Here is a 71,623-nt window from a genome sequence, read left to right as displayed (position 1 = left end):
TGTTTACAAAGCAAAGAAAAACCCGCAGCTGGCCCATTCCAGCCAACTTGGGTTCACAGGACTTGGGCTACAGGGCTGTTTAATTGCCGTGCAGGCTTCAGCCTGGGCTCTGGGACCCTCCCACCTCGCAGGGCCCTAGAGCCTGGGCTCCAGGCCGAACCTGGAAGTCTATACAGCAGTGAAACAGCCCTGCAGCCCAAGTCGGCTGTCACTGGCCGGCCACAGGTTTTTCTTTGTTATGTAGACATACCCTAAGATACAAGTCTCTTTAGAGCTCTTCAGTAAGTGGAGTGTTTTCTTCTGACATCTCACTAGCATTAATGCCAGCTCTCCCCATCTGCCAACAATCTAGTGCTAACTGCATAGTTAGTTTAACAGTTTTGAGATGCACCCTTCCTAAGGCTTGATTCTAGGCTTGTTGAAGTCAATTATAAAGCTATCGTTGACTTGAATGGTGCAGAATCAGGGCCTTAAAAAGCAAATTAAGAAACATTCCTTTTAATGATAAAACAATCTCATATTTACATAACTACTCTTATCCCAAAGCACCTTACCAACCTTGAGGTTGAATCTGATCTCTCTTCCCATCTGTTTAACCACCAATGTGACTTCTATGAAGTGACTCGCAATTTACACAAGGGTAAGTGAGAGCAGAATCTGACTCTTTATAAATAAGCAGGAATCACCTCATTCACCACTGAAATGCAGCCATTTGGAAATGCAGCCATTTGGCACAAACAGCACTATACACAAGAATTTAGGACAGGAAGTAAAGAAATACAGCTTATCCAACTAAAACAACATAAGGGGATTTAGGCAAGCAGAAATATAATTTGGCCATGACAGAGAAGCTAACATTTCAGACTAGATGACCTAAATCTTTTTCTAACTAATAATGTGATCCTCTGACTTCAATTCTTACAAAAGTGTCATGGACTTTCCAGTTTTTATGTTTTCCCTGTCAGATGAGAAATAGATCAGGTCTGGGATTTTCAAAGAGGCCTAACGGAATGAGGTGCCCAACTCCCTCAACTTTGTAACTCTGTTCCTAGATTACTTGCCTTAACTCTGTGTTTTATTTCATTGTAATTATCCTTTTCCTCATATAAAAAAAAATTAGAAAATGTGAATTTAGACCTATATGATTAAAGTGGAGCAAAAGTCTGTGTGGACACTCATTTCACCCAGAGTGGCTTATATTGAGTTCTTTTAAAATGATTGGGCACAAGTCTAAGCTAAATTGAAATTAAGCCACTCTTATACTGAAATAAGAGTATGCACACACTCTTTTTGCACTAATTTAACTATGTTGGTTTAAAAGCTGATTCAAGTCATACTGATGCAACGATAGACAAACCCTGAGTGCTCCAAAGATTTATAAAGACTCCTAAGGAGATAACTGTTTCACAGTCTTATTCCAAACCTTCTGCACTGGAAAATAATCCTTTCTTAAAGGAAATTTTTTTTTCCCCATTTACCTGGTGGACTTCACGGTAAGCCCGTGCAAACAGTTGATTTTCGGTAGGCTGCAGCTGGGGTTAATTGTGCTTAGTGAGCATGAGGACCCACTAAATAGGCTGTCTGTCCTTTTTCATTTCAGGCTCATTTTCATATATGATTTTTAACAATAGTGGCAATTCTGGACTCATTCCTGAGCAAGATGAGATGTAACTGTGCACTATATTCTGTCTTCGGAGTCATGGGGACATGCACAAAAGGACCACTGTCATTAGCAAAGATAGAAGCCAGGACCACCAGCACCAAAACTTTAAGCCTCTACTACTTGCTAAAGGAGCTTTAGCTGCAAGCAAGTAGCAGGCTGTTATAGTCACTGAAGTGCACAGTCAATGACAGAATATGGCCCTCAGAATGTAATGGTGAAGGAACATCCAAAACAATAGTGGTCATAACAATCTGAGGGGCCAGATTCTGCTCTCAGGTACATTTGAAAGCGGTGGGGTTGCACATATGTAACTGAAAAGTTTGTAAGTAAGATGAAGATGAGGGGCACGAAGAGGCTAAACATATAATTATGTACCCAGTAGACTTGAAGAGATTATTTTCTGTTTGTCACTTGACTATAGTTGCTTTCCACTATATCCTATGATTGGATCATTTGATCATCTGTGTACTTTGATCAGAACCACAGAAATGTATTAAAAATAATATATATTCCATCCTTTATTTTGATCAACTTTGATCACTTCAGACAGCTGTTATTGAAAAACTATAGGAAGTTGAGATGGAATTAACAAGAGAAAGGCCAACACTCTGAATACGAACAACAACAATCTGAATAAGATTTTAAAAAGAACCTAAGGACAACATATGATAATGGAAAAAAAGGATTACAACTTAAGGTCTTCAGGACCAACTGCTTCTTATTAAGTGTATGTACATTGACCAGCGCAGTAGGGCCCCGATCTTAGTTAAAGATGCTACTATAATATAAATAATAACAAAGTAGTGTGACTCTGTCACTGTTTTTGGGGTGGGCATTTGGGTTCTGCAAGAACTTGAATAAACCTGAATAGCATGGAGTGTGAATAAACCTGAATATGTCAGTAATTGAGTGTGTTTGTCACTGGGGTTCTTTTGCTCTGCAAGCCCTTCAGTGGAATTGAAATCACACTAGATCTGACCTTCTCCTGATGTTTACCATGGAGGAACTGAAATGGTGAGAGAAGGCCACCTTTTGCATTTTTGGCACATAATCGGCTCCCCAAAACATTAAAAAATGTGAAAAATGTACATGCAAAGAAATACCAATACAAGTCCACATGCACCCCTAATTGTTACTGGTATTATAAGTATTGGTCATGTAAAATGCAATGATATGAACAACAGATCAAGCATTTTAGATGAGTGATAGGAACAGACTTGAATGAAGTAGAAAGAAAGTACTGGGTACAGACATGCATTTTTAGCAACTATTTTGTTTCCCTTTGATAACAGTCTTGGGACACAGAGGATATTAAGACTTCTTGAAAATTTCAAGAGTACTTTAGAACTCATAACCTTGTCAAGTCCTCCTGGCCTCAGCTTGTACACCTATTAGTATTATTTGTACTGCAGTAATGCATAGAGGTCCCAGCTGAGAACAGAGCCCCATTGTACCGGTCACTGTACATATACCGAGTAAAAGACAGTCCCTGCCATGAAGATCTAATAGTCTAAATAGACAAGATAGACAAAGTGTGGGACAGGAAACAGAAGCACAGGGAAGTCATACAGCAGGTCCATGGCCAACCTGGGGCTAGGACCCAAAGGTGAAATCCACGCCCTGTTGAAGTCAATAGCAAAACTTCCTTGACTTCATTGAGACCACGATTTCACCCCAAATTCTCTGACTTCCAGTCTAGTGTCTCAACTACTAGACCACACGAGTATCCCTTGCTTTTGTGGGAAGCCTGTTTCTATGATGTTAAAACCTTGTTCAAAATGAAAAAGATATATATATATAGATAGATAGATAGATATGCAAACACCCCAGGAAACATTACTAACAAACTAGAGGTGTAATCTGCTGAAGAAGAATGCATATGAAAACGGCCCAGGAGAACATGTTGCTATCAGCCACTAATCTGGTCATGTTCCAGTTCTGAGTCAGATAAGATTCACCACAAATGGGTTGCAGATCTTTGGCTATAAATAGACCAACAGAGATGAACACCTCTGTTAAGAGTTTGCTCAGGAGGAAGGGAGAGGTGATCTGGAATGCTTTGCTTGCTTTTCACAGATTGGGAGTCAGCATTAACAAGATTGTTCTTTAGATGAATAGTGCCCTAGTGACACTGCATGGAGGAACAGCAGCAGTAAAAGTAGTGGTATAAGCTCTCCTTTCTCACTTAGATTTAGTTGATCCATCAGCTGAACCTGTAGAGCTGGGAACCAGGAGAGTCATTGACACCAACTTCCTGTTTATCTTTCACCCTTTTGAGGGTGGGCTTTCTTATGGGCATGTTGCGAATAGCAGACTGACCTGAAATTCTGAACGTGCAGCCATTAATAGCACAACATTTTTATCAGTAGCTGGCTGGTATCTTGCCCTTGCAGCTAAAGGAAGAATACTGTGAAATTGGAGTAATTCAGACATAACTTTAATGGAATAAAATTGTTTAAAAAAAATCTTTCTTCCATAAAAATCTTAGGTTCCCATGCTCCTTTCTGGGGTGTGATGTATCCTGCTCCCCCTGGGGATCCAGCATTATCATACAGAATAGGTCAAGTAACATAATTCTGCTCAAAGTCATATAACAACTTTCTCTTGTGAAAAAATTCCTCCCTGATGTAGCAATACTGGAGGCCTCATCAAAGACTTGCTCAGCTTGATTACACTTAAGAGGAGCCAAAGCCATTCTTAGAACACAAGAGCTGCCATACAGGGGGGGGGATGATAGCTCAGTGGTTTGAGCATTGGCCTGCTAAACCCAGGGTTGTGAGTTCAATCCTTGAGGGGGCCATTTAGGGATCTGGGGCAAAAACTGGGGATTGGTCCTGCTTTGAGCAGGGGGCTGGACTAGATGACCTCCTGAGGTCCCTTCCAACCCTGATATTCTATGATTCTATGACCATGGTCCATCTTGCCCAGTATCTCCAACACTGGCCCATAACAGAACTTCAAGGTGAGTGTACAGAACAGGATAATTATGGAGCAATCCATCCAGCTTCTGGTAGTCAGAGGTTTAGGGTTGCCCTAAGGATGGAGTTGCGTCCCTGACCATCTTGCCTAATAGGCATTGATGGACCTATCCTCCATGAATTTATCTAGTTCTTTTTCAAATTCAGTTATATTTTTGGCCATCATAGCATCCCATGGCACTGAGTTCCACAAGTTAGGTGTGCATTGTGTGAAAAAGTACTTCCTCTGGTTTGTATTAAACCTGCTGCCTATTAATTTCATTGGGTGACCTCTGGTTTTTGTATTGTGTGAGAATAAATAACCCTTCTCTAGTCACTTTTTCCATACCATTTGTCACTTTTCCCACACCATTCATGGTTTTATAGACCTCTGTTTTTTCCCCCTTAGTTGTCTCTTTTCTGAGCTGAACACCCACAATACTTTTAGTTTCTCTTTGTATGGAAGCCATTCTATCCCCCGATCATCTTTGTTGCCCTTCTCTGAACCTTTTCCAGTTCCATTATATTCCTTTTGAGATGGGGTGACCAGAACTAGACACAATATTGAAGGTGTGGGTGCTCAATGGGTTTATATGGTGGCATAATGATATTTTCTGTCTTATCTTCTATCCCTTTTCGAACAGTTCCTAACATACTATTAGCTTTTTTGACCACCGCTGCACACTGAGTGGAAGTTTTCAGAGAATTATCCACGGTGGCTCCCAGATCTCTTTCTCAAGTGGTAATGGCTAATTTAGAATCTAACATTGTACATGTATAGTTGGGATTATCTTTTCCAGTGTTGCATAACTTTGCACTTATCAATGTTGAACTTCGTCTGCTATTTGTCTCCCATTCACCAGTTTTGTGAGATGCCTCTGTAACACCTTACAGTCCACTTTGGATTTAACTCCTTTGAATAATTTTGTATTGTCTGCAAATTGGCAACTTCACTGTTCACCATCTTCTCCAGATCATTAATGAATATGTTGAGCAGCACAGGTCCCAGTAACAGATCCTTGGGGGACCCCGCTGTTCAGTTCTCTCCATTGTGAAAATAGCCCATTTATTCCCACTCTTTGTTTCCTATCTTTCAACCGATTACTGATCCATGAAAGGACCTTCCCTCTTATCCCATAGCTACTTGGTTTCCTTAAAAGCCTTCAAGCCACCATAGCCCCCCCCCCTCCTTGGGCCTAGAGTTTTGTGCTCCTCTTAGAGGCGTAGCACAGAATCCCTTTGTCTAAGACTTCACACAAACAAATAGTAGTTTGAACTAAAATCGCTAGCATAGCTTGTTCTCTACCAAGGAACCAAATCACAAAGGGGTACATTGAAATCAATGGAGATGCACATGGGGGAATTCTGTTCTGTTCCATGGCCTTGAGCTATGCTGACCTTGAGGAAATGTACCGCTGAGACAAAAGAAAAGAATCTGAGCTCCATTTAAGTAGCAATAACTAGACATTGTTAGCAGGTGCAAAACCGTACAGTCTTGGGCTCAGAGCTACAGGACACCTCATTTGTCATCTCAAAAAAAGAGTATTTAGTATTAAACTAGAAAGATGCAGGTGTTTGTGCTTCTGAAACTCTGCCTGATCTCATCCGGTCTGTCTGGCGCAGAGACAGAGAATTTCATGTCAACAGACAACTGTGCTAAGAATAACCCTCGCGCACCTACTCTTCCTGACCTACTTCTTGTGTAGATCTTTAGAGAGCTATAGGTCTGGTGAAGTAATTCTATTACTAATGGGCCAGAATCCACCCTCAAATGCATATATGAGGTTCCCACTGATTTTGATAGGAGTTCTTCATGCACATCTAGGGCAGAATTTGATCCAATGAACTTAATAAATCTTAATGTAAATCAACCAGTAGTTTACATCATAAAGCTAATGGAGACCAAGAATGAAATCCATGCCTAAAGTTTTGTAATAAGTTGTCATAATCTTTCACCGAAACACACACATACCCATGCTCCATCAAGCTTTAGAAATTGTTTCTCCATGCAGTGAGTCAGTGTTAGTGCACTGATAGAAATTAGGAGTCCCTGGATCCTTCTCCCATGCTCAGTGCAGTGTTTCTCAATGACTGGTCTGTGGACTGGCAGAGGACCCTGAGATCACCCTGACACAGTTTAGGAAGGCAGGAGGCTGGCCCCTGGTATCAAAAAGGTTGAGAAACACTTGCTAGGCCTCTCTGCTGGAATGGAAGAGGGGTTTGATTGGGTAGATTGAGAAAATCTAATTTGTAGCCTTAGGAGCTTGTTTTATTTTTCCTTTTTGCTGCCCAGACTTTGCCTCCTATAATTTTTGTTAGTTTCATTTGGGTGCCAACTTTGAGACAGATAAATACGCAGGGTATCTCAGTCATGATGCAACTTTATATTGGTACAGCACTTACCAATGCTCTAATCTTTTTGTGAGTTATGATCATAGTGTAAAAACAAACAAATTTTAAAATATTGGATTTCTTTTTTCTGAGCAGCAGAGAGAAAGAAAAAGAAGTGGTGTATTCAACACACACACAAAAATACACCTGCCAATAGAGTTTAATTCCTACCATCCTGCTGCTGTCTCTTTTCTGCTAGGAAAGCCACTGCACAAGATGTGCTAATTGTGGCTTTCTCCACTGAAAAATGCATTCATGTTGTTCTTGGGTTTTGCCAGGGAGCTGGCATTTAATCACTAAGATGTGTCATGCTGCTCCCCAAAGAAAACTTAAACTGTTTATATTGTACACTTTTTTCAGTTAAGAAAGCCACAATTGGTTCCTATGCAGGCTTTCCTTTTTCCAGCGAAATTTCCATTGTACTTACTCTATTAAGTATGTCTGCATTGTTCCTCCATCACCAAAGACCAATGGTACATCCCTATAATAATTCTTATTTTATCCTACAATTTTTCTTTGGGGGGTCACTTTTTTTTTATATCATCTAAAAAACCACTTCTGCTCCCAGCTCTTTGTAACAGCATGAGTTCTAGCACAGCTGCTAAAGACAGAATGACTGTCAAGTTTGCTAGCTGTATGCCTTGCGATTTCTGAAGTAGAATACGCATGGTATGGCAGATGTCAGGCAGCAAGAGGAATCTGCTGATGCCAGAAACTACAGTCATTGCTTAGGGCCAGATTTTCAAAGGTAGTTAGGGGCCTAACATGTTTTGGTGATTCTGAAAATCTCACTAGGCACTTGTCTGCACATTTAGGTGCCTAACTATCTTTGAAAATCTGGACCTTTAGAAAATGGTAATGGTCACATAGGAAATACAATAGAGTAATAGACAGATGGATAGTAGATGAACAGACTATAATTTTCACCGGCAATTTTGCACCTCTATTTGATTGGGAGCACAAAAATAATGGTTGTTAAAGATCTGGCCCAAATCTCATGCTCAGATAAATGGCTGATTCTGATTGATTTCAGTGGTTGGCATGTGCACACAATCCCACAGAAAGATCGGGGTGGGGGGATGAGTACACTTACATTTTAACAGAGCCATCCAAACACTTTACAGATATTAATCTGAATCTTCACTGATTTACTCATTAAGCCAGAGGCAGAGCCAAGAATAGAAGGCAAGATACTGACTCTCAAGGGTTACCGGGAGTTAAAAAAAAGTCAAATTATACACAATGAAAATCTCTGAGCAATGTCCAAATCTACTCATGGGTGAAAGTAACACTCAACACTTACCGGTATGGGGGCCAGCTCCGGGCCCTGGAAGGCGCGGGGCCTTGGGTGGAAGGGGCAAGGCTGGGGATCAGCATCCCCCAGCCAGCCCATGCTCGCTGCCTGGCCCGCACCGCCCGGGGCTCCAGCAGCGATTTAAAGGGCCCAGGGCTCCAGCCACCACTGCTGTGGTAGCGGCAGTGGCGGCTGAAGCCCCAAGCTCTTTAAAATCGCTGGCCCCGGGGTAGCTGCTCCTTTTGCCGCCCCCCCCTCTCCCCCGTTGGCGGCCTGATGGGGACAAAAGGGGCAACGATGTTAAAGCGCTGCCATTGCAGCACTTTAAGCAGGGTCCTTTGCTGCAGCAGCTCTTAAACCCCCGCCCCCTGTCAGCAGACCTGCCAGTAGGGACCCAGCAGGGCCACCGTCGGGAGGCGCAAAAGGGGCAGCAAGGTTAAAGCACTGCCTTAAAGCACTTCTGTGGCAAAGGACCCTGCTTAAAGTGATGCCGCAGCAGCGCTTTAACGTGGGCTGCTACGGGCCGGTACCGGTGGCCACTTTTTACCGGTGCGCCGTACTGGCCCACTTTTATCCCTGAAGCTCCTTTAAGTTAACAGAAAGACATATTACACATTCTGAATATATTCATTGCCAATTTAGCTCTTTTCCTGCCTTCTAGTTTACTTGTGAACCAACCCTGCTTTCCTGGAATTGATTTCTTATTCAGAAGCATTCACAAGATAGTTTAAGTAACAAATAATAAATATCAGTGAATTAATAATGCATTTGTGGTTTACATTTGAGATTCATGCAACTTTTGGGATTCAAAGACCTTTTCACAAATATGTAGCTGCTGTCTGAGTTCACAAATTACTATTAATATGATTCCTTTGTGGTAACAGCGTGACAAACAGAAGTGCTGGGAAGAAAGACTAATTTTTATTTACTAGCCCCAGTCACAGAACATGGGAATGTGTTACCAAAGGTAATACCCCAATTACATGCCAGGGGTTCACTAACTCCAGCGGCTGCTCTTATACCCACAAGTAACAGTGACATGAGCTTGCCACTTTTATTTACAAAAATAGTTTTGTGTCACTGTATTTTCCAGCTAGCTCTAATAGTTACTATAAAGTAATTTGACAGGTTTCAGAGTAACAGCCGTGTTAGTCTGTATTCGCAAAAAGAAAAGGAGTATTTGTGGCACCTTAGAGACTAACCAATTTATTTGAGCATAAGCTTTCGTGAGCTACAGCTCAAGTGAGCTGTAGCTCACGAAAGCTTATGCTCAAATTGGTTAGTCTCTAAGGTGCCACAAGTACTCCTTTTCTTTTTATAAAGTAATTTGGCGCCATGTAAGTCAGTTCAGCCCATTGACTTCAATGGGAATTTCACCCATTTATGCCACGGCTGAATGTGGTCCATTAAAATCTTAAAAAATACACACAACATGGCCCATTTAAAAAAATGCTTTCTACGGGCAAATACCATGGGGACCACTAATCAGTAGTTAACAGTTGCCAAGTGTTCTTTGGCTAATTAACCTTAATCTTTATCTAGAGAATATTATTGAAACAAGTCTTGTTTTTTAAATTGTGCTCCTAAGTGTTACTTTAAGATAATTTTAAGTAGCAACACAACTTAACAAAACAAGTGAAGAGGTTGCTAATTACTTTGGGGCAATGGGTACACTTCTGCATCGAGTGTTCAATGGTTACTTTGTGCTATTTGCTCTTTAGTAAGTATTTATTGTGCACATTGCACAAGTGGTGGGTTAGAATTACTGATTCAGACATGAAAAGAAACAGGTTGTTTCACCAGAGATGAGAGAACTGCAACAAATCTGAAGTCGTTAGAAATTTCCTTTAAGCATTTCTGATAGGTCACTGAACGATTCAGAACTTTTTCAAATGTTTTACAATCAGTGTTGCTGGTAAAGGAATTTTACAGCAGATGCCATTCAAAATGGCATACTCCCACAGAAGTAAAATGGGACTAGTCATGTGCTTAAATTTAAGCATATATGTGTAACTGTTTGCAGGATTGCCATCTTAAACAGATTAGTTTACTAGTATATCCAGAGACATGAAAAAATTAGTATAAGAATGAAATTATAACCTTCTTGGGTAAACAGTAAACGGATCTCCCAAGGCTGGATCATTTGGTGATGTTTGATTAAGGTAATGTCAGAATTCAAACCTGATGGAACTAGGTACAACCTGGAGAAAACTAGGTTTGAATTTGGCCATTTCCTTGTCTCTTAAGGAGGGCTTCAATTTTTTCCCTATGCTTCCAATGTCTCAGCCCTCTTTTTCTCCCTGACATAAAAGATCAGCAGATCTCTCTGTCCAAGGAGGCACTCCAAAGAGAAACCATCACTTACTCTCAGCTCAGCTGTGATGTTCAGACGTAACTAACCTCCTTTCTAATGTACCATATCTGATAATATGATCTAAACATATTTGTTAACATTTTTCGCAGAAGTGGCCTTCATTTCTATTCACAAAAATTTTTCCTTTTATAAAACTTGAAAAGACCATAATTATTCTGTAGGTAGGTTTGCTTTACAGGTGTATTTCTGCTGATATGACAATCTGGAGGCCATAACATAATTAATATACTAATCATCATGTCTCCTCTGAACTGAAACATAAGATCATTTATTTTTAGCCACTCACTGTACTTTTTTATTTTTTTCTATGTGTAGCTGTGTATTGGATTGGAAAATTGCTTACATAAGCAAAGAGTTTGTACTTCAAACAACTTTTTGCTGTCTTGTTTTATTTGCTAAACCCACAAACTCATACTTCCTCCAATACTTCCCCTCCAAATAAAACTGTCATCATCCAGTAAAGTGCAAAAATATTCACAACATTTCCTTGGGAAAACAGTTCAATAGATAAAAGCTTCAATCCTATATCTGGATTTGTGAAGGTGCATGGAGTCCGCTGATGTGGATTGGGACCTAACAAATCTTACTGTCTGGAAATTTCCCCTGTTTTTCAAGTCCACGTTTCTTTTCTGAATTCATTATTCCTAATTACATGTCAGGGTTTAAGTGTGTCACCATGGGAAAACAGAAGACTAAGTCCTATGTTCCTGGTTATTGGAAGCTCCTGACTCAAAGCAATGAGACAATAGTGAGATAAATAATTCTAAAATAATTCTAAGCTTTACTGATTTGTCTTCTGTTTACCCTTTCTCATAATACTAAAACAAAGGGAGACACACATTAAAATGCAAATTTTCCCTTCCCAAGCCCTCCCTGACCCCTATCACAACAGTGATGCCATTGCCTGAAGGGGATCTCTTTGGTCTGACCTTTTGAAACCATCTGACCTCCCAGCGTCATCTTTACCTTTAAGTCTATCCTTACCCTATTAGTGACGCCACTTCTGGAAAGGTACTTGGTACTGACCTTCTGAGTATCAGCGTTCTTGGTTTTTTTCTATTCTTTGTTTGTGTTCAGGTTGGGTGTGACGTTATGGTGTTCATGATGGTAATTTTTTATATCACTCCAGAGACAAATTAATAGGGATTTCAGGGTTGGGCAACTATGTGTTTCTATAGAGAGAGAGAAAGTGAGAGAGAGAGAGAGAGAGCGCTACCTGTATTTTACTTGTTTAAACTTTTCAAATGTAGGTTTCAGAGTAACAGCCGTGTTAGTCTGTATTCGCAAAAAGGAGTACTTGTGGCACCTTAGAGACTAACCAATTTATTTGAGCATAAGCTTTCAAATGTAAACACTGGATTTTCTTTTCTTAAACTGACTAGATACTTTTCCTTAGTAAAACTGTTTTATTTGCATAATATATTTATTCAGATGGTCAGTGATGATCATTTATTACAACTTTAGGGATGAAAACATTGTTTATAAATTTTAAAGGGCATCACTGGTAAAGTGAGTTAGAAGTTGGGTGCCTAACTCACATGATTTTTGAAAATCCCACCTTAGTTTTTCCTACTAGCTTAATTCCTTGTATTCAGTTTTCTAAATTTATGATGAGGTGTCGGGGGGGGAACCCCTTAAATTATAAGGCCTTGCAAGTATTCAGTTTCAATGTGAAGGGGAAAAAATCCAAAAAATTGTTCCAGCTAAGCTCAGGCTGTAGATTTTGTAATATTCTGTCAATTATTTACCTCACCACATTTCAACTCATAAACATTATTAGCATAGGAACTGACTGTATGAGAACAAATCAAGGTATGTTTTGACTTCTGGAAGTGGAGTGCTTCTGCAGTGCAATAAGTCATTTTTTATAACTCCTCATAGCAAATATGCTTCCATTATCAGTAGGGCCCTACCAAATTTCATGGTCCATGTTGGTCAATTTCATGGTCATAGGATTTTAAAAATCATAAATCTCATGATTTCAGCTATTTAAATGTGAAATTTCAGGGTGTTGTAATTGTAGGGGTCCTGACTCAAAAAAGAGTTGGCGGGGATCACAGTTATTTTAGGGTGGGTTGCGGTACTACTACCCATATTTCTGCACTGCTGCTGGCGGTGGCGCTGCCTTCATAGCTGGGCACCCAGCCAATAGCTGCTGCTGCTCTGGCTGCCCAGCTCTGAAGTCAGTGCAGAAGTAAAGGTGGCAATACTGCAACCCCCCTAAAATAACCTTGTGATCCCCCTGCAACTCCCTTTTGCGTCAGGACCACCAAGTTGAGAAACACTGGTCTCCTCCATGAAATCTGTATGGTATAGGGTAAAAGCACACAAAAGACCAGATTTCACAGGGGAGACCAGATTTCACGGTCCATGACATGTTTTTCATGGCTGTGAATTTGGTAGGGCTCTACTTATCAGCATTTGGAAAAAAAAGTAATGGTATTTTGCATTAAGTATAGGTACTACACAGTCTCGGTACTCAGTAAGTTATCAAGCAAACAATGGATTTCCCTTTTTAAAAAACATGTACAGCTCAATCGAGTCCTGATACAGCCCCTTTGCAGTACTGGAGATCTTTCTGGTGCAGGAGAAGCCCCAAATGACATAAGGTTGGTTTAGCTGGCCCTATGCTAGGCCTGTTCTGACCCCCCAACTTGGTGGGGGAGGGGGCCTGGGTGGGAGGAGCATGGGTGGGACACAATATGCTCTAGCAATCCCTGGTTGGCAGAAAGGTTCTTGCAGGTCATTGCTGCTGAGGTATATGCAACTTTTGTGAGTAGACAAGATGCTTTTGAGGTTTGGATGCCCAATTCCAAAGGAAAATTAATGAGAATTGGGCATTCATATTCTCTGCACTGAATTAAATCTCAGCCATAAGTATAATTAGATCTAGTTTATGAATGGGTAAACCAAGGGATGGAGAGGATAAGTAATTTGACTAAAGTAACTCAGCAAGTGAATTAGGAAGGGATCCCAGGACTTCTGACTCTCAGCCTCCTCTTTGAAACACTAGATTGTACTCACACTCCTTGTCAGAATCCAATTTTCATTATTAGGGGCCATGCTCTACCTTGGACTATTTTATCCTGTTCATGTAGTTAGAGCAGAGGAAAGGAAATGCAGTGCCCTGATCCTGCAAGATATTCTGCCCATGCAGGGCCCGTTAAAGTCAATAAGACTGTCCAAGGGCAGAGATCTGCTTGCCTGGAGCAGTTTGTAGGATTGGCATCTTAGTTCTAATCCGTGAAGTCAGCAATTCACTGTTTGTAACCTTAGCAAGTCATTGATGTCCTTGGGTCTGAGTTAGCTAGTTTTATGGGAAAAGTGGATGCAGAAGCAGCACCTCACTAAAAAAAACAGATTCTACATGTGAGTCATGTAATTCTGGGGGGATACACTTCAAAAACAAAGGGTTTTTTGTACACACTTCTTTAAAAGGGGAAGACTAGCCACTGTGGTCTTATAGCATCCTCTAGTGAACTATCCTCAGCAACTTCCTTTTCAAGGAAATTGAATGCCATTCTGTTAGGAGGAAAGATGATATGATGGGCTAGAAAGCAAGGGAGGTAGGGAGGAGGGATACCAAATTGTCTTGATAAAAAGTGCTAACAGCAAGTGATGAGCAAGAGAGAACCCAGACTGTTAGGCCAGTGGTTTTGAAATACATAACACAAATAAAAGCAGGATCATTTTGTAAAGTAATGTGGGAGTATGATGTGCTAATGACAAGGCACATGTTACTGTGTGATAAAGCATACCTCAAAGGTGCTGGGAAATTTGTTGCCTTCAATAACTCAAATAATTGTTTATCTCACAGTTACACATTGCAGATAGATGACCTATATTAACTGTATTTTAGGATATTTTAGCTTTTTAAGTCTGCTCTCCTAAGAACACTTACTATCTTAAAATAGTAATAATTGCTTAATGTATATTTGTTTTTATTATAGGCAAGACATTTTCATTTTTGGAGATAAGACAATATTTTAAAAGCAATTCTCATGGTGTTCACTAGAGTATGAACTAGTATGTAAATGACATAAGTATTATAAATTAGGTCAGTTTAAAGCTAAAATAGCATAACCTCCACACAAAGTAAAACAAAAGTGTCCATTCATAAAGATTTTGCTTATCTATCTTTATAGATAAGATCTGTTAGACCACTGATGTGCTATAACAGCTATTTATTATGCTAATAGTTAACTGTTGCCTTCTGCTTCTCATCTGTTGGAACTTGGACAAACCTGTTATCTCATATATTTAGGTCCTGAAACTGCCCATATGCATGTAATTAAAGATAAGCATGTGTGTGTGAATTTCTGCCTGCTCTGGGTCTGAGACTGTGACCAACTTTGTTTCATGTGTAGGGCCCTACCAAATTCATGGCTGCAAAAACCGTGTCATGGACCGTGAAAGCTGGTTTTTTAAGGTACTTTTACCCTATACTATATAGATTTCTTGGGGGGGAGACAAGCATTTCTCAAACTGAGGGTCCTGACACAAAAAAGGGTTGCTGGGGGGCCCCCCCGGCCAGTGCACTGTATGTTTCATGGTTAATCCGCCCTTGACTAAAATCGTGAAATTTACTATTCTAAAAGTCCTAAAACCGTGAAATTAACCAAAATGGAGCGTAGGGCCCTACTTATATGCACACGGCCCCTCATCGGGTCCCACGAATCTCACTACAAGCAACAATAAGTCATGTATCTAGCTAATCAGGGTGTAAAACACAGAATAAAGTCATGGGGCTTCCACTGCACTAATCCCAGCGACTCCGGGCGCCCACCGAGCAGGGCTGCTGGAGCGGGAAATGTAATCTCCGGCCAGACTCCCGCTTCCAGCGCGGCCGGCGAGCGGCAGCGCAGGCAGGGGGGCTGAAGCCTCACAACGGGCTCAGCTCTTGCCCCCTTTGCTTTCCCGGCAACGCCAGCCCTGCAGCGCCCGGGCGCGGCGGAGAACAGCTGGGAGCCCCCCCCGCGCTGGTGCGACGCTGCAGCTCGTGTCACGAGAGGCTGGCGATACCCCCGCCGGGGCCGGCCCGCACGAGACTTGCGTCCTTAACCCCGCCCCAGCTACCGGAGACGGGCGGGCTGAGGGAGCCCGTACCCCGCCTTGCCAGCGCCCCCGCGCGCGCGCGCGCGCCGGGCTGAGCGAGGGGAGGGACAGGGACGGAGCTTTTCTTATTCCGTCCCGTCACTCGCCCCGCCCCCTCGTACGCATGCGCGAGAGCGGGGCCGGTTTTTTTGCTCTCCCCGTAACCCCGCCCCTTTCCCCTTCCTGGGGGGGGGGGAAGACGAGGGCGGGTTCTACTTCCAGGTTGCTCCTCTGAAGCTTCCGGGGGCTGCGCGGTGGGAGGGGGGAGTCGCCGCGGTGGGGATGGAGCGGGACCTGCTCCGCCAGGCGCTGAGTTTCCATGGCCCCACGCTGCTCTCCCTGCTCCGCACCGAGCAGCACGATAACCCCGACTTCCGGGGCCTCCTGCCCCCGGCCGGGCCCAGCCTCGAGCCGCCCCGGGAAGCCCAGCATCAGCCGCCCGCCAGGTAAGGAGCCGGGCCGGGGGTGGGGAGGGAGCTGCTGATACGCCCCAGCCGGCTCTGAGGAGCGCCCCCCCCCGCCCCTATATCGGCTTTAATGCGGCTCCACGGCCCCCCCGACGGTTTGCTCGGTCGGTGACCCCCGGGGTCAGAGGGACCCGCACTCCCCTCCCCCCACAACCGGGGATCCGCTGCCCTGGACTTCGTCCCTCTAAGCCTCGGGCAGAGTCTCCCCCAGCCTGGGCGCTGACACCAGCTCCCTCGCCCCTGAGCAGCTCCCTGGTAGTGGTAGTGATAGCCACAGGCATTTACAAATGAGTCAGCCCCCGGCCCCCCCCCCCCCGTTTTCTCTCTTCTCCCCCCCCATAAAAACAACAACAAAAAAACCCACCGATGATTGGCTTAAAAATCAGAGGTGGTTAAAAAGTGAATGTTTGGGTCTTTGCCTTTTGGTTCCTGCGTCCTGTTTCCAAGCTTTCTTCTGGAACCGTGAGGGCTAGAATCTCATTCTTTTTAAATGAAAGCTGACATTTTTCACTTGACTCCAGGAACAGGGCCGCATTGCACTAATACCCTCTTCCTGTATAGTGTTTTTCATCGCTGGAGTTGAAAGGCTTCAGGGTATTGAGGATGGATTTCTTTCTTGTGGCTGAAAGGGAAATGGCAGGAGGAGCTTTTTGTGTCCTACTTCCTAGTAGTATCTGTACGCTCAATTCAAAAGCTGATGCAAAGGCACCTGGCAGCATACTGTGAAATCTGCTAGGCTTAGTTTGACAGAGAAAATCCAAACGCCATTGTTCTGGAAGCTTTGCTATTCAGCACCATTCATGTTCTTGGTGCTGTACACAAATGTTGTCTCTACCACTGTGCTCTGCATTAGATATAGAAAAACTTGGGCAAAGCATTTTGTACTAAACATGTCATCAATAGTATAAATTGGGGCACATTTAATTAAATGCTTATGTAAAGCCCTGGACAGTGATTTATTTATTTATTTTTATGTAGCAGACGTAGCATGCTATGTGAACAAAACGGGGAGTACTAGATTTTTCTTTATTTTTCTTAGGAAAGAGAAAAGAATTGATAACATTGAGATACAACACTTCATTGCAAAGAAAGCTGATTTACTTTTTGCTCTTTCATGGAAACCAAGTGCATCAACAGATTCAGAATCAAATGAAGAGAATGAAGGTAAATCCTGTAATCACAGGTGAAAAGGGATTCTCTAAGAGACAAATTAGCTGTGAGGAATTCAGTAAAGGTCTTGTGTATGCAATACATTTTAAAAATAAATGGTATTTATAAAAAGAGTGTTATTTTATTTCAAGTTTTTTGAAGTTTAGAAATGCATGGAGTAGATAAATCATTTAAATAATCTTCACACTGTGAATACATCTGTCAGATTTTAAAAATAATTCTCATTTTAGTCAACCATGATTAAGGCCTATACTGTGGAATATGGTGGGGAAAGGTAACATGTTTGCATTTTTGGCTTAAATAAGTATGTTTTCAGTTTATCTAATATGAAAATGTAAACACCTCGGGTGACACTCTGAACACTGTAGTACTGATGTGAAAATGGAGTCATGGAAGCAGAAGGCATCCTTGATCTTCCAGTTCTCAAAACAGCTTCCACTTTTAAAAAAAACAGATGTACAAAAAAAAAGGCCATGGATTCCTCACACACTTATGCATATGAGTAGTCCCATAAATTAGTGGAACTACTTGCATGCATAAAGTTACCCAGGTGCATATTTGCAGAACTGAGACCTAAATCAGTCTTGGACTGGGGTTCTGACCACCTCAAATATGACTTGTGTAAGGGACCTCGAGAGGTCATCTAGTCCAGTCCCCTGCACTCATGACAGCACTAGTATTATCTAGATCATTCCTGACAAGTGTTTGTCTAACCTGTTCTTAAAAATCCTTTAATCATTTTTGTTGCTCTTCCCTGCCATTTTCCAATTTGTCCACATCTTTCCTAAAATGTGGTGCCAGAACTGGACACAATACTCCAGCTGAGGCATAATCAGCACAGAGTAGAGGGGAAGAATTACTTCTTGTGTCTTGGTTACAACACTCCTGCTAATACATCCCAGAATTATGGTTGTGCTTTTTTTTTATTTAGCTTGTGATCCACTCTTAACCCCAGATCCCTTTCCACAGTTTTCCTTCCTAGGCAGTCATTTCCCATTTTGTATGTGTGCAACTGATTGTTCCTTCCAAAGTGGAGTACTTTGAATTTGTCCTTATTGAATTTCATCCTATTTACTTCAGACCACTTCTCCAGTTTGTGCAGATCATTTTGAATTTTAATCTTATCCTCCAAAGCACGTGCAGCCCCCCCCAGTTTGGTATCATCCACAAACTTTTTAAGTGTATTCTATGCCATTATCGAAAGCGCTGATGTCATTAGTCATAGATCAGACTAAATCATGTCAGCCTTGTAAAATTATTTCTCACACTTCCGTACTCTTTACTGAGCTGGTGAGAGAATTATTTGTATTAAGTAAATGGATGAGCATAATTTTACAAGACTGATTTATGTAATACACTGGACCCTCTCTAGAACCCGGGGTTCAGGATCCATGCGCGGTACCGCGTTAATGCGGGGACCGTGTTATAGCAGGGGCCACATTACCATGGATCCCTATTTAAATTTGGGATCCATCGCCGCGACCGTGCTATATGCGAATCCGCACTATAGCAACACACGCTCTAGCGAGGGACTGCTGCACCTGTATTCCTGGAAGACCCCAATTTTAATTACACACCTAGGTGGACACAAACTTGCTTTGCTGAAATGTAACAGTCTTTTGGGAGGAACGTGACTGCTGTTCAGAAGGTCACAGCACGCTTCTTAAGGGCTTGATTAAACAGGAAGTTATTCCTGATTAACTTCATGTGTGGATGCTCTTATTCTGGAAGCAGATTAAACTAATTCGGAATAGTGTGCCCTTATTCTGGAATACACAACGAGTTATTCAGAAATAACTGCTTTAATCTGCTTTAAATTTATACCCAACCCTATTCTGGATAAATTTTCTTGTGTGAACAAACCCAAAGTGTTAGCTCAGGAATTGAGAATATTTAATCTTCTTAACACTAAAATTCAAGCATTAAGTGTTAATTGATAAATTATTGCAAGAAATACGTTCATACAACATTTTGTATGAAGAGCCTTCTTTCAGAGAATTCCTGTTAAATATTTACTGTCCAAAGGGTCCATCAATATTCCAGCATTATCTTCAGGAACAAAGTGTAAAAGTAAGCTCACATTGCTAAGCATCTGAGGGGAATGCAGCTATTACGGTGTTGTATTATGAGTCTGGGATTTTGAAGACATGGGTTCTATCCCATACTTTGACTTTGGTCTTTCTGTGCCTCAGTATCCCTATTTATACAACTAGATTACTATCTGCTACACAGATTACTAGATTACCTGCTACACAGGTTTGTTAGGGTGTACTTATATGTAAAACATTCTAAACTCCTCTGATGCTCACCAAGTAAATGCAGGGAGGAGTTATTACTAACATTGATCCTTCATGACAAAAGAAATGGGAATTCTACCATTCTGTTGTACAGACTTGCTGGGGATGTTCCAAGTTGCCTTTTTTCCCCTCGGCAAACTAGAACAGCAACTCTGTTAAGGTTGAAAGTTGCCTGCTGTTTTAAAAACAATTGTTGGAAAAATGTGGTGACACATTGTGAAAGAAGCAAAATATGTGGGCGTTTTGGTTACTTACATGGGCATCAGGTGAAGCTTCCCCTGTGGGAGGCTAGCTCCCTGTCCCACCTCTTCCGCCCACAGCTCCACCCCCACTCTGCCCCAGGCCTGGCACCCTTGCTGTGTCCCTCCTCTCCTCCCTCCCCCACAAGGCCCCTGCCACATCCCTCCACTCCGAGGCCCCCGCCACTCATGCTTTCCTCCTTGGGGAAAGGGCAGAGCAGAGAGGGGAAGAGGCAAAGAACAGGTGGGGCCACCACGCCACCCATGGTTACTTAATGGATATCTGTGTTTAGCATTTTGGAAAAATATTCAAATTAAACAGTCAGTAAAAAGTACTCATTGTTATGTGAAGTCTAGTACTAAAGTTGCTGTCACTCCACTGTATTAACTAGAGGGTTATGCACTTTGTTGTTCGAGTAGGCCAAATGCTGTGTTCAATCCAACTTTTTAAGTGGAAATGGGTTTTCAGGTTTAAGGACCATCTGAAAAGGTATCTGGGGGTAGAATCTTATGTGGCTGTCCCAAATAACTGAGAATGTAGCTGTGGAAACTGAGGCTGGAAGAGTTGTGATGGTATGAATTCTCCATTGGAACAGAATGGGTGAAGTTTGTCTCAGCAAACAGGCTCTGCAGAAACAATAGGTCCTTTGAAAGTGGGCCCCCCTAGCTGGCTGAAGATAAATTGGGTAGAGAGAGGAAAGCTCCTAGGAGATTTTTTGCTGGGAGCAAAATTGTGATGTGAAAATGCACACTTCATAACTTCTGTAGAACAAGATCATTGCTTACAGCAGGCCTTCTTGGCTTCCTGTGTTTCCCCTGCTTTCCTCCTACAAGCTCTCTGTGTGCCACCTTTCCATCCCCTTCAATTTCAGGGATTTTGTAGATCCACCCGTGCCAGTCCCTGTGTGCCCCCAATCACCCCACCATTTCTTTCTGTCTCTGAGTTAAGGTGTCAACGTATTAAACTCTGTTGGGAGAATGGGCAGAGCTTAGATAGGGGTATTACTATGCTGAAAGTTGTTAATAGCTGCAAATAGATGCAATAGCAAACCAGTTCTTTGATCTGTAGACAATTACAGAGCTAGCTGAAGCTGTTAGACAAGAGAGAAGTCAGGTTGCATCCAGGATATTGCTTCCCTCTGCCAGTAACTCAAAATGCAATAGATGTGAACTGGCGGCTGGCAGATGCTGGGTGCCGCGGAGTTTGTGGTGGATATATGAAGCAAGTGTTGACCTTGTGTTGATCAAAAATTACTGTTTCTGGCTGACTAAAGAAATGATATTGACAGACTCTGAAAAACAAATGTTACCCAATCCTTTTTGAGCAGAAAATTAAAGTACAGATATGGGGAGGAGGGAATGAGATCTCCGGGGACTCGGACATGGACATGGACATGGAGGACCTTGTTGGCCAGGGCAGGGGTGAGAAAGGAAAGAGTGCTCTTAGTTTCCTCGGGACAAGAAGGAACAAGAGTTCCTATTGCAATGTTGTGTATGTTGGGAAGTGTTGGCTATACATAATGCCGAATAAAGGAATATAAAGTGCTTTATTAAAAATCACATTGATTTTCTGATACTATAGTGAACTGTAATTAGATTTCAGAAGGCAGAGCAGTTATTTCATAACTTTTTCTCCCCATTAATTGCAGATTGTTATGCTGTTATGCCACCCCTGGAGCAGTTCATGGAGGTGCCAAGTGAGGACAGGAGGGAGCTGTTTTTCCGAGACATTGAGCGTGGCGATGTTGTGATCGGAAGAATTAGTTCTATTCGTGAATTTGGCTTTTTCATGGTGTTAATCTGTCTGGGCAGTGGTGTCATCAGAGAGATCTCACAGTTAGAAATCACTGTAAGACTTGAATATGATCAGTAACAAGTAAACTGATGCAGGGCAGTCCTGGCTTTCTAATGTGTTGGCTCCATCTTGTGCTAGGGACCTGAATTACGAGGGGTAAACCTGAGTTCTGGGATGGTTAATAGTTCAAAGCCTTAATGAATTCTGGCTTTGATTAAGGTGGAAGCTGCCTTGCTTTCTTAGCAAGATATTTTCTTTCTTTACCACTCAAATATTTTAGCTGTAGGTTGAAAAGTTAGTGTATATTTTGATGCATTGACCTCAATCTGAATTGAATCATACTAATATCACTCTGCTTTAATGCTCAATTTTGGACAGATTTAGGCTTTGTCTACACTAGCACTTTCATTGGCAAAACTTTTGTCGGTCAGGGGTGTGAAAAAAACACCCCCTGGACCGACATAAGTTTTACTGACAAAAGCGACAATGTGGACAGCGCTATGTCGGCAGGAGATGCTCTCCTGTCGGCATAGAGCGGCTACCTAGGCGATTTTACAGCGGTGCAGCTGCAGCAATACAGCCGCGGCCCTGTGAGGTCCGTGGTGTAGACGTAACCTAAGACTAGTTTCCATCTAGTTTAATATTCACAAAATGGACTTTTTTGATTACAGATCGGAAGTTCATTTTTCAACATTTGTTTAAGGGTTAAAGCTGGGTGGAAACTGGATTACTCACATTAGTCTTCAATATCACAGTATCACAAATGAGTTCTCTTCAGCAGGATAACTGCCATTGTAATTAAAATCTAGATTTTTTTGAAACATAATTTAATATTTGCTCATGGGACAAATCTTCATTGTGCAAGCTGATACTTCTGGGCTGAGGGAAGTTGTCTTCTAATGCAACACATTTTATTATCATTTGCTTTATTAAGATCAGAGTTCTTGGTCACATTTTTGGTCTCTTCCATTGCAGGCTCTTTGTCCGTTGAGAGATGTGCCTTCTCATAGCAGCCATGGTGATCCTTTATCATATTATCAAACTGGAGACCTTATACAAGGTGAATGCATATTAAAACTGTTCTGGAAGCTGTTTCTTTCCAGTTTTGTTGGCTTTGTTCTCAACTTTAAGATGTTGTTTAGTGGGGTTTTTTGTTGTTTTTTTATAGCTGCAATCAAGGACATTGATCGTTACCATGAAAAGCTCACGATATCACTGCACAGCTCTGCTCTTCCACCCAGTCTGTCTAGTACTAAACTAGGGGTAATTAGTTCTGAAGACTTGCCTTTACATTATAGGTAAGACCTTGCATTCTCTTGTACTCTGCTGATCGACATATATTCTTCAATTTTATACTATTGACTTGTTTTCCTAAATAAAAGCATCACTGTTCATATATGGATGTAGTTCGTTTCAGAATTTTTCACAAAAAGATGAAGAATGAAGTAATCTTAGCCGAGAGAGAGAGAGACTTAAAATATATATTGCAGGAAATGATCATTACGTGGGAGAATACAGGACCATTAATAAACTAATGACTTAAAGGGCTGAGATATGAAACTCTTAAAATCTGTCTTCAGCAAGAAGTACAGGAGTGCTTGTAGGGCTTGCCTCAAGGCCCAGAAGGAGCTACTGGTACTGCAAGAGAAGAGAGCCAAAATGAGGTTTTCAAGTACTGCTTCTCATTAGTCAGGAGGGCAAAGGGTGGGATAAAACAGGAGGAGGAAGGGCAAGAAAACTGACCACAGAATTCTGCAGCTAGTGGATGAGGAGGAACAGCAGCAAAGGCCAAGGAGTTGTGTTGTATTTCCACTTCAGGGAAGGGAAGCTATGTAATTTGCTTGTGAACCAGTGTGGGTAAAAGTATCAATGTATGTTGACTCTTTACATATGTCAACATTACTAAAGAAATGAGTGGTCATATTTGTGTGTGTACATATTTTCTTTAAGGAGAAGTGTTGAAGTAGCCAGTACTTCGGAGACATATGAAAAAGTCTTACATCATTCCTTGGGATTTGCTAATCCAGCAGTAGTTGAACTTTTATTAGGAAAACTGGGACTAAGTGAATCCAGCCCACCATCGTTAATGAGAGGCCTGCAAAGGTACAGTGACATTGCACCGTCTCCATTGCTTTCCAGAGAAAATGCCACTGCCTGAAATGTCTCTTTATTTGTAGTTTCTATGTAAAAATTTCTGTGACAACTGTTACTTCAACCTTGGGTCGATCCTCTCTTGCGTGAGCTCAGCAATTAAATATAAGACACTCCAGAACAACAAAATTACTCTTAAAATTCTGTCACTTTTTTTTAAAAAGTGACAGAATTCTAAGCTATGTCATCCACTAGTAATCTGCTTGATACTGTTTAACTGGGTAAACTGTTCATTGTATATTGGTGGGAACATTAGATTAAAATCACAGGTTACTTTACATCCTAATAATATTTATCCCCAACACTTCTTAGTAATAGCTTGCTTTACTAATGGACCTGATCTTCTGAGCAGTACAGATTCAGAAAATTTTCCTTCTCAAATACAGAAAATTAACATGTAGATTATTTCCCATTTGATGTGTAGCTCAAAGTTTAATCTATATTAATGCAACTGGCATGGGACAGTATACTTGACTGCAATAGACAAATACATTTAGGGAGGCTATGACTTTGGAAATCGGAAATGCTATTCTGATTGAGGGGAGAGTAATATATTGTTTCAGCCATGCTGAAATTTTATTTAAACCTTGGTATAAATTTTTGATAATGTAGACTCAGAAGGAAACTTGGGCAGTTAATAATTTTATTCCCTTGATTGTTTTTTTGTTTTTAAACAGCAAAAACTTCAATGAAGAAGACTTTGCCTTTGCATTGAGGAAAAAGCAATCTGCATCTTGGGCCTTGAAATGGTACAGAGTATTTAATTTTCTTATCAAGCAATTTAGGTGGCATCTACTTTAGAATCTATGATCATAGTTCATCATATTTCTTTGTACCAGTGTTCACAATGAATAACTTCCTGAATATCACCAGGGAGCAACTTACTGAGTGGCTGTGGTCAGTTGATAGGTTATGGGAGTGGGGGAATGCTCTCTGTTTGTAAAGTAAAAAAAAAAAAATCAAATTTTAAGGAAAAGCCTTTAGTTTAGTTCCCAAAGGTTAAGGTCACTTATAACTTGTGCTGGCTCCTGAAATTAGACCTGAGCACTGCTCTGTCTTGTCTCCTCAGCTTTCCCAAAGGACCCTAGCCTTAGTACCCGGCTCAGCCTTTTATAAATAGCAATCAGATGACCTTGAGTTCCCTTGTCTTGACACCTGAGCCCAAACCTGGACTTGTGAGCAATTCCCTTGTGGCCTGAGCTGGCATCAGTCACTGTGTATCAACACTGAATGCACTGACTGAGAGCATTTGAAGAGGCTGCTTTGGGCAGCTGCCGTTTCTTTTCGGCTGTGCCTGGGATGAAGCTGCAGAGTGCACTCTGCTCTTCCATAGCCCAGCAGGCACCCAGGAGATGGAGCTCGTCAGGAATTTTCCAACGAGATGGCTTTTTCACTGGAAAATGCTGTTTCAGAGAAAGCGTTCACAGGAAAGAGTTGGTTTTGACGAATATCCTGATTTTTCTTTTTCTTTTTAATTAGAAATGTTCAAAATTGTCAAAACCTCTTGTTTCAACATTGCTGAAGCAACTTCATTTTTTGCTTTGAAATGACTTTTTGTTTTGAAATTGTAGTTAATTTATGCTTTTAAATGTAAAAAGGTCAAAATCTAAACAAAACGTTTTGGTAGACCCAAACTGAATTTTTTTATGGATTGAAAGTGTGCAGAAACTATCAAGACTTTGACTTTTTGTCGCTATTCAGGATGGGAAAACTTTTTTTGAAATCTCAAAATTCTTTCAGGGTGGGAAACAAGGTTCCTTCCCAGTTCTACCAGGAAAAGCACAGAGCTGGAAAGGGAATAGACAAAGTGGTTTACCAATCTCCCTCAGTCCAGCATGGAGAAGAGGGTGAATAGGGGAAGGTTTATCATCTTTCAGCTCAGCAGCCTCTGCCCATAACCCAGTCAAGCTGGCAATTGCCCCTTGCCATTCTGGTCTCATCTCCTGTCCATGGAAATTCTTGAGATGAGTAGGCAGGTCCACAGAAGCAATATTTGGTTGGGAAGTAGTCCCAGACATAAAAATGATACAGCTGGAAGGGGAATGAGATGGAATTGGTGGTGGTAGAGATAATGCCAGTCTTGGAAACTCTTTAATTTTAATATAGTACATCATTTATTTCATTAGTTAAACCCTACTTAATTTGCCATATTGTGAATCCCGCAATATTAGGCCTCCACTGCAATTTCAACAGTGGGAGCCTTGGCCGGCTGCCCCCAGGGCCCCCGCTCTAAGCTTTTCCAAATTACTGCATATAATAAAGGTCCATTATTACTTTTCTGCAATTTTCCACGTGTTGTCTGCAACTCAGCTGCAATTATTTGACAATCATCCCTCAATTCAATAAGGTCTTATTCATTGGAGATTAAGTACAACCATTTTCTATAATCTGTGGCCATATATTGCTATATTAAATCATTAATCTTGATTGCTGTAGTGAAGTCTCATGATAAATCTGATATGAAATTCGGAGTCCCAACTGTTAACTCATTGGAAGATAATTTATCTTTAGACAAATGTGTGAGAGAAGCTTCAGTTTGTAAGATCTGAAATATAAATCTTAAAGCATCTTACATGGGGGCAAAATTGACTTCCGTGTCATTGTGCCCCCTTACTATAGTGTTGAATCTGTCCCTGTACATTATAAAGCCATGTCTACACTAGCACTTATGTCGGCAAAACTTTTGTCGCTCAGTGGTGTGAAAAAAACACCCCTGGATGACATAAATTTTGCTTGCATAAGTGCTTGTGTGCGCAGCACCATGTCAGCGGGAGAGCTGCCACTGCTTGTTGAACTGGTTTTATTGTGTCGATGGGAGAGCTCTCGCCCATCCATATTACGCGGCTACACGATCTTACACCAGCACAGCTGTATCAGTACAGCTGTGCTGCTTTAAGCTTGTAAGCATAGACATGGCCTAAAACTCTCCCCCCATTAGGGGGTAATATGACAAGTCTTAGAAAAACCCTAAAGTACTGTAACCCTACCATTTGTAAATGGAGAATACAGTGTAGCATGTATGTGTGCTTTCTAAACTTTCAGATAAAAGAATTTACACTTCGGTGTGATGTAAATATGGCATTAATCTAAAGAGCAATTCTTGAAACTGTATCTTGCTAAAATGCTTCAATTGTGTTACTCTTATGGCAGGATGATGTACTACAAGTTGCATGGCTTCTCAAACTGATTTTAAGTATATTTGTTTAGCTTGATGACTCTGTGTGATGCTTCTTTTTTTTTTTACTATTTGTTTAGTGTGAAGATAGGGGTTGATTATTTTAAGGTTGGTCGCCATGTGGAGGCTATGAATGAATACAACAAGGCCTTGGAAATAGATGCACAAAATGTTGAAGCCTTGGTAGCTCGTGGGGCACTGTAAGTCTTTTCTTTATTTTTCCCCTCTGTTGTTAAAGATGGATTCCAATAATCTATTTAAAGATCAATTGTGATGTTTATTTACAATTCCTGTATCACTTTTCCATTTTTATAGTTATGCAACAAAAGGAAGCTTAAACAAAGCCATAGATGATTTTGAAGTTGCGTTAAAAAACTGTCCAACCCATAGAAATGCAAGGAAATATCTCTGTCAGACACTTGTGGAAAGAGGAGGCCAGTAAGTGTTGAATTCTATTCTTTATGCAGTTATGAGCAATTCAGTTTTTTCATTCTTTTTTTATATTGGGCTAGCTAAGTATATAAAAAAGGGAGTGTTTTATCTCTTTCCTGCGTGTGTGCCAACAATAAGAAGTCTGCTGTAAAAGCAGTTCAGGGTGTATAATCTGTTTATATTCTCCCATGTCGCCCCACCCTACCACACATCAGTTTAAATCTCTCCTCCTCGCTGTTTTTTTCTTAATACAGTTTAGCTGATGGAATATTAAACCTGCATAACGTTCAATGAAATTTTGGGATGAATATTTAGCAAGGCAGTTTTACAACATTTAAAATTTTTACAAATTTTTTTTATACCATGACTTGTGTTTTGTTTTATTAAACTTCTGAATTAATTGCATATAAGTACTCTACTCAGAAAAACAGTAAGAATTCCAGAATTAATATTCAGGAAAAAAAGGTTTATCAATCTGAGTAAACAACTGGAGACTCATTCAGAAGTAACAGAACATTTTATTCATCAAAAACTGGAATCAAAGTTTGAAAGTACAGTACTACTGATGTTCAGAAAGTAATGAGATGTCAGGGATGTAAACATCTGCATTTTAGTGAGCTTTTTAATACGTATCTGTCTGAGAATTAAAGACAGTAAGCATTATGATCAAAAACAAATTCTGTTTATGTTGTAAACATTTGTCATATGAATGTTAGGTTGGAAGAGGAAGATAACCTATTAAATGCTCAGAATTATTATAAGAAAGCTTTAATTTTGGATGAGACTTTTAAAGAAGCGGAGGATGCCTTACTGAAACTCCGTAAACATATGCAGGTGATTCTTTATTTTCTCTTAACTTTATCTGCTACAATCAAAACTCCTATTAAAAACATTGGGAAGGGGGAAATTATTTACTGGTTACTGTGTCTTATTCTCCTCTTTCCCCTCTTTACAACACATCTGTCACAGTAAGTATTATGGCTGTATCTACAAAAAGCAAGGTGCCTGTGGATGGCTTGATCATTTCAGATGGGCAGGGGAAGCAACAGCACAGCAGTCGGATGCAGGGAAAGACCAGAACTCAGTAACTGTTTCTGATGAAGGGGAGGAGAGAACAATCTGTTCACACAAGTGGGACTGCTGATACGGAATTAAGACTTTGTGTAGGGTGAAATCCCCAAACAGACAGGTCAGTTTTAGACATATGCCAGAGGGTTGTAATTGGGAATATTCAAAGAGGAGCAGGGTAAGACTGATCAGGGCTAGCTCAGAAGGAAGACTTTGTGTATCTTCATGTGGCACAAAAAGAATCTTAATTAAAGGCCTGGAGAGAGCTGGGGACACCGTGTCACTGTTATGGTCAGCTGATAATCCAGAATTTTGCCAAACTTGTGAGGTGCAAATTAACAAGCTAGTTATTTAAAACGGAGAAAAAAATAACAATTAACGAGGGTGCAAGCTTTGGAGGAAATGATGGGGGAAGCAAGTTCCAGGGTCCCTTTTTTTTCTTTTCTCCACCGCCCACAACATGTTTCCTTAGTGAGCCCCTATGGGTCTCCATGTCAAGCTCCTTTGTCTGTGGCCTTCTCTTTCTGTGGCTTTTTCATTGGTCTCCTTTACTTACTTTGTTTTCCAGATAGGATCAAAAAGAGTGAATTAAAGTTAGAGAACTGGGGCACTGGGTTGCTGTACTCAATGCTTCTGTGCTGAAGGAAGTAAATAGACTGGGGTGGAAGTGTGCAGGCTGGTTTCTTTATGCAGGGCTTGATTGACACTGCTTTAGCAGGTCAGGGAAGCCATAATATGAAAAGGTTTTGTTGAAGGATGGGGAAGAGGAGATTTATGGTAACCTTTATTAAAGCTAAATTATACTGCAGAAATCTCCACTTGCAGTATGTGAGCACTGCCAACATATCTGGCATTATCCTGAGAAAAAGTATTGTTGCTGTAACAAGGCGTCTTACAACCTAAGTCACAAATAAAAGTGATGAAACAAGTCAAAGAAATGGTTTTACCCTCATTCCAAGTTATACTGATGGTGATGGTCATTGATGCAGCTGAGGAACATAAGGCTTGCTGTTGTTCAGCAGTTTGTGTAAGTTTGCCCATGATAAATTAAGGGTTTCCCTTATATCCTAAGGCAGTATCTCTTATATGACCATTGCCAAGCCTTGAGAATTGGTATCCAGAGACTTGCTGCTCACCCTGGATATGAATTCAGCTGTTTCAAACCATTTCCAACAGTACCACGTTAAAGCACATCAGGGAGCTTTTAGTGCACACCAGCAGGGTCTACATGGACCAGTTAGCACATTAGTGTTTTTAGAAATTGCCTCCCCGCCATAGTGCATATTGTTGCACAATGTAGACAAGCCCTTAGAGAGCTGTGGGGTGCAGGAGCCTGTCCAGCTAATGGGGTTAGCTAGCATGCCTTTAATGATTGATTGTTTAGTAACTGAAGGCTCCGTTACCTCTACGTAAACCTTGGTTTACATGTCTCTCTGTTTTTAGCTGCCCTACTAGAATGATACAATTTACAGTTCAAACATGAAATACTCTTTTCCTGTAATACTGATGATATGTTTTTTTTTCAATGCATTTTCTTCTGAACTGGACCGTTGCTGCTGTGTCTGACATCTGGTGCTGCTCATCAACAACAACCCACTGGAATATGATTTCTTATGTAAACATGCATCAAACTGGGCTGTGGTACAATTACAAAATGGTTTGTATCCGAACATGGCCACTTCCAACAACATTTTAAAATTGGATTTGTCATCACGTTTTATATACAAACTATAATACCAACTTCCCCAATACGTATCTCCCTGTTTCAATCTTTATTCACGTAACTAACTTTGCTGTATTTTTCCTGCCTCTTTTGGCCTGGGTCATGGGTACCAATGCAATGGCTGGTCATGTCTTTTTTTTAATGTGATATTTACTGCAATATGGTCCTTAATACCATACTGATCATCACAACGATTAATGCCAAACTTCTGCACAATCAACTTTTATTTGATTAACGTAACGTCTTCATCTGGGAATCTTGGTATTGTATTCGTTGGTGTGTGTGTGTATATATATCTTCTTGTGGTGGTCGTGGGGGGTGGGATTTGGGGAAATATTGGGTTACCATACTGTTACTTTTAATATGATTTTTTGATGTCTGGGTTCAAAAAAGAAATCTTTGGAAATGAGGGAGAAGCAAGCTGCAAAAGAAGAGAGACAGAAGGAAAAGAAAATAGAAACAAGTGCACAAAAACTGCGTAAGCTCTTAAAAGAAGAAAAAAGGTAACCCTATTATATTCAATATACTACATCTTAATTAAAGAATCTAGTGCTGATTAGAACCAAGCATTAGCATCACTAATATAAAACATAAGTAAGTAAACAGCAGTTAGCATCCAGTCACTGAAATGTGTGATATTTCTGTTCCTGTTATTGCTAAGCTTCCTTTTTACGTTAGTGATTCATACTTAGACCCCATTTTCTTAACAGGTAACAGAGGTCAGGCAATAGTGAATAAAGCAATGTGTTTGTTTTTTTAAATAAAGCCACTAAACAGCCACTGATACCTCATGGATAATCTTCTATATGCTGTTTTCTTTCCCACCCTGTTAGCTGGGTTAACGGCATAAAATAACCTCTGATTTCAGTAGTTCACTAGCTCCCGCTGCTCAGAATATAATATAAAGTCCCCATATAAAGTTGTAATCCCATCTGTTTGTGACATTGTAATTGCTTCCACAGCAACAAATAGTGAGGTTATTAAAGCAGGATTATGCCTAAAAGAGCGAATGAACAGATAAGCCCTTGAAGAATCCATTTTCATACAGATTTCATTAGTTAAAAAAGAAAATTTTAGTTAGGTAGAACTAACAAGTTGTTTCCCCCAAACTTTCCTATGAGGTGTTCTTTACTACTACACCTGGATTTTTGCAGGGGGAATATATGGAAATAATACTTATCTGCCTAAATGGGTATTTAGGAAGTATGATGGGATACCCAACCAGAAGAACCCTTCTTGTAATACCACAAGAGCCTGTTTGTTAAAGTCCTCCCTACGCAGGAATGTCACTTGAAATCATGGCAATTCTACACGTGCAAGGCTTGCCAGATTGGGCCCAGCATACCTTCTTGTCACTAGTGGTTTGTGAATATTACTCAGATCTGACCGCAGTCCAGGATCTCACCTAAACTCATCTAAAGATCGCCCTCTTTTGAGTCACATTGGTTGTTTGAAACAACCTAAAATAATATTTAAAGTTCAAAGTTTTTTTTATTGCAATAGCATATCTGAAGCTTGCTAAATAAGCTACTTCAAGAGTATGATCCACACAGGACTCTCTACAATCCTGTGTCCTTCCCAGCTGATCCGCTGCACTTCAAGTGGCTGAAATGTACATAAGAAAATAAATATTTTTTTAAAGTACTGTGTGGCTAAAAGATTCTCTCCATGTCCCAATGAGGCTTTTATTAAATATTTTGGTCTTGGAGCTGTTCTGAGTTAAAGGCTGTGTTCCAGGGACCTTGAAAAGGACAGAGCTTTGCCAGAAACTTGCAGAGTCTATAGATGATTCTGGTGATGCCTCATAGGTTAATTACATTTTTAGGCTGAAGAAGAAAAGGAGAAGATCAACTTCTTCCTCTTCCTCCTCCTCCTCCTCAAGTGATTCCTCATCTGATGTATCAGTTTCATCCTCTTCCTCCTCCTCTTCTGATCACAAAAGGCACAAGAAAAGGAGTAGAAATCGGTCAGTGTCCTCTCGCAGCTCCAAAAAACATTCATCTAGGGTTTCTTCACATCAGCGAGATCAGAGTAGGAAAGATGAATGGTACTCGCCCCCAGCTGATACCTCTGCTTCCTTCCTTAACCAAAAATATGAAATGGAAAAACTACTGGAGCGGCAGGACAGATTAGTGTATCAAAAGACAGAGGTGAGAGAGAGAGACAGACAGTGTTCTCTATCAAGGACTTCTGCTGATGATGAAGACACTTTTGGAGGTAGGTCTGAAGATTCAAGGGATTCTTATTGTAGCTCCAAGACTCAGTCAACCAGCAGCAAAAATGAAAAACAGGGTAAAGCAGACAGATCCTTCTCTAATAGGAGGGGTTCCTCAGGTTCATATCACTGGAAGTCAGATGATAAAACCAAGACACATGATTCTAGAAAGTTAGAAAAGGAAGTAGAGGGGAGAAAAGAACAGTTTAGAAAGTGTGGTTCAAGTCAGAGCATGTATTCCACTTCTCCAGCAGGGTCAGATTTCTCAGGCAAATCAGTAGAAAAGAATAAACAGTACAGCAGCAGTTGGTTATATGAGTACAGTGGAAATGATGATGGTAGCAGACGTGCGTTAACGCAGAGTACAAATGAAAGGAGAGACTATAAAAATAGGGAAAGTAGTCCTGGGGAAACTACTAAAGCAAAGGAGCTAGATGAGGAAACTACACTCAATGGTAAAGGGCAATCAGAAAGTGGTGTTAAAAAGAGCCTGCCCCAGAATTTACTCAACATATTCAATCAAATTGCTGAATTTGAGAGACAAAAAGGAAGTAAGCAGAAAAACCAATGAAGTACCTAAGAAAATAATGTGATTATGCTGGATACAGTTAAAGGATTTTCTTTAATCTTTAATTGCTATTGAGCTTGTGCCCCTAAAATCTGTATGAAAAATGGTCAGAACAGAGTCTGTTTTTGTGTCTTGCAAAGTGTTTGTTTAAAGGTTGGTATTAGTCAAGTTACAGGAGATCCTTTTGAAAGACAAGCATATGCAAGAGTATCATGTTATATATCAGACAACTTTTAAGAGCATAGGATCTGAGATTTAAAAAAAAAAAAAAATTAGGATACTCCTATATAATTAACGTTGTTTATAATTGTCATTGGATGAAAACTTTATTTTTTGCTACCCTTAAAATATAGCTTACTGGCATCAAGTTTGCACTTTAAACACACCAGTATCTTTTCTAAGGTACAAAAATGGTAACACAATAGTATCATTAAACCTAATTTTTAGCTGTTGAAAGGGATTATTTGACTGAATGATGCAATGTGCCAGCAATGTATATAACTTTTGTTTAATGATTTAATCATTACATTTTATTAAAATTTGCTCGTTTTGTTTAATGCCACTTTTTGTCTGACTTTGTTGAATTTCTGGTCTCTTTGGTTTTGTGTACACGATAGTACATCCCATCCATAGGTCTCATGGTGCCTTACAGCCATGAATGAATGAAGTCGCCCTGGGATGCAAGGGATTATATCCAATTTACAGATGAGGAAAGTGAGGCAGAGGTGCATGCCTTACTCTGGTGCTTGTATCCTAAAATTGTCTTCAAAGGTGTTTTTTGAGAATAGTTTCAGGAAAATGGTGGTGTTGGGCTACTACTGCCTTGTGGTGGATGAGGTATAACATCCAACTAACATCACAAATTCTCAATCTGTAGTTGGCAGAACATTTGATCACATGATTCTAGTTCTCGTTGTGTCCAGGAACAAGTCAACTACATATATTTTAAAATATTTGCTGTAGTTACCATATGGGTATAGTGTGGTCCTGTGTGGGAAAGAGGGTGGATGATTATGAATAGAAAAAGAGGTGGCACACAGGACAGTCTTTCTACTCAGATGTGATCTGCAATATAAAAACTTGAGAATCTGTTTCAAACTGTTCTTGGAAACCAAGCGTACAAATGTTGTCTGGCTATTAAAACTGTTCCCTGAAATGTCTTAAAACCTTATATTCAAAAAATACTCTTTAGGAGATGGGGATTCTTGTAGTGTAGATGTAGCTCTTACACAAACAAACAATAGGAAACTTACTTAATAAAACTTCAAAAAATGGTTTACACCTAAAAATGATGAATTTATATCTACAGTATAGCTTTCTTAAAGTAAATCAGTCAGAGCTCTGCTACCGACACCTTAATTACTGTTACCTCCCCCAGCATTATTTATATGGAGCCAGAGGTGTACATGGCACTTAAAAACATGACTTGTTATAGAAGTGGGCAGCAAAGATTATATAGGAAAAAGCGGAGCTGTCTTGTTACATAAGTAATACTGGTTTATATTAAAAATGAGAATCTCCACCCTGAAGGCTGGGCTTGCCCTCTATGGATACTTACTGAATATAACTTGACTGGGATGTTAAATGGAATTTATAAAGAATGTGGTAGTTATGGTGCTATCTTGATGGGAACATAAGTTACTCTTACCATGAATATTGAAACTCATTTGTAAATCTTTGCATTCAAAAAATATGCTGCAGATAGTCTGGTTCAGTGCATGAAAGTGTAAATGATTATCCTGTCAAACTTGTTTTGCTGATATTAGAAATGTAGAAGAGGGTGAATAGGGAAGGTTATTATCTTTCAGCTCAGCAGCCTCTGCCCATAATCCAGTCAAGCTGGGAATTGGCCCTTGCCATTCTGCTCTCACCTCCTGTCTGTGGAAATTCTTGAGATGAGTAGGCAGGTCCACAGAAGCAATATTTAGTTGGGAAGTACTAGTATTTTTTTTGGTTGCTTTTCTGTAAGTGGGATAGTTTTTTCCAAAATGGAATGTCACAGGCTAGGCCAGTGGTTCTCAACTCTGGTCTTCTGCTTGTTCAGGGAAAGCCCCTGGAGAGCTGGGCTGGTTTGTTTACCTGCCACATCCACAGGTTTGGCCAATCACAGCCTCCACTGGCTGTGGTTCACTGCTCCAGGCCAGTGGGGGCTGCAGAAAGCGGCATGGGCCAAGGGATGTACTGGCTGCCCTTCCCACAGCCCCCGTTGGCCTGAAGCGATGAACCGTGGCCAGTGGGAGTTGTGATCGGCCAAACCTGCAGACGCAGCAGGTAAACTGGCCAGGTGTTCCAGGGATTTTCCCTGAACAAGCAGTGGACCAGAGCTGAGAATCACTGGGCTAGGCAAACCTGATCAACAATATGTAATCTTGGGCTATACTCTGCTATAGAAATGTCATTAGGCATACTCACTTCAGTTATAACAATAAAGAAGTTCGGTACCTTTCCTCCCATAGCAACTCTAATTCTAATGCTACAGCATTTAATAGGCATGGCAGAGTGGAAAAGGAGTGACTGAGGGAGAAATGGTGCTCTTAAAATAAATAGCTACTCTATCTCAGTTTTGGAAGTCCTACCACACCTGCCTGCTCCAGCTTTGTCAGTGAAAAGTCTTACCCATCTACCTGCACAAAATGTGGTAGCTAGGAGTCTGTAAAGGTAATCAAGCTCAAGGACATGAGCACAAAAGAATTCATTGTTAAAAGGCTGAAGGCACATGCTTAATTTCAGGCTTTTTTCCTGGCCATTCTGTTTTTAAAAGCTCACCTCCAACACTGCTTTAAAATGTTATCAGGTATAAATCTTGCTGTAGTTGGACATAATTTAAAAAGCTCTGAAACCTTGGAAATGGTTCTATAGATAAAAGGTGGTGAACAGAATGTGCCAATCATTTTGGGAAAACATGAGAAGCTAAAGTTAGGCACTTTGCTATAAAGAATTGATATTCTTAGCTGTGGGCTGCAACATGCTAATAGTCTTATGATTATAGTATGCAGTGTGTAGCCATGTTGTTCCCAGGCCATTAGACGAGGTGGGTGAGGTAATATCTTTTATTGGACCAACTTCTGTTGGTGAGAGACACAAGCTTTTGAGCTTCCACAGAACTCTACTTCTGGTCACCCTGTGTAAGCTCAAAAGCTTGTGTCTCTCACCAACAGAAACTGATCCAGTAAAAGATATTACCTCACCCACCTTGTTTGTCATGATTAGAGTGTCAGTTGGGGGAAGAAAAATGGTAAACTTATTCCAGAGTTAACAGCTTCAAATATAACCCAGTTATTTGTGTGACAGATTATATTTAATGAAATAGTGGAAATGGAAGCTTTGAAAGTTGGCTTTATTTACAAACTCATTCTTCCCCCCCTTCCTTCCAAATTTTGCAAGAAGAAGAAATGTAGTCTGCTTGTCATTATCTAACATTAAGATATAATGCCTACTTGAAGACTTTTCTTTGACCATGAGATGATCATAAATCAACATTGCAGAGGGTGTTCACACTCAATGTAATCAGTGATGTGTTAGAGGGGAAAGTAGGAAGACTAGCTATGTGTCCCTAGAAATATATAGGTTTCAGAGTAGCAGCTGTGTTATTCTGTATTCCACTGAAGTGAGCTGTAGCTCATGAAAGCTTATGCTCAAATAAATTTGTTAGTCTCTAAGGTGCCACAAGTACTCCTTTTCTTTTTAGAAATATATACTGACCTTGTGCCAATTAAGAATTTGAATCACTGACATTTTGAGGATTTCCCAAAAGTCATTTAGTCATAACAGCAGGAATGAACACAGACACAATTTAATTTAAAGTTTTATTTGTTAAACAGTCTCTGCCAAATTGATCATTTAATGCATTGTGTACAACATACATTTGCCCAGCCACTAAATTAAAATATGGACTTCATTCAGTCTAGTAAATTTCTAATAAACAAGATAGTTCTAAATAAGGAAATATGCATTAAATCAATTTTACCAATTCAGAAGTACTAGTGTGATGTGAGTCAGCTGTAGTGGAGTTTGAAATATTATTTCAGGCTCCTTCTGCTATGAAGACTACTAGAGCTGCTACCTGCACTGGAAGGCCGTGAACCAGCACTTCCTGTTGCTGCCGGCGAACTGAACGATAAACTCAGATCTATAATTTTAAGTGAGGATGCTTGGCCAGAAGTTGAACCCAGGGTGCTCCTAGTTGATCTAAAAGGCAAAACAAAGTTATCGTAAAGTTAGAATGTAGACAAAACCCTCTTGATTAATAAGGGAAAAAAGTGTAGTTGATAGTACAAGTGATCACCTGAGCACTTTGTAAGACCAATGCACCTCATCTTAGTGTGTTAGTAGCATATGCATTGATGATCTTAAAAGTTTGGATTCTGCTCTCCAGTAACAGTGATCGGGGGGAGGGAGAAACTGAGCAAGGAAGGAACTAGCTTCAAATCATGTGGGCAAGATGTTTAATGTTTTCCCCGGATACTCTAGAAATCCTCATCTAGGCTCTTGTACTACTGTCTGAAGACACCTACAAGAAATGTGTCTGGTCACAGCTGAAGACTTCATTCAAGCCACAATATTTGTAACACTGAAGGTAGAGTACATGTCCTTTGTAACAAAAGAGAAGGTACTTTGGGTTGTTAATCAGCCACCAGAACAAGCTTTTTTAAAATAAAAAAATCTTTATATGTAATGGGAAAGGGAACTGAGTTTAAGACTAATAGTCCAGAAGACTGCAAGTGCAAAAATTGCAGCTGTAAAGAGAAGAGCTGGGTCCTCAATCAATTTGAAAATCATCTAAAAGTTAACTGTGCTCCAGTGAAAGAGTAAAGTAGGAATGGGAAAAATGAATAAGTAATTTCAGAGCACTGCTACCAAGAAAGTCTGAAATTATTGTCCTGATTTGAAGTGAAATGGACTAGGCTAGACAGAGGCACAAGACTTGTCCACACATCTAAAGTGACATAGATTCTTCTAGCAAACCCACCTAACAGAAGACTTGAGGAGAATCTATAGTGAAGCTTTTACTAGCCAACACACATGAACAAGAAGGGACAAAATGAGAAATCAGGGCATGGGAGTACAAGGAATAACCATGTACAGTATTAACTTTAACACTCACCTGACAGAGGCCACTGAGCTTTGTGAAGAAGATCTAGAACTGTAATAACTACCTATGGAAGCAGCTGTAGGAAGTTCTAAACAGGACTAGAAGAGAAAAGAGATCTACTATTGGTCTTTGCAAGTGGGAGATATGACACATACACTACTGATTTTCTATGATACCATGTGTGATAAGCTACTTTCAGTATATTCCCTTATTTTCAATGCTAACAGCATGATCCCTGTGTTTTACAATGGCCATATTGTATTTTATGAAATTGAGGCACAATGCCTTTGAATCACTGAAATAAATCCATTAATTGTTCTTTACTATCTAACTGTGTCAGCATTTTCAATAACAGTTCAAGTCAACTAGAGATGCTACCTGTTGAAAGTATGTTTGAAAGGGTAGAGTTAAATCAGGGTTTGCTTCTAATACATCAACCAACAATTTGTCAATGGTTCTGCTGTAGTCTTTCAGCTCACGGAGGTCAATGTCTTCTTCCTCCTGTGTTTTAGTTTTACTTTTCTTTAAAGATCGAACTTCTTTGGACAGTCTGGAACACTTTTGGCATAAAGTAACAGGTAAATGCAATTTAACAAAGTTACATTATGAAAACAATTTAAACACCAATTTAAATGGCCAAACGTTAGTAACAGACTTAAAATTTAAGTTTATGCTGCATTTTTACTATACCCCAACTATAACTCAAAACAATAAAATAAGAGTTGTCACTTATTTATGAAACCAACCTGTGTCATGACTCTTTCTAACTTTGGCTTCTGTTGACCTATTTCTTTGTTCAGCTGCAAAATATGAGCTTGCTTCTCATTTGTTTTTTCTTGGTAGACAGCCTCCTCTTTTATCATGATGTCTAAAGTGTTTTCCATACTCTGAAAGAATAAGTACAGATCAAATCTGAACATCAAAGAACAATGTTATTAGTTTAAAAATTATGTGAATGTTAAACAGCAAATACAGTGATTAATACCTTTTTAATAGTTTATTGCACTTAACATTTTGTATTAGGCTCTTGATCACAATTTAGTTTTTTACTCTAGTTGCTTTTGGCCCCAACTTTTGAAGATGTTTAAGGGTTTCACCTCTGTGTTGTGATACCTGATTTAGGAGCCAAAATCCCATCCACTGTCAGTTTTAAAAATCTGAACCTCTAACTAGAGCCTCCATCCTTAAAGTGTGTTAGAACTATGATCAGACAACCCCTACCATCTGTTGTCTGTCTTGTATGATCCATTAATCAACTGTACATAACATGCTTAACACAAGCTCAAAGGGATGGAGTCCTTGGCCAGCTGGTTAGAAGAAAGGAGGTTACTGTCTCTTTTTTAAGGGCTCCCCTATAACGGGGCAGAGGGATAAGTGGGGAGAAAGCTTACAGGGACGAGCAGGAAGCAGTTGGATCACGTGTGAGTATGGGAGGTATTGCTCTTCCTGCTGACTGGAAGAGGTGGGGGGTGGGGTATTTATAGCCCATGTAGCCTCAAAGATGCTTTTTTACACGGATGAGGCTCACAGCAGCAAAAGTAAGTAGGCTGCAGCATCAGATGAGGCCTTCAGTTGACATGGCTTGGAAGCAAAGATGCCCCAAACCACATGGGAAAGAGTGCAGGGATAGCATGCTCCCAGCAGTGTGGTGGAGGGGGTGCAGAGGCAGGGGAGAAAGGAGGAAACACCCTTGGGCAATAAGGAGGGGACACCAGGCTCTCATCAATCACCCAGCAGCAGCTACTGTAACTGCAGCAAACTTCTCTGCCTCCTACTTACATAGGACTGCTGGGCCCCACCATGTGGCACTGGAGGTCTCCAGGAGCCTCCGTGACCAATGGGACCCTGTGAGGATGAGTCAGAAGGGGCAGCAGCAGCAACGCAAAGCCATGTGGCTGTTTGCCCCTTGTCGGAGGGTGAGTTAATGACCCTCTAAGGGACCTAGCTGAAGTCTCTCCCTCCCATTCATATGTGGGAATGGGTGTGGAGGGAGGGATAACCCCCCACAAGCAGCAACAGCCTGAGCCAGAAGAGGAAAAAGAAATGGCTTCTTGTAGGGACAGGGCAGGGTTGACTGCTTCCTACACCATGCCATAGTGAGTGGTTGACCCTTGTAGGAATGGGGGGGATGGAGGGGGAGGTTACTTGGACTTCTCCATACTGCATAGTAGTCAGTGGGTGTTGGTTGTACTTTCATGCCCCACAGCGTGGGAGCACTTGTGATTAGGAGTGGGGGACAGTACCGCAGGGCAGCTAGTCTGGAACCTTGGCATATAAGGGCTTTCGAGTCGGGATGTAAATATCAGTTAAAAAGGTTAACTGGTTAAACAATTAAAATTATATCAGTTAACCGAGCTCGTTCAGGCAGGACGGCCAGGGCTGGAGTCCTGCTGGCCCGGCTGGGGCTGGGGTCCCGCCAAGGCTGCTGGCCTGTGGTCCCAAGGGCCCGCCGGGGCTGCTCTGTCCGGCCCGCCGCGGCCTGGGGTCCTTCTGGCTCACCGGCCCGACATGGCTCCGGCCTGGCATCACTGGCCAGCCACCGCGATAAACGGTTAAGGTCTGGTTAACTGTAAGCCTAATGCTTACCGGTTAACCTTTTACATCCCTACTCGCGAGGTGGTACAAATATCAGCAGTGCTGCAAACATTTAGGGTTTAAGAGCACAGATTTAACAATTTTGAGCAATTTCATAGGACGCTGGCCCTGTCTATGATATGGCCAATTCCAGAGGCCCAAATATTGCAGTACATGGTGTTGGTGACAACCCATGGGCCAGCGTCATATTTGTCCACTAGTTGCCTTTCTTGTCTTATGTTTGCCAGCAGGCTGTGAGGTTACATGGATCCTTGCAGCAGGGTCGTTGTCCAAAAGTTTTTAGTTGGGTAGTCTTAAGAAAGGTCCTTTTGAGGATCCCCATTACTGTTCAGACGCTTACGGATTTGTGGCACATTCTCAACCAACTATGCAGAAGCAAATAGAAGGCAGCCTTATTCAAGGCAGCATTCCTGGTCACTTTTTTGTGTGTGGAGTTTTTAGGGTCAGTGAACTAGTGACTGGTCAGTGAGGGATACTTTGGGAAGAGCTTTGGCATGGAGGAGTGATCTGTCCTCTTGACCCTGAGGCTCTCAAACAGACTGGGGGAAAGGGGAGTCCATAATGCTATAGGAGGGTGGTAAGATTGGGATTTGCCCAGCAGGGGCAATAAGGACTCATTCATGGGGATGATAGGCCCTCACAACATACCAATTTGTTACAGTTTTCAGAATGGGACTTACAAAGTGGGAGCTACTGGAACATGAACTGTGTTCCCACTCATTCTGGATCGGAATCACAACAGCTGCGGCCTAACTAGGGCTAGGAGGTCACAGCAATTCAGGCAATTAGGCAGTGGCACTCAAATGCATACAAGATATACATAAGACCCCATGTAGGGAATCAGAGCTAATTTTCCTGTGTTTCCAATTTTAGAACCAAGCAAATGGGCCAAGTGACTAATGCTGTGTATCTGGTTACAGCGTTGTATACTGGGAACATAAGCAGGCTTTCCAGTCATCTGGAGGTTCACAGCTGTGCCTAGATTCTAGGCAGTCTTGCACCAGTATAGAAGGTAGAGTGTGCTGTGGGACCAGCTGATGGCCTGGGAGTAGGCACCATGTGCAATTACTGTTCATGCTGGTAAACAATTTGGGAAGATGTAAGGTAGGTGCGGGGGGTGGTGAGGACATATTTTTGTCCAATATTAATGAAGGACTCTGTAAATATGTGAGAATGCACTGGGAAATGGGAAGCAACCAAACTAAATTGCTGGCACCTCTTTGTGGCAGATGTCCTGTGCAGAAGGCATTCGCCTTCCCCACAGCAGGTCTGGGAACTGGTGGGGTAGGGCAGGGGAGATAGGTTATAATATCGTAACTTAGTACAGATAATTCATGGGAGATGTCCAGTGCAGGTACTGATTATGGAAGGAATATGGTTATCAGATAAAATGGATTGGAAGAGGATTTGAAAGAAAGCATCTGAGGAATTGGAGTTTGGAGTGCCTACATCGCATGCAGCAGGGAGCCAGCCCCCTCCTTTTACAGCTCCTTTTTACCTCACATAAGGGAAGGGTTGTGGGGTCCCAGCAACAGGATGGCTGGGACTAGGTTAGGAATTACATGGAAATGACTAAGGAAAGGTTGATCTTCACTATACAATCTACTGCCAGGTACTCCCAGATATTTTAAGTGAATAAAGTTGCAGGCTAATTAAAGCATACCAATTACTACCTTTTTCTTCTTCCGGCCAATGGATGAATAACTATATAAATCACTATCTGTAGTTTATGTATATGTCGATTTCATATGTAGTAAGAATGACAAATCCTGGGTAAAATTTTCAGATGTGCCTAAGTGACTTGAGAGCTTAAGTCGTGTTGAAGAAAACCAATGACACCTAAGTTTGTAAGTGCCTATGTTATTTTGAAAATGGGACTTGGGCTCCTCTGAGTTTGACACTTTTGAAAATTTTACCTATTGTCCATGAGCAGTAGAAAAGGGGGTGCAGAAAATTCACAAAGGAGAGAGAGGAAAAAATATTCCCAGAATGCTTCTTAATCCATGAGGGAGAAAAAATTGCCATTTGTATAGGCGAAAACATAGTTTTCCTTAGCCTAGGCAATCTCATGTGCCCGTTACCTGAAGGTCGTCTTGAAGCTCCTTGATCTGTCTTCGCTTGTATCTGTATTTTTCATCAGCAGCTCTTTTCTCTTCTTCTAAGTGCAGCTTTTCTTTGTACTCCTCACCTACAATATCAAACACTCTGAGCTAGAGTTTAAACATCGTACAAGGTGTGCACACTAACATGTTTAGGACATTAGATTTTCATTCCAAAAACAGACTATTGCTGCATTTTAAAGTAAGTGCACCAAAATGTATTCAAGTACAATACATTGAGACATCATTTATGGCCATATCTAGGGTAACGGAAGTCTTCTGCCAGGCGGCCTTGAGGATCTGCAACTGTGCTATACTAAACTGGGCAGTATATTTAGCAACTCACGTGTCTGGTCTTGCAATGATCAATTGCTGAATAGATGTATTTGTAGATCAAAAAAGGAAGTATAGTTGGTGATAAAAGGTTGAAGCACCCTATGAAACACTTTAATCTCCGTTTGATTATTTAGGTAATTGATTAAAGCATCTACAAGGGCAAGGGGGAGCCTTAAACATTCCAGTGTTATCTACAGTGCTTCTGAGAAGCCTCTAGGACTTTCCTGTAGAATTATTACCACAGGTATTTTAGGAAACTTACAATTTTGTTACTCAACTATATAACTAAAAAATAAATACTGTACTATATTTGATGTACTATAAGATGTATACATGAAATATTAAAAGAACAAGCAAAAAGGACATCTTTATAGGAAGTCTGTGTCCTAAAGCGCCCACAGTACCTGCTTTTAATTGATTATAAAATTACAGGGAACATTTTTTTTTTTTTGAGGAAATATAAATACTCCACAAACTAGTCACCTAAAAACAAAGAAAAAAGTGACTGGTTTATCAAGGATAAGGATTTAAGATCCATTGTTATAAAGCCAGCAGAGGCGCAAAAGTTAAAGAACAAGCCCTGTCTTCACACACTTATTGATATCATTGATAACAGTGTTGCATAAACAAGACTAAACAGAGAAGACTAATTGTAAAAGCAACTTGTGAAAGCTGTAAATTTGCAATGAGCTCTCAACAAAAGGCAAACATAAAATCCCACAGGATTCCACAAACTGTACTGTGGGGATTCAACTTGTTTAAAGACAGAGTTGTCTACGCAGTACACGAACAGTGGCACAATCCTCAGCTCACCTTTTTACCAGATAACAGCACTGTCCTATAATGAAAACAGGAAACAAACAATACCGTCGATAAGGGACCTGCCTTCACCAGTGCCTCACAACCACTATGCCTTGCTGTCCTGCCACTGGATTCAAGTACTTGCAGACCTACTGGCCATTCCTCCTATCACTGATGAATGGGCTTTCAGTGGAGACACTTTGTGCAGTCTCTCTACAACACTTTATGCCTCCCTACTGTGGTTCTGCTGTACTTGAGAGTTTTCACAGCCCTTACTTAAGCTTAAGAATTTGCATAAAAATAAGGCAAAACTTGAACTTTAATAGCTTCTTTTTCCTGTATCTACTCTGCCCTGGTGAACTAACAGCAACATTCAAAATTATTCTCTCTTCTGCTACTATCAGTGTGTTCTGTAGCTAATTTATTCAGTAAGTACAGCCCTTTAGTATCATTGTTTTGTTCCAGTGTCCCTGGTTTATGCTTTCATCTCTAACTCACACAAGTAATGACAATGTTCATTTTACATACTTGTCTCTGTCACTGTTTTAAAAGAGTTCCGGTAATTGCTGTTGCAGTTATTAAGTACGTGCATGGTATTTTGCAGGGCTATGACTTCTTTTTCAGCTTTGCGGATCTTTGCATCCAAATCATCACCTTCACGTTGAAGGTCCTCCTTTTCCTGGGCAGCCTAAAAATAAAAACAGATCTGAGAGAGAGAAAGAAATAATCCAACAGACATATTGTGATGGCTGTCTCTGGGCTGCATGGGTCTAACTGAAACACACTAATAATATCATGGCAATAACAGAAGAATACTTGATGTTAAGTAGTTAAGAAGAAAACCTTTTTCTAAACTCTTACAAGAAATTAATCTTAGAGCCTGATCTTGTCATGAGCATCTATGCAGAGCTGATTTCCCTGGAGTTTTATGTGGGCACAGGGGTTCACATGTGTGCTCACAGTAGAAGTCTTAGCTACTAAGCAGCCAGAAAGTTCTGCTTCTTCTAGGTTTGAAAACCACATGGTGAGATAAGTTGTCCAAAGCACTCCCTAACTATAAGACTGTTCTTGGATTATACAAATTTAAGACTAAAAGAGAACTCTATGATTAAGCCTTTCCTTTTGTACATGGATTTCAATAGAGTGGCTATAACATTTTCTGTGACCTATAAAACAGATTGACCAGACAAGTTAGTTCATTTCAAATTTTTGAAGCAAATAAAAATTAAGTCAGCGGTGCACTATGTGAGCACCTGATTGCATCCACATAGAGCAACCTGCAGGATTGGGGCCTAAACTAGAGTTTTACTGAAATCTAGCTCTGTGGTACAGATTTCTACTTCACAGTACTCTGTGGTACTGAATTCTACTTCAATTTTTTTTTTTTAAATCCTATTCCAAATTGAGTATAGCTGAAGGAGCACAAGAGTAAACTGCAGGATGTCCTGCAAGGCATTTTGGGCCGAGGTCCCGATATGCCACATGCCATTCAGAAGAGCAGACTGGTTAGAATAGGAGTACTGCACTCTGGGAATAGGGGTAAAGAGCCATGTTCCCAAGACAGCAGGAAAGAATGCAGCTAGGACCTTTCTCCAAGAGAGGCAACTGGTGGGAGGTCAAGGTGGTTGTCTTGGAGGTGCGGGAGTTGAAACCAGAGTAGAATAGGGGAAGCTATAGTTTAAATCAACACTTATGATGGAAGAGTTTTTAGTCGATTAAAAGCATTCCAACAGAAAGTAACTCAACTACCTTAATGACATAGTAGGTCTGAGTTTTCTCCTCTTCTCCTTCAGGAGGCATCATGACGATGGTAAGAATTTCATATCTGCATCTTAGTTTTTCAATTTTACTTAGACGGTCTTGAAATTCAGCACTGATTGATGGAAGAAAGTGAACACACATTGACTGAGATGTTTAAGAAAATATACGTTTCTGTCTTGTACCGTTTTTATAGGCTATTTCTTCTATTACAGCAGCACTTGCTGCTACCCCAGTAGTTTGAACATGCACAGGGAGCCAGCCATGAAAGCATTACTGCTACTGCTGTTAGGTAGGCTTATTTATTCCCGGTCCTCTTCCCACCCCCACAACTTCTCTCACACTACTGCTTAAAGTGGACAAATTTCGGTTCCCCTCATATCATAGGGAGCTCTGTAATACACCTCCCCCAATCTTTAAAGCTTTGGTATTTAAGTCCTACAGCTGCACAAGATGCCCCCTGCTGATCATTTCTTAATATTGCTACTGGTAAATGAGAATAAGCAACAGCAGGCAACAACCCCAAATCAAATTACATGCAAGTACTAATTAGCTGTGTAATTGTCAAAGGAAAAACATACAGTCTGCACTCTGGGTGAGGAGTTAAGCTTTAGTCACACTAAATCACTCTAATTTCCTATTGCGTGGGGTGTGGTTAGCAGAGGGGTGAATAAAAGCCTGCCAGCTCAGCTATTGAGTGTTTGCTAGCTTCCTAGTTAGATTTAACTACTTACTACAAGACAGATATTAGGTGGTCAGAACTAAAGATTATAGTAAATATTTTGAATTAATTCTCGTATTATGAAGGCAACAAAGAAGTCTGTGCTTTCTTGTAACTTTCTAATATCACTTTGTCACAGTATAATCAACTAAGTGGTATATGTGTACCATTTCTGATCCACAGGAGATTAAAAGCTCTGCTACAAGGGACTGTTAATGGAGATTCTCCGAATGCTTGTAAGAACTGTTCACTTACTGGGTCACCAGTGAAGACCAGTTTTCTCCAGTACTTTATTCCTGATGAGTAGGTCCTCTCATAAAAAAATAACTTGGCTGTTATAACTAGCTATTGTAACTAGCTCTAAATATACAGACAATGTAGTCACCAGCTATCCTGAACAAATGCAGCAGTGGAGGGTCAGACGTAGAAACTTTGCCTTCAAAAGCCAGACCTCTACTGCTTGAGCTTAAAGAGATTCTGTATGGCAGTAGGTATGCAATTACAGATTCCTTACAATACCAGATGACATATTTCCACATTGGACAAATGATGATTTCTTGTTCAGGATAGGATGTGGGATAGCAGAGAGTAAAGAGATATTTGCCTAGTGGTTAAAGCAGGAGACTGGCATCAAGAGACTTGGGTTCTATTCCCAAGCCTTCTGCTGACTAGCTGTGTGACTTTGGGCAAGTCACTTACAATCCTCAATCTTTTTGTTTGGGAAATAAGGATAATATTTATCTCCCTTTGTAAACACTTTTAGATCCCACATGAAAGACACTATATAAAAGTGATTTAAAAATGATGGCTGAGAAATTAATTTATTAATGCTGTACTCAAAGACAGGGAATCTACTAGCTGATTTTTGAAATGTTTAAGAGAGGAAAATTGTAAACAGACCACACAGTTCACCCAGATATTTTGAATAATATCTTAATGTATTGTGTTTCTGTTTTCCATTTACTGTTAAGAACATTGAAGGTAATGTTTTGAAAATACATGGTAACTACCTTACACTTTGCCGTTCCTGCTCCACAAATCTTATCTGTGATTCAATCATTGCCTTGTGAACCTTAATTTCTTCAGTTCTTTCTTCCATAGCTGTATTTAACTGTAGCTTTTGTTTTTCCAGTGAGAGAACTTGCTCTGCTTTGTTGTACAGCGTATCTCGAAGACGTTTCAATTCCAATTTTAAGAGATTATCTTCAATCATCAAATCCTATCAAATGCCAAAAAAAAAAAAGAGAGAGAAATAATACAAAATTAAAAGGTAGGTATGTTTTCAACTTGATTTATTTTTAAACCGACACATTTTTAGAAATTCCAGTTTCCTGTAAAGCACTCTTTAAACTGTATTTCTATACCACAAAAACCAGCACTGAGCCTTAGGTTATTGTCTTACGTTGTAGTCTCAGCAGAGCCTCGACCACCCAGAGTTCTCTTGGGGACAGGGAAAAGGTGAGGGAAGCACTAGTTGCAGAGCTCCTGCTGCACCTTTTCAAGTGCTTCAGGGGCTTTTGCACCTCTTCCTTGTGTCTCACAGCAAAAGGAAGAATAGGACTTTTACAAAAATCTGTTCTAATTAAGAAGTCAAAATAAAACAAAAGGATAGCTGTGATTTATACAGAACCTACATTACCAAACTCATACTCCCAAGGTTGTGCTGATGAGCCTTGCTGGGAGGAAGAAAAAGCAAAACACAAAAAAAATCTTAGTTTCAGACTTTAGACCATAAGAAAAACAAAAGATTTTTGCAGAAAGGATGAAAGTGGAAGGGAAACCAGTTATTATATGTCGTTAGTGCATCCTATTTGTTATATGATATTTAAATTAGTGAGCCAGAACATCCCATCAGTCTCAAAGTTGGAGGGTGAACATCTGGGTTGGGGCATGCTAGCCAAAGAGTATTAGATCCTTCTTTTCCCTGTCCATGTAAGCCCTCTGTAAGGTCATCTTGGAGCTGTGGCTCCACAAGGCTTTGGAGACTGGGTAGAAGGAACAATTGGGGTTCATCTGCTCTCCACAACATTATCCCTTGCCAGCTCCATGGATATTCTATCCATATTCTATTGTATTACTGATGTTTCTTTGAGAAAACTTTAATCCGAAAGTAGCATTAATTTCAAATTAATGATTTCTCAAAGAAACATCAGTAATACGCCTCTGGCAACAAAGCACCCTCCAAATGGATATTGATTCATAAATGCAAGGGACTTAGTCAGTAATAACTGAATTCCCAATGGAGCCCTACAACTTGAGGTGGTAAGAGGCTACAGTTCCTCTGCACCAGGGGTTCCCAAACTTGGTTCACGGCTTGTTCATGGTAAGCCACTGGCGGGCCATAAGACACTTTGTTTACCACTCGCAGCTCCCTGTGGCTGTGGTTCGCCGTTCCCAGCCAATGGGAGCTGCGGGAAGTGGTGGCCCCTGCTCTACACCCTCCCCAGACACTACCAGCTAATGGGACAATAGCCATGAAACTGTCCTTCATTTGAAGATCTGGGTATTACAGGGAGGCTGAAAGACCAAGAAACTCCAGAGGGTTTCCCTCTGGGAGGAGATGACCCTGCACAAAAGAAAGTAGAAAAGAACCCCCAATCTATTAATTAAGAGTGTTTAGATGGTTTATTCTTAAAAAACAGAACAAAATAAAAAACCTCATACTTTCCATTAGTAAAAAGCCACAAATTATCATCATACCTGCTTAAGAGCTTTGGCTTTTTTTAACTCTTTATCTGATTTGTCATTGAAAAGGTTTAGTTCATCTATTCTGATCATCAGACCAGTCATTTCTTCTCCTGTCTTATCCATTGCTCTCTTGATAAAATGGACATCGCTCTGTTAGAAAATAAATAGCTTTTAGTTCATGACCCCAGAAACAGATTACACCAATTACTAGCAATTAATTAAAAATTACAGATTATAAACTCTTTAGGACAGGGGCTCTCTGTTATATTTTTGTACTGTCTGTACAGTGCCTAGCACAATGGGTTCTGGTCCATGGTGCTACTGAAATATTGTAGGCGGGGTGCAAGCAACCCTTTTATGACACCAATACACAACCTTCATATTCATGCAGTCATAGATTTTAAGGCCAGAAGGAACCATTATGATCATCTAGTCTTTCCTCCTACATAACCACAGGCCATAGAATTTCACTGCATCTACCCCAGCAATTTATGGTTGAACTTTATAGAGCATATAAAGACATCCAATTTTGGGTAAGACTCCCAAGTGATGGAGAATTTACCACATCCCTTGGATGTCTATTTCAATGTTTAATTACGCTAGTTCAGAATGTGCATCTTATTTCCAGTTTGAACTTTGATGACTTCAACTTCTGGCCATTAGATCTTATTGTGTCTTTGTCTATTAGACTAAAGAGCCCTCTAGCACAGTGGTTCTCAAACTAGGGCCGCCACTTCTTCAGGGAAAGCCCCTGCTGGGCCAGGCCGGTTTGTTTATGGGGGCTGCGGGAAGTGGCACAGGTCGAGGGATGTGCTGGCCGCCCTTCTTGCAGCCCCATTGGCCTGGAGCAGCGAACCGCGGCCAGTGGGAGCCGCGATCGGCCGAACCTGCAGACGCAGCAGGTAAACAAACCGGCCCAGCCCGCCAGGGGCTTTCCGTGAACAAGTGGCGGCCCTAGTTTGAGAACCACTGCTCTAGCATCAAATATCTTCTCCGTATGTAGGTAATTAGACCATGATCAAGTTATCTCTTAAGGGTCTCGTTGGTAAACTACTCATGATATGCTCCAATGCTTCATTTAAAATTAGACTTTTTTTATTTAAAGGAGCAAGTGTTCATAGTTTGAAAATTGTTTAAAAAGAAACAAAATAAAGGCCCAAATTTGGAGGATAACCTGAGGGTGAGAGGAGAAGTTATACGTATATACACACAAAACAAAAATATTGGTGTGTCAAACTCATGATGGGCTGATGTAGAAACAAGTTAGGTGCATTTATACATTTCACTGTAACTGTGCTTGCAAGTAAAGTAACTTGCATATGCATATTGGGTGACTTGTAATATACAAGATCTCCTAGAGGAACATTTTAAAAACAGAAAAAAGTTGTTTGTACAAATACTGGGTCAACTTTGGGCTTGTGAACTTGAACATTTTTTCCTTTAAACAATTAAAAACTTAAATCCTAATTGGACAAAAACAATGCAATTATACTGTAATACATAAGAGCTAGTGTCAATGGAGCACAATATTATCATAGAATAATGGTCTCTTACTGATGCCTTATTGTGAAGACAAATCTGAAAAGTTTCATTTTTAGCTCTGATTGCTTGAAGATCAAGTAGATGTAAAGTAAGTTAAGTTTGTGCTCAACACAACCCAAAATCCTCCTTCATGCCATAAGAACATAAGACTGGCCATTCTGGGTCAGACCAAAAGGTCCATCTAGCCCAGTATATGCCAAGAATCTTCAGTCGTCCAGTAGCTATACATTTCCCACAAGGTACATCAGGGGAGTGTGGTGTGAGGTTACCTGTGTAACTTACATGAAGTTCACACATCCTAGTATCAGATTAACGAATAAAGAAAAAATCTCCCTAAACTAATTTGTTAGGATTTCCAGAATTTATATCAGCAAAGATGATATTGTAAGTAAGTTACCTGAAGTTTCTTGTGCTGGGCATGTAAAAGATTATATGCATCTTTCTTTTCTTCTAAGGTCTTTGTAAGTTCGGCAACTTTTGCTTCCAGAACTTGCCTTTCATCTGTATTAACATCCCCTTTTAACCGTGACAATCGTCGTTCCACTTGCTGAATATAAAAATCCTGTTAAAATTATATTTAAAAAATAAATTGAGAGACTGAGATAAATAATTGTAGCTCTTTCTATAATGCTAAATCATTGCATATAAACTTTGGAACTAAATTTTGGCTTTAGGACAGTTGCCTAATTAAGCTATTGTTATTTTACAATAATATGCGGCCTATAGCCTTCTCATTTTAATGTGAAACATTAACAAAATGCTCTTAAATGATTGGTGTGTGATGATGGATCATAAGTAATCTCCTAAAAGTGTAACAAAGCACACACTGCACAGATAGGGAGTCAGCTATAGGGAGGCTTACGGCAATGTTGCAATCTTGCCGTACCAGTGGAAATTGATATAAAGGGGCAAATTTTCAAAGTAGTGCATAGGAGATATACACATAAATCCCATTAGCAAATAACAGGATTTGGGCATGTACCTCTCTTGTATCGCTTCGAAAATTTACCCTGAAGCATCAGTAGTTCAGAGGAATCAAAGTGAAGAATTGATTTGGGAAATTAAAGTGGAGAAAGGAAGATACAAAAAATAATACACACACACACACAAAATTTCATTCATGCACCTGGGGAGATGGAACTGTAGAACTCATCACAAGCAGTGATCATTTCAGAAACTGCATTTTCTAAGCAGTTAAAGACAGAAAAAACCCAAACAAGCTATTCATATGTTAGCCCCAAAGAACGATCACAAATGAAACTGAGGGCTTGTTAACACTTTTACCTGATTATACATGATTTCCTGTTGCTTTAAGGTGTCTGCATCAAGTATACGTAAACGACTGTTAAGGTTTTTAAGTGATGCTCGGGTTCCCTCGATTTCTGCAATAATAGATTTCTCCTTCTCCCCCTGTATCTGTAACTCCTGAGTTTTCTTGAAATGGAGTTCTTTCAACTTGTTCATTTGTGTTTCTTTTTCCTGATGACAAATTACTCATTAAACACAAAAAGTCAGTTTTGGGTAATGCCTTGCAGGGACACACATTTGTCTTTATCATTCATAGAAAAAAAAATGATACATATAAAATATTCTACATATGAGGTATTGGAAGCGTGAAATTTTAGTATCAGAAGTTTCAGAAACTATTTGCTGGTTTGAAAAGTCTTTGACTTTGGAGGATAAAATGTGTTCTTAAAATTTTGTCCTTGCAAAAGTACTGGAGTGCACTTTTGAGAGACTTTTGTCCCTTTTAGTCTGTTCTCCATTTCAGCAAACTATAAATTCTTGCCTCTTTCCAGTCTTAGCCCTCACTGCCTTCCAATATACACCTGTAAAATAGGGTTGCTTTTTTGTACTGATTTCTTACAAATGACTTACAATATGTTTTTTCAAGATTGTTTAACAATCAAAATGTATAACAGAATATGTATATATAATATAGTTTTGTTTTAAAATATATTCAGACATTTTAAAATCACTTCATTCTTTTCATACCTGCCAGGACCTAAGATGAGGTTTCTATGCTACAGTTGATACCATTAACACCTGAAGCAAAGTAGGAAATTCAATTCCTTGCTCTGTTTTAGGTGTTAGAGATGTCATCAACTGTAGTGGGATAGAATCTTGAACTCTGATTGTGAGAGGTAAAAAACATTAATGTGACCTGAAATGTATTAGAAACATATATGAACCAAAATGCTAAGATTTTTCAATCATTTACAAAATAATATGCTTAACTGATAAAAAACAAACAAACAAAAAAAAACCACCAAAGGATTTCTACTTGCCAAGACCTGAATTCAAAGTTTTGCATTTCTCTCACTGTCGTTAATAACATTGAGAGATGACTTGAAGGCAGGAGGGTTGAAAGAGAGTTTTATTTTTGGAATAAGTGTTGAAGGAGAATTATCGAACCCTGAACTCAGTAACTTGGGGGCAAGTATGGACTTGATCCAAAGCCTACTGAAGTGAATGGGAAATGGCTTTTGGATCAGGCCCTAACTGAGGAAATGATTTTTTTAAGATTTGTTTTTAATACATATTTATTTTTAATTTCTGTGACCACCTATGTGTCCAGTTAGGGCCAATTTTTTGAACTAATGAAAAAAAAAAAAGGCAAAACTATCATCTCAAATAGGATCAGAATTTGGCTCTTAGTCATTAAGGTCTTAAGCAGTTTTTGTATTTTTAAATGTATTTAAAAAATTTTTTCTTCCTTTTAAAAAGAGGTCCCCCCAAAATAGATATGGGCATTAGATAAGAATCAGTCCCTACAACACTGCTTTGCTACAGAGTCCAGGAGACATCAGGAAACTCAAGCACAAGTGACGAATGGGATTTTGTCTGTATTGTTCTCAGTAAATATCTTTTCACAGTAAATTAATAGATGCGGGAAATAGACATGCATGCCTAATGTTGATGGAAAGCATGCTTCTGACTAATAAATTACAGACATTGTTCAAGAACAGTTCATCTTATTTAAAATATTACCCCAAGGCTGTAGAGCTGCCAAGCTCAGTGTCAGCTTGGGTTATCTGCCACATATGTAAGTAAAGAAACCCTGCTAATGGCTTAGCCACCCTAGGAGCAGATTTACGAGGAAGCAAATGCAGTTTTCAATTTACAGAAATGTTATATAATTCCAGCTAGTTTTCAGATTTTCTGCAGTATTTAATCTTTTTTAATAGCAAACCCTATTTTTTTAATCTATGTATATAGCTAAGGCTCATTTTCTCTAAACTGTGTATTAATATTCAAAGTGCAATTTAATGTACATAGTAACTTTATAACACAAGAGCCAAGTTCATGAAATAAGTCCCAAATGCTATCATGAGAGCAGCATTTCACACAGCTATTGCTTGAAAAATAAGACAGGGTTTGGGAAAACTAAGTGGCAGAAACAAAATATGAGATGGTGTGCATGACTGTAGTTTTTGTTGTCACTTGTTTGACAACACCTGTTCTGCCACTTGTGTAATGAGGTCATCTGACAACTTTAGAGCATCCAATACCCTATCATCAAGCAAAATGTCAAAGGTTTATATCAGATATGTCAGAGGCTAAACATATTTATAAAGAATTATTAACAAATTGGGAAACAGGGAGTTTGGTGTTTTTTTTAATTTATTTTTTAAATAAAGTATAGGAAAGCTCATCTGTCAGGCTGATGGGGAGCCAAGGACCTGAAAATCCTAGACTCCCAGAGCATCCAGACTCACAGTTCCTAAGCAGCCCAAGCTCACAGAGCTTCCTGAGTCCATGGCTCCCAGTAGAGGTGGATAGAGAATGGTAATTCCATTTTGTGTAGAAATGTGAATTTTTTGGTTTTCATTCTGACGCTGAACCAAATCAAATTTCAAAATCTTAAAATCCTCCATGAAACGGAATTAATATTCTCTGCCCATTTCTAGTGATAGCTCCTTAAAATTTAGCCACAAATCTGGGATTAAATGACCTTTGTCTAGAAATTCTACTGGATGTTTAATAACCACAAGTGATCAAGATCTGGGTTTCATCTGATCTGAAAGATGGCAGTTCCACTTCACAGTGCCCCCTCAATACCATGCCTTGATTCAGTACCAATTCAGAGGGAAGAATGCCACCTATCAAATCCACATACCACTTTGCACAACACCAAGGCTTTCCCTAGGGATCTCCTATCCAAGTCCTGACCCAACTGAATACTGTGTACTTTAACGTTTGAGGGGGAATGGCTGAGGCCATATTAATTAATAAATAAATTCAATTTTAATCCATACATAAATGCTTGTCCGAAACAAAACCTGTAAAGTCCACATTAATCCTCAGTGGCAGATATTGTCAAAAAGGTTTTACTTTAACAATTTTCTCCTCTTCTTTTAGTATTTCTTCCATCCTGAAAGCTTTTTCTTCTAAACTCAATGTCTTCTCAGTCACAAACTTCAGTTTATTTGAAAGATTCACATTCTGATCTTTAACATGGCTTAGCCTGAACAAAGTTATAAGGCACAATGAGTTAAAATGAAGGGTACACACAAAACACTAAAATGTTTAGAACAGTTGCTTGACATTTAAGAATGTCTAAAAATGTTTAGAACAGAACAGTTGCTTGAGAAGTGAATCTAATAAAGCAATTCATTATATTCATCGAAAGGCATGTAAGTGTGTAGAGTGCTTAGGTCTGTCTCAGACAACTGTTATGGACACTATTACCACAATTTTATAAATTAAATAAAAAATAAGATGACAACCAGAGCCCACACAGATTCCACCCCCCCCTCCCCAACTGAGATGAGACTCACAGAGTATTTCAAGGCTATTTAGTCCAAAGAGTAACTAGGACAGTCTAGCTGTGTCACAAAATATCCTGCTAATTGACTACTTAAGTGTCCAACATTGTTTAAGGTTCCTTGGTATGAATAACTTGATCAAAGATCTGATTGTTACAGAATGTTATAAACTTTTTCTAAGAGTTTATCTTTCTTACCTGACGTGTTTTTCCTGGATTTCTTTCTTCAGATTGGCCATTTCTGTTCTCAGAGATTCTAAATCAGAAGCAGTTCTGTCCACAGTGGCTTTTAAAGTATCCAGCTAATAAATAAAGTAAAAAGGATCATTTACTCTATTTTGTAGTGTGGAACATTTTAGTACATTTATAAACAATTAATTTTCAGAAAGCGGACTTACTGTTAAGCATTACCAACACTGAAACGGGATAATACTTTCTTTTATAAGTATATAAATATTAACAATCCGCCTTCGGTGCCCCATCAAAAATGTCAAAACATTTGCTAGTGTTGCTAACAAACCTGTATTTCTACAAAGCGAAGATTATTCTAGATAGTTTTAAAGTGTTTTCTCTAAATGGGAAAAAAAAAAAAAGAAGGTCCAGATTCTCAACTTGTGTAAATTGGCAAAACCCATGAAATCAGACTGATTTACACCAGGTGAGAATCTGACCGTATATATTTTAATTAATTAATTATCAAGAAGAAAGAATGGGACCAGATACTGCAACTGCATCTGTGTGAGTAAACCCTTGTGCTTATGTGGCTTTCCAATGACTTCAATGAGGCTCTATATGGGCACTAGCGATGGTGTGAATCCACCAATTAGTGCTGGCCCAAACTCTGCTGATTGCACAACATTACTTTGGTTAAACTAAGGGAGGATTCTGAGGTACGAGGACACACAGACACTTCATAAAAATTAAACAATAAGTTTTAAGATCATAATGGTACCTTCTGACCTCAAAGTTTATGATTCTATAAAGGGAAATATTTTTATGCCACACAAAATTAACCTGTGGAACTTTTTTCAGCAAGATATAATTGAAGTAAATAGTTCAGCAAGAGAACAATACTTAGCATTTTATACATTCCAACGTCTTTACAAACGTTAGCTGTTTAATCTTCAAAATACACCTTTGAAGGTATTGTTCCCATTTTTACAGATGTAGCAACCCACTACCCCATATTGCCTCTTTATTGGGTAGCTTTATGAAAATGAAAAGCCTGTACAGTTATTTTAATTAGGACAAAATTACAAGGGCTGTCAGCCCTCATTCTTCAGAGCATAAAATGGTGATCATCTGGAGAAGTGAAGAAATTTTTTTTTCACCATGTTACAGTACTACAAAATTAGATGCATGATATGTGTGGTAAAGATGGGGCATTATACTCTGAAGCATCTAGTAGTCACTGTCAGAGGCTGGATACTATTTAAGGGAAACATTTCAACCAGTCATTGGAAGGCAACACAGTAATACAAGGCACTTCCTTTCTCAATGGCTACATGCTTCCTCCTCTGCAGCATTACCAGCCAAAGACCAATCTCAGGATTCAAACTCCAATACCCCGCACTGCATTGGCAATTGCAGACATTTTGTTACAACATAAGGGTTGGATCAGAAAATGAGAGAGGTCACCAAAAATTTCTGCATTTTTGCTATCACATTTGTTTCGTTAATTAAAAGTTATGTTTTTTTTTTTATTTTTTATTTTTCCCTGAAGCATTTAGTCGCTATTACCTCATCCTGGAGTTGAACTCTATAAGCATCTTGGTTTTGGTAATCTAATCGGAGTTTGGCAGCTTGCCGGTCAGCAACAGAAATTCTCTTTTCATACTCCACGTTATTCCCAGTCTCGTTTGCCAAAAAACGAATCTTCTCTTTAATCACATCTTCTTTCTTTCGGATCTCCTGTCTTACCTGGGCTAATAACTAGCAGAATAAAAAACATTTCAAGTGTTTTAAATAATGCAACAAGCATTGCCGTAAGACTGTTACTCTTTGTTTTTGGCTATTGCTTTATCTTAAAAATGATTAATAATAAAAAGAAACAAATCAAAATATACTTTAATGCAATAGTATGTGGTAACCTAGGTATTGCAGCACCATGAAATAATTACCTTTGATATGTGACTCATATATAGCAACATAAAATACTGAAAATATTTTGGATAGGCAACTTCTATTCCAGTTCTCTCTCTCAGTATTAAAAATCACTGTAAACTTACATAGAATAGTGACATGCTCAGAGTGACAGGAAAGGAAGAGGCTATAGGCATAAACAGCATTTTAATAGACCAGAACAGGGGAGAGGGCATAGAGGAGGTTACAATAATAGTAATAATTCATAGCCATGACAAATGATGACCAAGGTGTGCGTGAGGATTTTAGCACTGCAGATTTTAGGAAATGGTGGATTTTGTTGTTCTTAAAGAATAAGTAAAATGGCTCAGCAAGAACTTAGATATTGATGAAACAATAGTGTACAACAATTAATTTCATGTTCTTTGAAAAGTGACGGCAAAAAAATGGCACCATCTCTTAGCTGATCTGGTCCCTATATTAAGAATCATAACTGCTTATTTTAATCACAAAAAATAAATCAACAGGACTAATTGCAGAGTATGTGAGAAAAGATAGCAGAATCTGGCCACTAGCAATTATATGGCCTACGGTACTAAAGAGCTCAAGTTATTCCAGCTAAGTTTCTACATTAACTCACATTCTAAATGATTCCTCCTGATTTTTTTCTCTTTATTGTTTACTGTTGTATAATAATAATAATTCAAAACGAACTTTTTCCCACAGAGCTTCCTAATCCAAATGTGAACAACATGCAAAGCTGAAGTTCCCCTGTTTTTCAGGGCAATTTCATACTAGCCAAAGCTGAGATTTAGTGCAGAATCTTCTTTCAGTCATATGACACCTTTTCCAAAATCTGAAGATATCATATGAGGCTTCTGAAACTTTATAAAAATTCCACTTTGATACCCATGTTTATTTCTACACACATTTCAAATTCAATACATATAAAACAAAAGAGAATGTGCGTTATTTAACCCCCTTTCATTATAGCTTTTTTTTCTAGGACAGAAACATAAACCTTGAGGCTCTAAGACAATGAGAAAGGTGACAAATAATAGAAGCAAGCATTAACTTGTAAAATGTAATCAAAACAACACTTTTTGAAAGGCTTTTTAAAAAGTGCTAATGTTGATTCATGTTTGTAGCAAGTTCTTAGGGCTAAATTCTGACCTTAGAAAGCACTAACTCCAACTGACCTTTATAGGGGCCACACATGCACATGACGGCAGAAATCATATCGGTCAGAAATCTAAAAATTAATTCCCCTGTTTTCCCTTTGAATCATGTCCCAGACCTGTAATTTCCCCCTCCCCCCTCTTTTGCAGCCCACTATCCTTTTCTAAGAGGAATGGGTAGAAGTCTACCTGCTCTTAGTGCTGATAAGACAAGACAGAGGGAACATTATCAGAAGTTGCAAGGCACTCTAGCTCCTGATGGAACAGGGAACGTCAGACTGGAACTGAAAATTAAACCTGAGACTCCTGTATGGTAGTGCAGAAGAGTATCGCTTAAGCTGAGAGAGACTTTACTTAGCTTAACAGACACCCCTTTAGGACTAAGAATATTTATCAAAGTGATGCAATGCAATGCAACTGTGTAGGTAATCTTCTGTAATATATCTTAAATTTGAAACAGCTGAGTGAAATGTAAAGAAGACCAATGCAGAAAGGAATAGGATACGACCCATTATGTTTTTAATGTTCTTCTATTTGAGACAATAGCACCATTTTCATTATTGGTGCAAGGTTAGGCCCACTATTTATATAAAGCAAACTCTGAATACATGGTTTACCAAAGCACAGTGATCTATTTCTTGATCTCTTTTCTGCATCTGCTCTATTGTACTTTCCCACTGTCTGATCAGCTCTTGCCTTTCATGGTGAACTCTGCGAAAATCTTCAGCTGCCTTATCCAGCTCCATCTGTAAAGAAGTGAAGCCCAATTAGCAATGGTTTCTAATTTTAAGAAGTACTTCAAATACGGAAAATAATCTTCATTTGCTTCATACACAAACCTGAGCACTTATGGTTTCTGTAAGCTCATTATCAAGAATTTTGTGTTTCTGATTAGCTTCCATAGTCATCTTTTCTATCTGTTGGGTCAGCACCTGAAATGAAATGATTTAAGGACTAACATAGTTAATTAATTATAAATAAATACAAAGCTCTGCTATAGTTAAGTTGGGAGTTAATGAGACGACATCTATGTCATGCGTTTGAAATGCATAAAAAGCTAAGCATCCGATCTTGTAAACCTTTGCTCATGCAAGCAGCCCCAACTCATAGAAATAGTCCCTTTAACATCAATGGGACTATCTGGGTAAGCTATGGTATCTGAATTGTCTGTTCATTCAATACACATGATAGTAAAATTAGCTTTAATTTGAACTGTGTGCAAAGAACACTTACATTTATCAACAAAAATACTCTTTTCCTAAGTGATAAGCTACTTGAGAACCATCTATGAATTTTGAACTAGTTGCTTGATGAGTCTACTTTATATTTAATATCAGTCTTTCATTTCTCTAGTCAATTTTATTCCAATAGCCTTATTTTATCCTCATTGATATTAAGCAGTTCAGTTCTAGTTTAAACAGGAACATCTAAATTACTTGCACTTGTTTTTTCAGAGGGTCATATGTTCTAGATTTCTAGGATGAACTTCCTATTGAATTCAGCATGAAGTTCTGTTTAAAATTTTATCCACGGTGACTACTGGCCATAATTAAATATTTATGTACTTTCAGGGTAAACTTCAGCCTTATCTAGCAGAACAAACAAATTCTAATAAGTATTAAATTGTGCATTTTAGCCCTTTATAAAAACAATCACCTACCTAACCTTTAAAAAAGAATTTAAATGAAATTTCATTGATGTACTAAATGGAAAACCATCACAGATTAAAAGTGCTGTTGAACAAAATGTCTTGCCTCTCTCTCTGTCTCAGTCTACCTAACTTGATGACATGAGAAGTCCTTAGATGCTAAAATTAGCCTTATGTTCCTGTTGAAAATATACATATTATAATGAATTTTTTTTTAAAATGGTATATCTACATACTCTTAATTTCCCATCATCCTCTTGAGCATACTTCTGGATTGTTACTGCATCATTGTCTTTATGAGCTGATTCCTCTAACCAGGCCTCCAGAGCTTGCTGATCCCAGTTCATCTGGCATCTTAAGGCTTCCAGCTTCTGAGTGGCTTTGAATATATTATTCTGGAAAAGTTTGAGAGAAATTAAATTTTAAGTTATGTATTATCTTTCTAAGCACAAAATCAAAACAGACAATGTAAGTGGATACGGACTAGTCTTGGGAATTTAGTGGTGTCTGAAGACCAGACTGTTAAGTGGATGAGTCTTTTTCTATGGCAAATGTCTTCAGTTTGAATAATGCCAGTATATGGTCCTGGCATTAAAAAGAACCAAGGCAATTAAGTTTCCATAAACCTAAAAAAGAAAAAAATTGTCTTAACCTGAGGTGAGTGAACCTTTGGCACAAGATGCCTATTCTATTATCTGGAGTTAATACACGCTTGGTGAGAAATTGATCCAACTCATCATTTAATGCAGTTTACGCCCCCCACCCCCACCCCAACCAAAGAGCCAAATTCGGATACTCTTACTCCAAGAGTGGTGCCAAGTGACTGAGAGGGGACTTCCCAATGTGAGAGGGAATGGCAGAATCCGGCCTTGTACAGCCAGGAGGAGGATCTGGCCATTTTGAGCACCAAAGAGAGTCAACAAAAAGGAAGAGAGCCAACCTGAAGGAATAAAAGTTAGCCTAATGGTTTGAAAAAAAGAAAAGACTTGGTAAGTGATTGTTCTCCAGTTCTTACTAACACACAACTCTTAACATGTTCCTGAGCAAGGGCTGAAGGACTGGGTCATAAATATTTGTGGGACGTCACAGGCATTCGTGCTCCATCAACAAGTACTATTGTTAAAATTGTTGTCTTATGACCTCATTTGTCTAAGGAAAAAACACTACTCATTGCAAGAAGAATAGTGATAAACAGAACAGGTTACATTTTACAATATTTTTGAATCTTACTTCTTGACTATTTTTCTTTTCCCTTAAGGAAACCATCTGATTTTCCAGCCGTTGAATCTCTTTTTTGAGACGTCCAAGCTCTCTCTCAGCAAGGGCTTTAAAGTGCTCTTCGGTTTCAATTTCATTCTCTCTGGCTCTGTAAAGAGACTATAGAATAATATAGTTCATTATTTTGCATGGAATCGTTAACAGGCATTTAACACGCAATATCATTTTTATTATTTCACCAGAATCAGAACTCTAATAAAGGTAACACTGATATAAAACTATGAAATTTACATCTAGGGATTTTACAGAACTAAAATAAAAATGCGTATGGAGGCTTTTGAAATTCAGAGTCTGATTTGCACTGGTGTAAATTCAGAGCAACTCCACATACCGGTGTTTGGACTTTTAGATATGGAATTAATATTAAAAAATCAATGACCTGTATCAAATGTTCTCAGATTAACCTTCCCTATCTAGCTAAGTGATTCAAAAATATTTCATGCAAGATTCAGAATCCATTATTTCACTGTTCTATATAGTTCAGAGCCAAACAACAGTACAGATAATCATATTCAAACTAGTCTCTCCATCATTATGTAGCTTTCTGTCTGAATCAGGAGGCAAAGCAGCAAAGAGTATTCTATTGTTTTGAGCTGGGATGGATTAGCTGACATAGATATTGCCACATGCCAGCTGGGTGCCTCTTTTTGTCTGGCAAAATTGCTTTAATATATTTTCCCCTATACAATACCCAATCTTTTACCTACTGGAAGTCCTTCTCTTACAGAAGAAGGAGCACATGGTGTTCTTCATCTCAATTGCTAATTAAAACTTGCATCTAGCACATTAAAACTAAGAGGCTGTTCAGCTGCAGGGAAGCCATCTATCAGTCTCTCAGTGCCCTTTCACATGGGTTGTATCAGTAGATTCATTATCCGAGTTTCTTCTCAGACATCCATTTGAAATCATAGGCTGTGATTTAGTGATTTGGGGGGGTCCAGCCTGAGACTCCTTAAAGAGGTTCATTTTCAGAAAGTTCTGAGCACCCACCTGTGTAAATTGGGCCCCTTTAAAGTATGTGAAGTTGGGTATCCAAAAACAGAGGCACCCTAAACCACTAATCATTTGAAAATTTGAGCCTTAACTCTTAGCCACACAACTAATCATAGAGTTTAAGGCCTGAAGGCCTAAACTCGTCTAGTCTAGCATATCACAGGCCACCAACACCACCTCACACCTGCACACTAACCCGAACAAATCAGGCTCTCTGCAACTCCGGAGGATTCTCCAGCGGTAGGGAATAGAAAATAATTTTTTGCCTCCTGAATGAGAAGTAACCTTCACAGTGGATGACAAAGTGAAATCTCTGTGGAGTCTCCATGAGGTAAGTCATATTTTTTATCAGATGAACCTCTAAAGAACTGATATAGTCAAAATAAAGTTATGAAGCTGCTAAAAGCCAATCAGGAGGTCCCAGTAAAATATAGTCTGCATTTGGTAACTTTCAACAGATGCTCTTCAAATGCTTTAAGAAAGTGGTTAAATAGTACTCATTTTCACAGATGGGGAAATGGAGGCACTGAAGGGTAATGTCTTTCTACAGATCACATAGCAAATTGGTGCCAGATTAGGGAACAAAGTCCAGAAATCTGATTTTGAACTGTCAAGGTATGTTTACACTAGAATTACACATCTGTGTCTGGCCCATGTCAGCTGAGCTGGGCTTGCAGAGCTTGGGCTGTGGGTCTGGAAAATTGCAGTACAGACACTTAGGCTCAGGCTGGAGTTAAGAGCTTTGGGATTTTGTGAGTGGGGCGGGTCCCAGAACTCATGCTGGAACATTTACACTGCAATTTTACAGCTCTGCAGCCTGAACCCAACTCGGCTGACAGGGCCAGCCGTGGGTAGACATTGCAGAGTAGACATACCCTCATACTGGTGTGAAACCAGTAACTCCATTGATCTGAGTGGAGTTGTTCCTAATTTATAGTGGTTTAAGTAAGGTGAGAGGCAGGCCTCAGGTCTCCTGAGTCCCAGTTCCATGCTATAAACAATAGAAAGTTACAGCATTCATTTATGCACCTTTTTAGAAAAACAACTTTTTTATATCATTAATGGTATCTCATACCAAGGTCTACGCTGGATCCCAATTTGGTCTGAGTGCAATTCAAGCTGTTAATACTGATCTATAAAATCCTATAGGGTTTGGGTTCTAGATACTCAGAGACAGCCTCATTTGCTAACGTGCAGTCACAACAGCTGAGATCCCTAGATTAGATGTATGAGGACATGCATTTATCTGAAAATTTTGGGCCCATATGTCTTAATCATATGTCTCTCAGAGTGTAAAGCAGAGTTCTCTCTCCCCTTATAGTCTTGTTTCACTTTTCAAGAATTAAGTCCCCATTAGCATTTGGCAATTAACCATCTTCTGATCAATAAAAACATTCTCCTTTTACAATTTTTTTTTTCAGATTGAAACAGTTTTTTTTTTCCCCTGGGTCAGACTTATCTATTACTTCTGTAAGTACCTATTGCCAAACTATCCTAAAATCTGTGCCTTCATTCCATGCACAATAATTATTTATTCATTTTTAATTAATAATATTTTTGAGACATGCCTTCATTTATTTCCTAGGCAAGTACTGGAAGGCTCTGAGGTCTCTCATCAGTAGTAAAATGTATTCAGACAAGTAGATATGAGTACAAATTAGAGAAAAATATCAGGCAGAATTCTAAACTGGATAAGGAGGATCTACTAGTTACAACAATTTACCTGTGTAAAGTTGAACTCCTGTCTGACGTTTTTCAAATGTGATGTCATTGCCTCAATACGCTCTTCAAAATCAGTCAACTGATTTTTTAGGTTTGCTTTTTCTTTCTGCAACTTTTGCAGCTGTAAACAAACAAAATCTACTAGTTTATTGAATATATCTTCAGAAAGCAATATATACTATTTAACAAGCAATACTTGCCCGTTTACAATATATAAACTGTATAATGTAAACCACACAAAAATAGACAATAGACTTCATTTCTTTAAAAATGAAGGAAGAGAAAAATAAATATAGTTGGTCTAGATAATAAAAATGTTAAAAAAGTAATGTTACTTATGCCTTAAAAGATAACCCAATGTGACATGGAATTATGTTTATCATTTATTTATATAGCATCTTTTATCCAAATGCATCCTAAGTAACTGATTATACGAAGTATAGCTCTGTTCTTCCAAGTGGATCTTCCAGTGTTTAACAGTAAGTGCATAACAATATTACGCAGTTTACGGCAGGAACCGAAGAATACCGTATCCAACTGAAATTACCAGGGGCCAGAATGTAGTTACATATGCTGTTGTTCAGTCATTGTATATAACAGGTGTATATTAATTTTACAAATTAAAGAAGAGCCTCATCATCCTTCTCTTGCACCTGGCACAGTCATTTTAACCAGTGCAAAGTGGGTGTGAAACTGTTATTTTTCTAATTCTGTAGCACATTACTTCCACTGTGCACTGGTGTAAATAACTGCATGAAGTGTAGGGTAATGGTGAATCAAGCCCATGTCCTGAGAGATCACGAGATCTGTGCAGGAAGACTAATAGGACATTGAGGTAATAAGAATGTCCCTGCATGGATCAGAACCTCAGTAAAGAACAGCTGAAGATGACAAAAACAGGACCAGCCTAGAAGGAGAGGGAAGGATGAAGAGTTTGTCCAGGACATCGCTTTAACCCTACTCCTCTTGTGAAAAATGCCATGGGAGCTTTATGTGTGGGTAGCCCTTGGGATTTATAACTCAGCTGTCAACAGGTGCCCCCAGTAGCACAGCACCATGCTGCTGGGCCATTGGGTCAGTGCATAGACTGAAGAGTAGCATTAGCTACATGAGCCCCCGCGGGGGAGGGCCCCTGGCCTGGGATAGATTCTTCCCTAGGGAACCCCAGGTGGGGTGTTTTGGGGGGTGTTTCCCATCTAGTCCTAATGGGGGTCCTAGCCTAGGACCCGTGGAGGGGTTCGTACCCCAGTGAGCAGGCAAGGGGATGCTTCATGTCCCCCCACTTCCCTGGGGGGGGGGGGGAGGGTTCGTATTCCGCCCCGCCCGCCGTTAGGGGCAGGGGCCGGGGCCGGGGCCATTCATGTCTCCCTCCCGCTGGAGGGGAGGGGGATGCGTGTCCCTCCCTCGCTGGCGAGTCGGGGAGGCGTCAGTCCTCCGGCGGGGGGTCGGGTTCATGCCCCGTTGCTGGTGAGCCGTGGGGGGGGGGGGTTGTTCGTGTCCCCCTGTCGGGCTGCAGCCTCCCCACTCACTTCCTCTTCCAGCGCCTTGTTCTCCGCGTTGGCCACGGGGATGGCGAACCCATCGTCCCAGTCCAGCTCGGCCAGGACCGAGGCGGAGGAGCCGCTGGCGGCGTCGCCACTGCTCATGTTGGGGCGTTGGGGTCCCTGCAGCCCCCTCGGCTCCGGCTCCCTGGCACAGGCTCCGCCGCCAGCTCCCTTAACAACGGGAAGCCCTTGGTTACGAACCAAACAGGAAGTCAGCGGCGGGAGGGAACCCGACTTCCGGTCACACATTCCCCCCCCCCCCCGCCCCTCCTCGCACGCGCCCAACCCCCCCCCCCCCCATGCCCACGACACGTGTCTCAATTCACCCCACTCTCTTCTCCCGGGCGCTGCCTTGTCCCCCCCCCCGTCGCAGGGAGTTCCGTGTCCCTCGGGCTGAGGCGGTAGGGATTTGTTACCTCAGCGTGGGGCCGGGAAGGTTGCTGTGGACCCCCCCCGCCCCGAAAGGTAGGGGAGGGGTTGTGTCCCTCTCCCCCCACACACACAGTGGGGATTTCATGCTGGAAAGTTGGGGGAGGCATGCCTCCCCGCCCCATAGTGAGACGGGTTTGGTGCTGGGGGATCTGAGGGGTTCATGCCCCCCACGCACCTCCTGAGTGTTGTGTTCTGTCTCCTCTCGCGGCACCGGGACCATTTAGAGATGAATGAGTCTGCTCTACAGCCTTAGCTAGGGTCCAGCTGGCTGTTAGCTCAGGCAGTAGAGGCTCATGCACTAAGCCAGGGGTGGGCAAACTATGGCCCACGGGCCACATCTGGCCCTCCAGCCGGTTTAATCCGGCCCTCGAGCTTCTGCTGGAAGCAGGGTCTGGGGCTTGCCCTGCTCCCACACTCCAGCTGGGGAGCCGGGTCAAAGGCTGCTCCCGGAAGCAGCAAGCTGCTGCTTCCAGGAGCTGCTTGAGGTAAGTGCCACCCAGAGCCTGCACCCCTGACCTTCTCCTGTGCCCCAGCCCTGATCCCTCTCCTGCACCCTGAACTCCTCATTTCTGGCCCCACCCCGGAGCCTGCATCCCCCAGCCAGAGCGCTCACCCCCTTCTGTACCCCAACCCCAATTTCGTGAGCGTTCATGGCCCACCATACAATTTCCATACCCAGATGTGGCCCTCGGGCCAAAAAGTTTGCCCATCCCTGCACTAAGCTGTAGAGGTCCCCAGCTCAATCCCTACTTGAGCAATCCAGGTTCAGCCCCACAACTCTTTGCCCACCAGGGCCAGCAAGATCTGGGTATCCTGCACAGAGGTGGTTTTCAGTTTTGGAGATTAGACTGTCAGAGGTTGTACCACTGCCTTCTACTAGCTGGAATATCACAGCTATATGTGAATCTACACGTATATGAGAGTCTTCCACGCAACTGACTGGCCTGCAAAGATGCTATAAATCCCACTGATGGAACAGGTAACAGCAATTCTTCTTGTTCTCAAATGGCAAAGGCTTGTATTGTATTGTTATAAATGTGCCCAAAAGTTTGTTAGGTGCCTCCCTTGGCAGAAAGAAGAAAACAGAATTAAATTAAAAGCGCCTGGCCCCAAGCATCTTACAGATTACTTTTGGAAAATGATGCAATGAGAGAAATAGTGTGACCCTAGAGCAGGCGAGGGAGGGAGGATGGGGCAACAGTAAGATTACATACTTACTCAGAGAGGTTAGTGCACAGCATAATAAAGCACAGAGCGTTCTTTTCATGAGATATACGAACTCAGTGAATAAGACGGCTAATGGCCAACTTGTAGGAATCATGAAAGACGTGGGTCTTCAGGAGGAATTTAAAAGGAGGGGGTAGAGGCTTTGCAGACCAGCTTGGGATGGTATGCCATGCATCTGAGCATGGAAGAAAGGATGGTAAAGACTGTGGGAGAAGCAGAGAAACATGTCAAGTCTGCCATTATTCAGTGTAAAGGGGCATATCAGGGTCCTGTTTTCCTTACTTGTGCTCCACATTTTGTCAGGAGCAATGAACCAGCAGACGTGAAAGTTTACATTTTCCAAATGTGTAGCAAGGCTACAGGGAGCAAGCTTTTGGCCTCCACATGAATAATTCCACCACACCTAGCTGCACCACCTGCCCTTTATGCCATTCTGGCTCTGGAAGTCATAATTGAACCCATGAAGTCCCTGAAGTGGCAGTAAACACAGAGAACAAAAATATGCCACCCAGAGCAGTAGACATGAGCAAAACCATGCATTTAGCACAATTTCATTATCGCCAACCCCAAAAGTTCAAAAATCATGGCTCAGACCCCCCCAAATCATGCGATTGGTCCCAAAATCATGAGGTTTTTTTTTTTTTAAAAGATACTATGTTTTTTGGTCTCTGTAACAGGCAGCCTGCCCTATTAAGGGCTGGTAGGCCTTGGATCAGTCTGCTCTGTTCAGTTAGCCTTGCTATGCTACACATGTATAGGACATGAAACATAAAGGAGGAATGCCCAGCATTTCAGTGCTGAGCAGCAGTGATCTGATACATTAGTTTTGACAACAGAATTAGTAGGTAAAGGCTGACTGGAAAGAAAACAGAATTAGCAGGTAAAGGCTAACTGGGAAGAAAACAGATTGACTGTTCCTATCTGGGAGTAGGAAGCCTGGCTGAGAGCCAGGAGCTCTGTGAGGACTGTGGCTAACTAGAGCCTGTTGTGAGGGTGGGCTTAAACTGGATTGTTGAATGGACTAACTGCCCAGGTACTTATTAGTAAGTGTGGAGACAGGTGAGGCTTGCCTATAAAGAAGGGCTGGATGCTGAGCCTGGCTAGGCTGAGGATTCCTTTGTTTTGTGTTTTTGTTGTCCTTATAAGGACTCTTTTGCCCTGGAAGGTGTAGAACTTTCCTTCGAGGGCAAGTCACCTCTATGACAGAAGTAGGCTGAAGATCCTTGTGGGGAAGCTGAAATGGAAGTGCTGAAATGCTGTGCGTCTCGGGTGAGTCTCTTAGTCTGTCCTTTAATTTTTGAACTCTCCCTGCTCACCCGTAGTGTGTATGGGACAATTAGGCCGTGTCTACACTAGAACCCTTTGCTGACATAGGTATACTAGTATACTATATAGGCTAAGCACTCCTAGATCTACACTCGGGGCTTTTGCCAATACAGTGATGTCTGTCAGAGGTGTGTTCCCTCAGGCATTTATCAGTAAAGCACTCTGAGTGTAGGCCTGGCATTAGTGTTCCCAAATCTCCCAAATTTATCAAGTAAAGTGACATTGCCGCCCCCTCCCCCCAACTGATGGTACCTTATTGGCTGCCTGATGATGAGGAGCTTCCAGCTAAACCTTAACATTCTAAATAATTAATTTGGTGTCAATTCATACTACAACTACCTAGCAGTTAATTTTGTTCCAGGATCCTACATCAGTTCTACCCCACCAGCCTCACTTCTCCTCCCCCTGCAGCTCCTGGTGTTCTTCACCCCTCTCCCACACTAGGGCAGGGGCTGCAGCAGAGTCATCTTCTCCAGCTTCGCAGGCCTGGTGTTGCAGGGAGGTGGAGGAGCAGAGGAGCCATCGCATTATCCTGGGAAAGCGGAGCTGTTATGCCGCTAGACTCTTTCTGCTCCCTCCTTCCTGCCTCCCTTCCTGTGAGAATAGTGTCCGCTCCTGAGAGAGGTAAGGAGAGCTCAACCTGTTTCCTTCAGCAGCCCTAATTGGCTGCTCTTTTTGAGGAGGCAAGCAAGTGGGTAGGGCAGCCAAACAGAGGGGATTTTCTTAGACAGAGCTGAAATTCACTATGGGACTGGAGCTTCTGGCCTCAACCCCAGACTGGCTCCAGCCTTAGCCAAAATCCCTTGACTCATGAAATCGAGAGTTGGCAACATGGCAGAAAACATGGAAGAGATGGCTGATTGCTATAGAGATCTTTTAATTAAATAATAACACACCCTTCCCATGAGTTGTTATGAGAATTAGTTAGATAATTATTGAGGGAGCTGGTAGCCATTTACTGTTAAGATTTCTTGACACTTCTCATAATAAGACCCTGTTTTCAGTTGCTTATAACTTTGCTGAACTTTAACTGTTTGGGCTTGAACCTTCCATGCTGTGTGTCTGCCTCAGACTGATTACTTTTTGGAAAATTTCAGCCCGAATGGTTCATTTGTTTCCAAGAACAAGGCTGGGGGTAAAATATGATATACCCATTAAAAAAAATTTTAGTGGCCATTTCTTTGAAAAGCTTTAGAACCCTCATGCTTTGGAGCAGGCATAGGCGCTGACTCCATGGGTGCTCCAGGGCTGGAGTACCTGCGGGGAAAAAATGCTGGGTGCTGAGCACCCACCGGCAGTCCCTCTATCAGTCCCCCTCTCCCCCCAGTGCTTCCAACCCACTGGCCGGCCCCACAGATCAGTGCCTCCCCCCCCCGCACCTCCTGCCTGCCTCGAATAGCTGTTTCGCAGCGGCCAGGAAGCTGGGAGGTAGGGGGAGGAGTGAAGATGCGGCGCACTTGGGGGAGGGGCGGAACTGGGTGGGAAGAGGCAGGGAATGGGGCTTTGAGGGAAGGGGTGGAGTGGGGGCAGGGTCTGGGTCAGAGCTGGGGGTCGAGTACCCCACTGCACTTTGGAAAGTCAGCACCTGTGGGAGCAGGGACTTGAAAACTGTCAGGGATTTGCCTTTCGCCATTCCATGAAAATCTAGCCAAATTTGGTCAAGTTATAAGCCTCTGAAAAATTGCAGTTTGCACATGTTTAGGAGATGTTCCTTAGATTTTGGCAGCTAAATCCCCAAAAATTCATTGGAGGTCTAGGCTGCTGTGGGCTGTGCCAGGTCTGGCTGCAGGTGCCCAAACTGGGAGCAGGGAGACTCTCTCTCTCCTGTGTTCTCAGTGGTCCCCCTGCGGGGCCTAGGCAGCATGGAGGAGGAAGCTGTCACAGAGTTGGGGCTCTGCAGATTTTGCCCACCTGACAGGCAGATGTAGAACTGGGGAATCTGGAACCCCAGGGAGAAGGGACTGGAGATTTTAAAAACAAAACAAAACTCTGTTTTGATTCTTCCACAGGAAATTTCACATATCTGACTTTTTGTTCCAATTTGGAACTTTTTTTTTTTCAGAAATGTGACATTTTTTAAAGGACAGATGTGCCAGTTTTCATACAGCTTTAATTGTGATACGGTCTTTAAGTACATGATCATATTCTATTTTTTCCAGGGGAGCCTGCCTCATTCAGTGCACAGGTTAGACCTGCTCTGGGAATCAGTCAGGAATGTTTATTGAAGGAGGCTGTTGTTTGTAGGATGTTTGCTCTATTTGTTGCAGAAGTTGAAAGCTGTGAAGTGAAGGAGGCAGGGGACTGCAGGAAGAGAAAGGATAGTCTCAAGATGAAGGCAATTGAATGCTCCCTTGGAAAACTGCATTCTGTCCCTGCCTCTGCCACAGAGTTCCTATGTGATGCTAGGCAAATCACATAAACCTAACTTTTCACAGATAGTCACTAAATGTATGTTCCTCATTTTTGGGTGCCCAACTTAATACACTGGGGACTGATTTGCAGAAGTGCTGAGTGCTCATAGCTGCAACTGGAGTCAATGTGAGCTATGCTTTGAACACTTAAATTGTTCTATTTGAGCATAAGCTTTTGAGAGCTACAGCTCACTTCATCGAAAAGCTTATGCTCAAATAAATTTGTTAGTCTCTAACGTGCCACAAGTACTCCTTTTCTTTTTGTGGATACAGACTAATCCGGCTGCTACTTTGAAACCTTAAATTGTT

At 40.7% G+C, this 71,623-nt stretch overlaps 2 protein-coding genes and 1 long non-coding RNA gene across 5 annotated transcripts; 2 read left to right on the top strand and 1 right to left on the bottom strand.

The window, feature by feature from the left end:
• The first annotated feature begins 15,046 nt into the window (after window positions 1-15,046).
• On the top strand, window positions 15,047-33,635 carry TTC14 (tetratricopeptide repeat domain 14). 3 transcript variants are annotated; one of them, XM_037908609.1, is made up of 12 exons: window positions 15,047-15,108; window positions 17,280-17,404; window positions 21,596-21,795; window positions 22,717-22,801; window positions 22,910-23,039; window positions 23,692-23,844; window positions 24,570-24,641; window positions 27,148-27,267; window positions 27,383-27,505; window positions 28,216-28,333; window positions 30,684-30,793; window positions 32,116-33,635. In XM_037908609.1, the coding sequence occupies exons 1-12, from the start codon at window positions 15,062-15,064 to the stop codon at window positions 33,074-33,076; spliced, it is 2,244 nt and encodes a 747-aa protein (XP_037764537.1). In that variant the 5' UTR covers window positions 15,047-15,061; the 3' UTR covers window positions 33,077-33,635. The 3 variants fall into 3 exon arrangements, 2 of the variants coding, with proteins under 2 accessions (XP_037764537.1, XP_037764539.1); XM_037908611.2 differs by lacking the exon at window positions 15,047-15,108 and adding an exon at window positions 15,969-16,219; XR_006283768.1 differs by lacking the exons at window positions 15,047-15,108; window positions 32,116-33,635 and adding an exon at window positions 15,810-16,219 and having other exon boundaries at window positions 28,216-30,224; window positions 30,684-30,733.
• Window positions 33,636-36,865: 3,230 nt separating this feature from the next.
• CCDC39 (coiled-coil domain containing 39) lies at window positions 36,866-66,142 on the bottom strand. Its single transcript, XM_037909076.2, has 20 exons — window positions 65,904-66,142; window positions 64,376-64,495; window positions 61,612-61,758; window positions 60,618-60,776; window positions 59,573-59,665; window positions 59,351-59,479; window positions 57,214-57,405; window positions 55,672-55,775; window positions 55,041-55,173; window positions 51,990-52,184; window positions 51,103-51,267; window positions 49,176-49,313; window positions 47,486-47,694; window positions 45,746-45,869; window positions 44,525-44,684; window positions 42,842-42,948; window positions 38,912-39,052; window positions 38,544-38,723; window positions 38,178-38,263; window positions 36,866-37,261 (listed from the first exon to the last, which is right to left on the bottom strand). The coding sequence occupies exons 1-20, from the start codon at window positions 66,018-66,020 to the stop codon at window positions 37,093-37,095; spliced, it is 2,868 nt and encodes a 955-aa protein (XP_037765004.1). The 5' UTR covers window positions 66,021-66,142; the 3' UTR covers window positions 36,866-37,092.
• LOC119567076 lies at window positions 41,616-49,181 on the top strand. Its single transcript, XR_005226793.2, has 3 exons — window positions 41,616-41,772; window positions 46,659-46,778; window positions 47,608-49,181. It is a non-coding gene; the product is annotated as an uncharacterized LOC119567076 (long non-coding RNA).
• Window positions 66,143-71,623: the final 5,481 nt, after the last annotated feature.

The sequence above is a fragment of the Chelonia mydas genome, chromosome 9 (genome assembly GCF_015237465.2).
Source record: "Chelonia mydas isolate rCheMyd1 chromosome 9, rCheMyd1.pri.v2, whole genome shotgun sequence".
NCBI lineage: Eukaryota > Metazoa > Chordata > Testudines > Cheloniidae > Chelonia > Chelonia mydas.
The sequence above is the reverse complement of the archived record's forward strand: the minus strand, read 5'-3'. Positions and strand labels throughout refer to the sequence as shown.

Bases quoted from the DNA above. Each gene is read 5' to 3' on its own strand.
- CCDC39 (XM_037909076.2), bottom strand. From the start codon at position 66,020: ATGAGCAGTGGCGACGCCGCCAGCGGCTCCTCCGCCTCGGTCCTGGCC. The intron at 45,870-47,485 runs GTAGTTACCATG...TCCATCAATCAG, and splicing joins CAGGAACGGCAAAGTGTAAG to TGCTGAATTTCAAGACCGTC. The intron at 38,724-38,911 runs GTTGGTTTCATA...TTATGCCAAAAG, and splicing joins TAGAAAGAGTCATGACACAG to TGTTCCAGACTGTCCAAAGA.
- TTC14 (XM_037908611.2), top strand. From the start codon at position 16,056: ATGGAGCGGGACCTGCTCCGCCAGGCGCTGAGTTTCCATGGCCCCACG. The intron at 23,040-23,691 runs GTAAGACCTTGC...ATTTTCTTTAAG, and splicing joins GACTTGCCTTTACATTATAG to GAGAAGTGTTGAAGTAGCCA. The intron at 28,334-30,683 runs GTGATTCTTTAT...GGTTCAAAAAAG, and splicing joins AACTCCGTAAACATATGCAG to AAATCTTTGGAAATGAGGGA.